Here is a 70,698-nt window from a genome sequence, read left to right on the forward strand (position 1 = left end):
GACCTGGACCGCTGGCTGTGCGTGCCGCGAGATGCTCGCCAACTCGTCCGTCATGTACTGAATCAGGCTCGTGAAAGACGTTCATCGTGCTGCCTCTTTGTTCTACTACATCCATAGCGTCTTTCTTCTCCAATCCTAGAAGTGATTCTTCTATGGTTCTAGGTTTTTTCAGGTGTTTGAATGCACTAGATTTAATAATTAGTTGACTAAAAAATTGCTAGCCTAAGGTGTTTGGATATCACCAGCTAATTTTAGTCACTAACAATTATCTTTAGTGAATTCAAACACCTCCTTAAGCAAGAGAAGATTACAGATCGCTAATCAATACCCTCGCTAAGACAGTCACATCCTCTTATAATTCAATACATCTTCGTTACTGTCTGATCTGAACCATATAAGCTAGAGGTATAAAATATATATTGTTGGACACCAAAAAAGGCCTAGCAGACGGTACAGCCCTGAGGTCGGACGGTCCGCGGTCCGGATAGTCCGCGGTGATGGCGTAGACGGTCCGTGCGTGCGCAGAGTCAGTTAGGGTTCCTAGTTTCTCGTGGGATTTGTTACCTAGAACCACGGGATTAACTCGGAAAACAGTTTGAAGCGGATCCAAACCTCCCCCTTTATATAGATGAAGGGCTACGACCGATTGAACCCCCCAACAATCGATCAAATCAAGTTTATTTCTTGTTTTTACCTTATTCATTAGGAGTAGCTCTAGTTTAGTTCTAGTCTAGTTCTAGGTTATTCTTTCAATCCCCGAATTCTTTGCTTCTCTTCGACACTACGTCGCTTAGAGGAGTCTAGGTCAGCCTGCCGAGCCTAGACATCTCCTAGGATCTCTCCTCCCCGACGGGGTCCCTCCCGGGAGCGAGATCCAGGCGCCGCCGGTGACTTCCGCCGCCCCTGCGCACGCGCGGACCGTCCGGCCCCAGGGCGCGGACTGTCCGGCCGTCATGCAGGAAACCCTAGCCCTACGCCAGGCCGCGGACTGTCCAACCCCTGGTCGCGGACCGTCCGCCCCTGTGCAGAGAGCACCACCACGGTTCATGTTGAGTGATTGGCGCCCGAAAAAGGCGTCAATATACTTTTGGCGACTCCGCTGGGGACTAAGTGTCTAGACCTACTAAAAGCCGGCCCATAGATGGCCGGTTCTAAGGATCACACCAAGATCTCCACCACCAACATCATCAAGCCGGCTATGGAGGCGCTCCCGGCTGATGACCAAAGACCCCTTGAAGACCTCATAATGCGCGATGAGAAGGAGGTGATGCGGCAATGGAATGAACAACGCGACAAGGAAGAAGCGGAACTGCTGCATAAACTCTCCGAACGGCGCAAGGAGGCGACAGAAAAGTATTTGTCACACTTCACGGTGGATCGCCACCAGAAGATCATCCGTCAAGGGAAGATCGATATGAAATCTCTCCTACCTCCACTTCAGGGTCCTACTGTAAGTACTCTAGATCTATCTCTTACAACTTTCATGGATCAACGAGGAGATCAGTTAAAGCAATACGTAGATGAATCTATTAAAATGCATTTACGTTCATACGAGAAATCAACTGCTCCTAGTTTTCCTTCGCGCGAGTCTAATACAGAGCCACCCGCGCCAAGCGCATCGGCTACAAATGGGTCACCCTTGACCCAACCATCATATGGTATGCCGATGCACGCTTTCGTGTCACCATCACAGCCGCAACCACTAGGCACGCGGCAGGTACTGGACGCGGCCGGACAGTCCGAGCATCATCTCAGACAGTCCAGTTATACCGCGGACCGTTCGGCATATTTCGCCGGACCGTCCGACCCGACGCAGGCCCACACACAAAACGCTCAGGTCGCACCGTACATGGCCGGACCATCACGGTACAACCCCGAACAATTCGGCCCCATCAAGGACCGTCCGGTGCATCACGCCGGACCGTCCGGATATGTTGCGGACCGTCCGCCATCTTACGTCGGACCATCCGGATATGGCATGAGCCGGCCGGCGTATTACGCCGGACCATCCGACTCTACACGAGTCCACACGCAGACCGCCCAAGTTGTGCCATATATGACCGATCCGTCCGGGTACAGCCCTGGACCATTTGGCCCGATCGCGGACCGTCCAGTTCTTTATGATAGACGGTCTGGGTACGAGACTGCCCAGGTAGCACCATATACGGCTGGACAATCCGGATATACCTTCAGACCGTTTGGCCCGGTCACAGATCATCCGTCCTCTTACGCCGGACCGTTCGGATATGCGTACGCAGAGCCGAGAACTGCGCAATACACACAGTTCCCACATTCATCACAACAACATTATGGTGCCCCACCAGCAACACATTATAATCATGTCATACCACCTCATGGATATAGGGTTGAATACTGTTCAACCACAAGAGAGCCTGAGAGGTATAGGGCAGGAGCTGGTGACATTAATAGGACACCTAACACACACCTCAAACACCCTTAGGAGGAAAGCCGATAGAGTGATGTCAGGCAACCTGAGATTTCCACCCATAAACTCAATGGATGGTCGCCAGACATGGCGGAGAGGATCAGAGATGAGGTAGCCGGGATGTTCAGGGACAAACTCGGTGTTAGTGTGTCAGATACAGGGCAATCGTATCGGAAGCCTTATAGCCACCGATTCGACACTGTGCCATATCCATAGGGAACTAGAATACCAGACTTCTCTAAATTTTCTGGTGAAGGTGGAAGCACACATGAACATATTAGCCAATTCATAGCACACTTGGGAGAATTGGCTGATGGGGAAGCCTACCGTGTTCGTTTATTCTCGTTGTCCCTTACTGATACTTCATTCGCATGTGAGAGCACCTAGAGGGGGGGTGAATAGGTGATCCTGTGAAACTTGAACTTAATGCCACAAAAACTTGGTTAAACGTTAGCATAGTATTGCCAAGTGGCTAGAGAAGAGTCTTAGCAAAACACAATAACCACAAGAGAATCAACACAGGTAGACACAGTAGTTTATCCCGTGGTTCGGCCAAGTACAACACTTGCCTACTTCCACGTTGTGGCGTCCCAACGGACGAGGGTTGCAATCAACCCCTCTCAAGCGGTCCAAAGACCCACTTGAATACCACGGTGTTTGCTTTTCTTTTCTATATCCCGTTCGCGAGGAATCTCCACAGCTTGGAGTATCTCGCCCTTACAAAGATGTTCACAAAGAAGCACTGAGTAAGGGAGGGATTAGCAACTCACACAAGACACAAAGATCAGAGCAAATACGCACACACAAGACCCAGACTTAAGCTCAAAAGACTAGCACACTAGAACGGAGCTCAAATCACTAGAATGTCGAACAAGTGCGCAAGAATGGAGTGTGAGTGATCAACAATGCTCAAGGAATGCTTGGTGTTCTCCTCCATGCGCCTAGGGGTCCCTTTTATAGCCCCAAGGCAGCTAGGAGCCGTTGAGAGCAATCTAGGAAGGCAATTCTTGCCTTCTGTCGCCTGGCGCACCGGACAGTCCGGTGCACCACCGGACATTGTCCGGTGCGGATTCCCTTCCTTATTTGGCGAAGCCGACCGTTGGCAGCTTTGGAGCCGTTGGCGCACCGGACACTGTCCGGTGCACATCGGACAGTCCGGTGCCCCCTTCTAGCCGTTGGCTCGGCGACGTGTCCCGCGCAGATCGCGCGGCCGACCGTTGGCCCGGCCGACCGTTGGCTCACCGGACAGTCCGGTGCACACCGGACAGTCCGGTGCACACCGGACAGTCCGGTGAATTTTAGCCGTACGCCGTTAATTACTTCCCGAGAGCAGCTAGTTCGCCTGAGCCAGCCTGGCGCACCGGACACTGTCCGGTGCACCCAGACAGAGCTGGCTTTGGCTGAAACAGAGCTATCTCTCTCCAATTTGCTTTCTCCTGTTTCCAGCACTTTAGTCCTTAAAACAATGTACTAAGTCTGAGAAACATACCTTTATACTTGATTTGTACTTTGTCCACCATTTGACACTTAGGCACTTGTGTTGGATACTAAATCACCAAAACACTTAGAAATGGCCCAAGGGCACATTTCCCTTTCAGTCTCCCCCTTTTGGTGATTAATGCCAACACAACATAAAGCAAGTAGAACAAGTACAAAATCAATTCAAATAAGAACTTAAATTTGTTTTGAATCAAATTTGGCATATATGGATCATTCTCTGCCACCACTTGGTTTGTTTTTGCAAATCAAACTCAATTTCCTATCTCTAAGTCAAACACACATGTTGAAACATAAAGATAGATATTTCACGAGAAATTGATCAAGGATTCAAAAACTCCCCCTTTTCCCATAATTAAGCTTTCTCCCCACAAGAGACAAACAAGAGTATTTTGACAAACAAAAACTTTTCAAAATTCACAAGTGGTAGCTGATCCATTTATTGCTTTGGCCTTATTTTCTCCCCCTTTGGCATCAAGCACCAAAACGGGATCAATTTTGGCCCTTTAACCCCATTACCTCACCAAAAATCTTCAACTAAGAGTAAAAGGCAATGAGAGTACTAAGATGAACTTGGAAGAAGTTACTCGTTCATCGGAGTGCAGTGGAAGTCTTGCATGGTCCAAGTTCACCTTTTCCCTTTCAATCCTCCTTTGAGACTAAATTAAGCAAACTCAAGCACACAGTTAGTCTCAAAGGGTCAAGTTGTAGCACATCTCCCCCTAAATTTGTGCATCACTTGCAAATGGACTTGTAAGGTCCAGGGAGTGCTTGTACAACTTGAGCACCATAAATAAACAACAAAATGCATAAGGAACATGATCAAAGGCATAAAAACATGTATGCTATAGATCAATCCAAGTTCCGCGAATCTAAGACATTTAGCTCACTACTCAACTTGCAAAAGGTCTACTCATCTAAAGGCTCGGTAAAGATATCGGCTAGCTGGTTCTCGGAGCTAACATGAAACACTTCGATATCTCCCTTTTGCTGGTGGTCTCTCAAAAAGTGATGCCGGATGTCTATGTGCTTTGTGCGGCTGTGTTCAACAGGATTATCTGCCATGCGGATAGCACTCTCATTATCACATAGGAGTGGGACTTTGCTCAGATTGTAGCCAAAGTCCCTGAGGGTTTGCCTCATCCAAAGTAGTTGCGCGCAACACTGTCCTGCGGCAACGTACTCGGCCTCAGCGGTGGATAGGGCAACAGAGGTTTGTTTCTTAGAACTCCATGACACCAGGGACCTTCCTAAGAATTGGCACATCCCCGATGTACTCTTCCTATCGACCTTACACCCAGCATAGTCAGAGTCAGAATATCCAATCAAGTCAAAGGTAGACCCCTTTGGATACCAGATCCCGAAACAAGGCGTAGCGACTAAATATCTAAGAATTCGCTTCACCGCCACTAAGTGACACTCCTTAGGATCGGATTGAAATCTAGCACACATGCATACGCTAAGCATAATATCCGGTCTACTAGCACATAAATAAAGTAAAGACCCTATCATAGACCGGTATGCTTTTTGATCAACAGACTTACCTCCTTTGTTGAGGTCGGTGTGTCCGTCGGTTCCCATCGGAGTCTTTGCGGGCTCGGCGTCCTTCATCCCAAACCTCTTGATCAAATCTTGTGTGTACTTCGTTTGGGAGATGAAGGTTCCATCCTTGAGTTGCCTCACTTGGAACCAAGGAAGTAGCTTAACTCGCCCATCATTGACATCTCAAATTTCTGAGTCATCACCCTGCTAAACTCTTCACAAGACTTTTGGTTAGTAGAGCCAAATATTATGTCATCGACATAAATTTGGCACACAAAAAGATCACCATCACAAGTCTTAGTAAAAAGAGTTGGATCGGCTTTCACAACCTTGAAAGCATTAGCAATTAAAAAGTCTCTAAGGCATTCATACCATGCTCTTGGGGCTTGCTTAAGTCCATAGAGCGCCTTAGAGAGCTTACACACGTGGTCGGGGTACTGTTCATCCTCGAAGCCAGGGGGTTGCTCCACGTACACCTCCTCCTTAATTGGCCCGTTGAGGAAAGCGCTCTTCACATCCATTTGAACAACCTGAAAGAATGGTGAGCGGCATATGCTAGCAAAATACGAATTGACTCTAGCCTAGCCACAGGAGCAAAGGTCTCCTCAAAGTCCAAACCTGCGACTTGGGCATAACCTTTTGCCACAAGTCGAGCCTTGTTCCTCGTCACCACTCCGTGCTCGTCTTGTTTGTTGCGGAACACTGAAAGGGAAATGTGCCTTTGGGCCATTTCTAAGTATTTTGGTGATTAAGTGCCAACACAAGTGCTTAAATGTGAATCTATGCCCATGGATGGACAAAGTGCAAATCACAAGTAAAGGTATGTTTCTAAGCCTTAGTACATTGGTTTTGTGTACTAATATATTTGTCTAAGTGTTAGAAACAGAGAGAAGAAGAAAAGGAGAATGTTGGCTGTGTACAGCCAACAGGCTGTTTCGGTCTGGGGCACCGGACTGTTCGGTGGTGCACCGGACAGTGTCCGGTGCGTCAGGCTGCCTCGACCTGAGGACGTCGCTCTCGGGAATTTGCCGACGGCGTACGGCTAAAATTCACCGGACTGTCCGGTGTGCACCGGACTGTCCGGTGAGCCAACGGTCGGCCGAGCAAACGGTCGGCCGCGGAATCTGCGCGCGACACGTGGTCTGGCCAACGGTCGGAAGGAGGCACCGGACTGTCCGGTGTGCACCGGACTGTCCGGTGTGCACCGGACTGTCCGGTGCGCCAGATCTGCAACGGTCGGCTGCGCCTATAAAGGAAAGGAATCGGGCACCGGACAGTGTCCGGTGTGCACCGGACTGTCCGGTGCGCCCGACGACAGAAGGCAAGGATGGCCTTCCAGATTTGTTCTCAACGGCTCCTAGCTGCCTTGGGGCTATAAAAGGGACCCCTAGGCGCATGGAGGAGTACACCAAGCATTCCTTGAGCACTCTTGATCACTCACACATCAATCTTGCGCACTTGTTCGACATTCTAGTGATTTGAGCTCCGTTCTAGTGTGCTAGTCTTTCGAGCTCAAGTCTGGGTCTTGTGTGTGCGTATTCGCTGTGATCTTTGTGTCGTGTGTGAGTTGCTAATCCCTCCATTGCTCCGTGATTCTCTGTGAACATCTTTTGTAAGGGCGAGAGGCTCCAAGCTGTGGAGATTCCTCGCAAACGGGATTGAGAAAAGAAAAGCAAGAACACTGTGGTATTCAAGTTGATCATTGGATCACTTGAGAGGAGTTGAGTGCAACTCTCGTCCATTGGGACGCCACAACGTGGAGTAGGCAAGTTTTGTACTTGGCCGAACCACGGGATAACCACCGTGTCATCTCTGTGATTGAATTCTTGTGGTTATTGTGTTTTGACTCCTCTCTAGCCACTTGGCATAAACTGTGCTAACGCTTAATCAAAGTTTTGTGGCTATAAGTTTAAGTTTTACAGGATCACCTATTCACCCCCCCCCTCTAGGTGCTCTCAATTGGTATCGGAGCCGTTCTCTTCAAGAAAGGGACTAACCGCCCGAAGAGATGGATCCTAAGGGGAAGGGAATCGTGATCAACGACAAGGAGAAGGAGTCCTTCATCAACGAGCCAAAGGATGACAAGTCCAACGACTCGGGCTCGGGCCATAGACGAAAAGATGGGAAGAAGAAGAAGACAAGGCGCATCAAGGAGATTGTCTACTACGAGAGCGACGAATCTTCCTCTTCCCAAAAGGACGACGACAACGACTACAGGAAGACGGTTAATTCGAACTTTTCATTTGACTATTCTCGTATTCCACATAATTCGAATTCGCATTTGCTTTCCATTCCTCTTGGCAAACCTCCACACTTCGATGGGGAGGACTACGGATTTTGGAGTCACAAAATGCGTAGTCACCTATTCTCTCTCCATCCAAGCATATGGGAGATTGTGGAGAATGGAATGAAATTTGATAGCTCGGATAGTCCTATGCTTATAAATGAACAAATCCATAGAAATGCACAAGCTACTACTGTTCTCTTAGCATCTTTGTGCAGGGAAGAATACAATAAGGTGAGCGGCTTGGACAATGCCAAGCAGATATGGGACACCCTCAAGATCTCTCACGAGGGCAACGACGTCACCATGCTCACCAAGATGGAGTTGGTGGAGGGCGAACTTGGGAGATTCGCTATGATAAGGGGGGAGGAGCCAACCCAAACATACAACCGGCTCAAAACCCTTGTCAACAAGATAAGGAGCTATGGAAGCACGCGATGGACGGACCACGACGTCGTCCGCCTAATGCTAAGGTCCTTTACCGTTCTTGATCCTCATTTGGTGAATAATATTCGTGAGAATCCCAGGTACACCAAAATGTCGCCCGAAGAAGTTCTTGGGAAGTTCGTAAGTGGGCGAATGATGATCAAGGAGGCAAGATACGTGGACGACGCGTTGAACGGTCCTATTCATGAGCCTCAACCCATTGCTCTCAAGGCAACAAGGAGCAAGGAGGCGCTACCAAGCAAGGTGGCGCAAGTTGAGGAGGCCGGGCTAAATAATGAGGAGATGGCCCTCATCATTAAGCGCTTCAAGACGGCGCTTAAAGGTCGCAAGGGACAGCCAAGCAAGACCAAGATAAAGGAGAAGCGCTCATGCTTCAAATGTGGTAAGATTGGTCATTTCATTGCTAACTGTCCCGATAATGAAAGTGACCAGGAAAAAGGGGACAAGAGGGAAAAGAAGAAGCATTACAAGAAGGCAAAGGGCGAGGCGCATCTAGGCAAGGAGTGGGACTCGGATTGCTCCTCTTCCGACTCCGACAATGAAGGACTCGCCGCCACCGCCTTCAACAAATCAACCCTCTTCCCCAACGAGCGTCACACATGCCTTATGGCAAGGGAGAAGAAGGTATGTACTCGCAACTCTACCTATGCTTCTTCAAGTGAGGACGAATCTAGTGATGAGGATGAAGTAGATTATTCATGTTTGTTCAAGGGCTTAGATAGATCTAAGATAGACAAAATTAATGAATTAATTGATGCCTTGAATGAAAAGAATATACTTTTAGAAAAGCAAGAGGATTTGTTGTATGAAGAACATGATAAGTTTGTAGAGGCTCAAAAATCCCTTGCATTAGAAATTAAGAGAAATGAAATGCTTGCTTGTGAAGTGTCAACATGCCATGATTCTATTTCTAACTTAAAGAGTGTTAATGATGACTTAAATGCTAAACTAGAAGTAGCTAGTAAATCTAATTCTTGTGTAGAACATGTTGAGATTTGCACTAGGTGTAAAGATTTTGATGTTGATGCTTGTAGTGATCATTTAGTTTCAATTTCCAAATTAACTGAGGATTTGGCTAGTCTTAATGCCCAACTTAAGACTAGCAAGAATGAATTTGATAAACTAAAATTTGCAAGGGATGCCTATACGATCGGTAGACACCCCTCAATTAAGGATGGACTTGGCTTCAAGAGGGAAGCCAAGAACTTAACAAGCCATAAGGCTCCCATTCCCACTAAGGAGAAAGGGAAGGCCCCTATGGCTACTAGTGCTAAAAGGAACCATGCCTTTTTATATCATGATAGGAGACAAACTAGAAATGCGTATAGGAGTTATAATGCATATGATGATTTTAACTCTCATGCCATGTTTGCTTCTAGTTCTTCCTTTATGCATGGTAGAAATATGTCTAGGAAAAATGCTATGCCTAGAAAGAATGTTATTCATGCCCCTAGGAAAGTAGTGAATGAACCTTCTACAATTTATTGTGCTTTAAATGCTTCCTTTGCTATTTGTAGAAAGGATAAGAAAATTGTTGCTAGGAAGTTAGGGGCAAAATGCAAGGGAGACAAAACTTGCATTTGGGTCCCTAAGGATATTTGCACTAACCTTGTAGGACCCAACATGAGTTGGGTACCTAAGTCCCAAGCCTAAATTTGCCTTGCAGGTTTATGCATCCGGGGGTTCAAGCTGGATTATAGACAGCGGATGCACAAACCATATGACGGGGGAGAAGAAGATGTTCACCTCCTACGTCAAGAATAAGGATTCCCAAGATTCAATTGTATTCGGTGATGGGAATCAAGGCAAGGTAAAAGGGTTAGGTAAAATTGCAATTTCTAATGAGCACTCTATCTCTAATGTGTTTTTAGTAGAGTCTCTTGGTTATAATTTACTATCTGTTAGTCAATTATGCAACATGGGGTATAACTGTCTATTTACAAATATAGATTTGTCTGTCTTTAGAAGAAGTGATGGTTCACTAGCTTTTAAGGGTGTATTAGACGGCAAACTTTACTTAGTTGATTTTGCAAAAGAAGAGGCCGGTCTAGATGCATGCTTAATAGCTAAGACTAGCATGGGCTGGCTGTGGCATCGCCGCTTAGCACATGTGGGGATGAAGAACCTTCACAAGCTTCTAAAAGGAGAACACGTTATAGGTTTGACTAACGTACAATTCGAAAAAGATAGACCTTGTGCAGCTTGTCAAGCAGGTAAACAAGTGGGAGGAGCACATCACAGCAAGAATGTGATGACCACTTCAAGACCTCTGGAGCTGCTGCATATGGACCTCTTCGGACCCGTCGCCTATCTGAGCATAGGAGGGAGTAAGTATGGTCTAGTTATTGTTGATGACTTTTCCCGCTTCACTTGGGTGTTCTTTTTGCAGGATAAGTCTGAAACCCAAGGGACCCTCAAGCGCTTCCTCAGGAGAGCTCAAAATGAGTTTGAGCTCAAGGTAAAGAAGATAAGAAGCGACAACGGGTCCGAGTTCAAGAACCTTCAAGTGGAGGAATTCCTTGAAGAGGAAGGGATCAAGCACGAGTTCTCCGCTCCCTACACACCACAGCAAAATGGTGTGGTAGAGAGGAAGAATAGGACGCTCATCGACATGGCGAGGACGATGCTAGGAGAGTTCAAGACCCCCGAGTGCTTTTGGACGGAAGCCGTGAACACGGCTTGCCACGCCATCAACAGGGTCTACCTTCATCGCCTCCTCAAGAAGACGTCGTATGAGCTACTAACCGGTAACAAACCCAATGTATCTTATTTTCGTGTATTTGGGAGCAAGTGCTACATTCTAGTGAAGAAGGGTAGAAATTCTAAGTTTGCTCCCAAAGCAGTAGAAGGGTTTTTATTAGGTTATGACTCAAATACAAAGGCGTATAGAGTCTTCAACAAATCATCGGGTTTGGTTGAAGTCTCTAGCGACGTTGTATTTGATGAGACTAATGGCTCTCCAAGAGAGCAAGTTGTTGATTGTGATGATGTAGATGAAGAAGATGTTCCGACGGCCGCTATACGAACCATGGCGATTGGAGAAGTGCGGCCACAGGAACAAGATGCAAGAGATCAACCTTCTTCCTCAACAACGGTGCATCCCCCAACTCAAGACGATGAACAGGTTCATCAACAGGAGGCGCGTGATCAAGGGGGAGCACAAGATGTTCATGTGATGGGGGAAGAAGCGGAACCGGCACCTCCAACCCAAGTTCGAGCGATGATTCAAAGGGATCATCCCGTCGACCAAATTCTGGGTGACATTAGCAAGGGAGTAACTACTCGATCTCGATTAGTTAATTTTTGTGAGCATTACTCTTTTGTCTCTTCTATTGAGCCTTTCAGGGTAGAAGAGGCCTTGCTAGATCCGGACTGGGTGTTGGCCATGCAAGAGGAGTTAAACAACTTCAAGCGCAATGAAGTTTGGACACTGGTGCCTCGTCCCAAGCAAAATGTTGTGGGAACCAAGTGGGTGTTCCGCAATAAACAGGACGAGCACGGGGTGGTGACGAGGAACAAGGCTCGACTTGTGGCAAAAGGTTATGCCCAAGTCGCAGGTTTGGACTTTGAGGAGACTTTTGCTCCTGTGGCTAGACTAGAGTCCATTCGTATCTTGCTAGCATATGCCGCTCACCATTCTTTCAGGTTGTTCCAAATGGATGTGAAGAGCGCTTTCCTCAACGGGCCAATAAAGGAGGAGGTGTACGTAGAGCAACCCCCTGGCTTCGAGGATGAACGGTACCCCGACCATGTGTGTAAGCTCTCTAAGGCGCTCTATGGACTTAAGCAAGCCCCAAGAGCATGGTATGAATGCCTTAGAGACTTTCTAATTGTTAATGCTTTCAAGGTTGGGAAAGCCGATCCAACTCTTTTTACAAAGACATGTGATGGTGATTTGTTTGTGTGCCAAATTTATGTCGATGACATAATATTTGGTTCTACTAACCAAAAGTCTTGTGAAGAGTTTAGCAGGGTGATGACGCAGAAATTCGAGATGTCGATGATGGGCGAGTTGAACTACTTCCTTGGGTTCCAAGTGAAGCAACTCAAGGACGGTACCTTCATCTCCCAAACGAAGTACACGCAAGATCTGCTAAAGCGGTTTGGGATGAAGGACGCCAAGCCCGCAAAGACTCCGATGGGAACCGACGGGCACACCGACCTCAACAAAGGAGGTAAGTCCGTTGATCAAAAAGCATACCGGTCAATGATAGGGTCATTACTTTATTTATGTGCTAGTAGACCGGATATTATGCTTAGCGTATGCATGTGTGCTAGATTTCAATCCGATCCTAAGGAGTGTCACTTAGTGGCGGTGAAGCGAATTCTGAGATATTTAGTTGCTACGCCTTGCTTCGGGCTCTGGTATCCAAAGGGGTCTACCTTTGACTTAGTTGGATACTCAGATTCCGACTATGCTGGATGCAAGGTCGATAGGAAGAGTACATCGGGGACGTGCCAATTCTTAGGAAGGTCCCTGGTGTCGTGGAACTCTAAGAAACAAACTTTTGTTGCCCTATCCACCGCTGAGGCCGAGTATGTTGCCGCAGGACAATGTTGCGCGCAACTACTTTGGATGAGGCAAACCCTCAGGGACTTTGGCTACAATCTGAGCAAAGTCCCACTCCTATGTGATAATGAGAGTGCTATCCGCATGGCGGAAAATCCTGTTGAGCACAGCCGCACAAAGCACATAGACATCCGGCATCACTTTTTGAGAGACCACCAGCAAAAGGGGGATATCGAAGTGTTTCATGTTAGCACCGAGAACCAGCTAGCCGATATCTTTACCAAGCCTCTAGATGAGAAGACCTTTTGCAGGCTGCGTAGTGAGCTAAATGTCTTAGATTCGCGGAACTTGGATTGAATTGTAGCATACATGTGTTTATGCCTTTGATCATGTTCATTCTGCATTTTGTTGTTTATTGAGGTGCTCAAGTTGTACAAACACTCCCTGGACCTCACAAGTCCGTTGCAAAGTGATGCACATGTTTAGGGGGAGAAGTGTTACAATTTGACCCTTTGAGACTAACCATATGCTTGAGTTTGCTCGATTTAGTCTCGAAGGAGGATTGAAAGGGAAAAGGTGGACTTGGACCATGAAAGACTTCCACTGCACTCCGATGAGAGGGTAACTTATTCCAAGTCCATCTAATGAACTCTTATTGCCATTTGCTCTTAATTGGAGATTTTTGGTGAGGCAATAGGGTTAAAGGGCCAAAGTTGATTCTGTTTTGGTGCTTGATGCCAAAGGGGGAGAAAATAAAGGCCAAAGCAATAAATGGATCAGCTACCACTTGAGAAATTTTGAAAATAGTGAAATAGAGCTTTTTGTTTTGTCAACACTCTATTATTGTCTCTTTTGTCAAAAGTTGGTTTCTAGTGGGGAGAAGTAATGGTTATGGGAAATAGGGGGAGTTTTTGAAATCTTTGATCAATCTCTTTTGGAATGACTCTCTTTATGCTTCAACATGTGTGTTTGACTTAGAGATAGAGATTTGAGTTTGATTTGCAAAAACAAACCAAGTGGTGGCAAAGGATGATCCATATATGCCAAAATTGAATAGAACTCAAATTTATTCTATTTGAAGTGATTTTGCACTTGTTCTAGTTGCTTTATGTTGTGTTGGCATAAATCACCAAAAAGGGGGAGATTGAAAGGGAAATGTGCCTTTGGGCCATTTCTAAGTATTTTGGTGATTAAGTGCCAACACAAGTGCTTAAATGTGAATCTATGCCCATGGATGGACAAAGTGCAAATCACAAGTAAAGGTATGTTTCTAAGCCTTAGTACATTGGTTTTGTGTACTAATATATTTGTCTAAGTGTTAGAAACAGAGAGAAGAAGAAAAGGAGAATGTTGGCTGTGTACAGCCAACAGGCTGTTTCGGTCTGGGGCACCGGACTGTCCGGTGGTGCACCGGACAGTGTCCGGTGCGCCAGGCTACCTCGACCTGAGGACGTCGCTCTCGGGAATTTGCCGACGGCGTACGGCTAAAATTCACCGGACTGTCCGGTGTGCACCGGACTGTCCGGTGAGCCAACGGTCGGCCGAGCAAACGGTCGGCCGCGGAATCTGCGCGCGACACGTGGTCTGGCCAACGGTCGGAAGGAGGCACCGGACTGTCCGGTGTGCACCGGACTGTCCGGTGCGCCAGATCTGCAACGGTCGGCAACGGTCGGCTGCGCCTAGAGATGGCCAAACGGGCCGCCCGGCCCGGCCAAAAACCGGGCCGGGCCTGCTGTGCCAGCGTGCTCAAGTTTCTGTCCAAGCCCGGCCCGCAGCGGGCCTGAACGGGCCGGGCCGGCCCGTTTAGCACGAAAAAACGGGCCGAAAGCGGGCTAAATGGGCCGGTAAGCAAGTTTTAGTGTAAAAAAACCGGGCTTAACGGGCTTAGAGGTAAACGGGTCGTGCCGGGCTAGCCCGCCGTGCCTAGTTTCCTGTCCAAGCCCGCCCGCTTATTCTACCGTGCCAGGTTCGGACCGGGCCCAAAAAACGGGCTTCGTGCCGGGCTCACGGGCCTCGTGCTTTTTGGCCATCTATAGCTGCGCCTGTAAAGGAAAGGAATCGGGCACCGGACAGTGTCCGGTGTGCACCGGACTGTCCGGTGCGCCCGACGACAGAAGGCAAGGATGGCCTTCCAGATTTGTTCTCAACGGCTCCTAGCTGCCTTGGGGCTATAAAAGGGACCCCTAGGCGCATGGAGGAGTACACCAAGCATTCCTTGAGCACTCTTGATCACTCACACATCAATCTTGCGCACTTGTTCGACATTCTAGTGATTTGAGCTCCGTTCTAGTGTGCTAGTCTTTCGAGCTCAAGTCTGGGTCTTGTGTGTGCGTATTCGCTGTGATCTTTGTGTCGTGTGTGAGTTGCTAATCCCTCCATTGCTCCGTGATTCTCTGTGAACATCTTTTGTAAGGGCGAGAGGCTCCAAGCTGTGGAGATTCCTCGCAAACGGGATTGAGAAAAGAAAAGCAAGAACACTGTGGTATTCAAGTTGATCATTGGATCACTTGAGAGGAGTTGAGTGCAACTCTCGTCCGTTGGGACGCCACAACGTGGAGTAGGCAAGTTTTGTACTTGGCCGAACCACGGGATAACCACCGTGTCATCTCTGTGATTGAATTCTTGTGGTTATTGTGTTTTGACTCCTCTCTAGCCACTTGGCATAAACTGTGCTAACGCTTAATCAAAGTTTTGTGGCTATAAGTTTAAGTTTTACAGGATCACCTATTCACCCCCCCCTCTAGGTGCTCTCAAACACCCACTTGGTTCCCACAACATTTTGCTTAGGACGAGGCACCTGTGTCCAAACTTCATTTCTTTTGAAGTTGTTGAGCTCCTCTTGCATGGCCAACACCCAGTCCGGATCTAGCAAGGCCTCCTCTACCCTGAAAGGCTCAATAGAAGAGACAAAAGAGTAATGCTCACAAAAATTAACTAATCGAGATCGAGTAGTTACTCCCTTGCTAATGTCACCCAAAATCTGGTCGACGGGATGATCCCTTTGAATCATCGCTCGAACTTGGGTTGGAGGTGCCGGTTGTGCTTCTTCCTCCATCACATGATCATCTTGTGCTCCCCCTTGATCACACGCCTCCTCTTGATGAACCTGTTCATCGTCTTGAGTTGGGGGATGCACCATTGTTGAGGAAGAAGGTTGATCTCGCACATCTTGTTCCTGTGGCCGCACATCTCCAATCGCCATGGTGCGTATTGCGGCCGTTGGAACTTCTTCTTCATCTACATCATCACAATCAACAACTTGCTCTCTTGGAGAGCCATTAGTTTCATCAAATACAACGTCACTAGAGACTTCAACCAAACCCGATGATTTGTTGAAGACTCTATATGCCTTTGTATTTGAGTCATAACCTAACAAAAACCCTTCTACGGCTTTGGGAGCAAATTTGGAATTCCTACCCATCTTCACTAGAATGTAGCATTTACTCCCAAAAACTCGAAAATACGAAACATTGGGTTTGTTACCGGTTAGTAGCTCATACGACGTCTTCTTGAGGAGGCGATGAAGGTAGACCCTGTTGATGGCGTGGCAGTTCACGGCTTCCGACCAAAAGCGCTCAGGGGTCTTGAACTCTCCAAGCATCGTCCTCGCCATGTCTATAAGCGTCCTGTTCTTCCTTTCTACCACACCATTTTGCTGTGGTGTGTAGGGAGAGGAGAACTCGTGCTTGATCCCTTCCTCCTCAAGGTATTCCTCCACTTTAAGGTTCTTGAACTCGGACCCATTGTCGCTCCTTATCTTCTTCACCTTGAGCTCAAACTCGTTTTGAGCTCTCCTTAGGAAGCGCTTGAGGGTCCCTTGGGTTTCAGACTTATCCTGCAAAAAGAACACCCAAGTGAAGCGGGAAAAGTCATCAACAATAACTAAACCATACTTACTTCCTCCTATGCTTAGATAGGCGACGGGTCCGAAGAGGTCCATATGTAGCAGCTCCAGGGGTCTTGATGTGGTCATCACATTCTTGCTGTGATGCGCTCCTCCCACTTGTTTACCTGCTTGACAAGCTGCGCAAGGTCTATCTTTTTCGAAGGTAACATTAGTTAAACCTATCATGTGTTCTCCCTTTAGAAGCTTGTGAAGGTTCTTCATCCCCACATGTGCTAAGCGGCGATGCCACAGCCAGCCCATGCTAGTCTTAGCAATTAAGCATGCATCTAGACCGACCTCCTCTTTTGCAAAATCAACTAAGTAAAGTTTGCCGTCTAATACACCCTTAAAAGCTAGTGAACCATCACTTCTTCTAACGACAGACACATCTACATTTGTGAATAGACAATTATATCCCATATTGCATAATTGACTAACAGATAACAAAGTATATCCAAGAGACTCAACTAAAAACACATTAGATATAGAGTGCTCGGATGAAATAGCAATTTTACCTAACCCTTTTACCTTGCCAAGATTCCCATCACCGAATATTATTGAATCTTGGGAATCCTTGTTTTTGACGTAGGAGGTGAACATCTTCTTCTCCCCCGTCATATGGTTTGTGCATCCGCTGTCGATAATCCAGCTTGAACCCCCGGATGCATAAACCTGCAAGGCAAATTTAGGCTTGGGTCTTAGGTACCCAACTCTTGTTGGGTCCTACAAGGTTAGTCACAATTGTCTTAGGGACCCAAATGCAAGTTTTGTCTCCCTTGCATTTTGCCCCTAATTTTCTAGCAACTATCTTCCTATCCTTTCTACAAATAGCAAAGGAAGCATTTAAAGCATGATATATTGTAGAAGATTCATTAACTTTCCTAGGAACATTAACAACATTTCTCCTAGGCATATGAACAACATTTCTCCTAGACATATCTCTACCATGCATATAGGAAGAACTAGAAGCAAACATGGCATGAGAGTCAAAAGTATCATTAGCATTACAACTCCTATAAGACTGTCTCCTATCATGGTACATAAAAGCATGGTTCCTTTTTGCACTACTAGCCATAGGAGCCTTCCCTTTCTCCTTGGCGGAAATGAGAGCCTTATAGCTTGTTAAGTCCTTGGCTTCCCTCTTGAAACCAAGTCCATCCTTAATTGAGGGGTGTCTACCAATCGTGTAGGCATCCCTTGCAAATTTTAACTTATCAAATTCGCTTTTGCTAGTCTTAAGTTGGGTATTAATACTAGCCACTTCATCATTTAATTTAGAAATTGAAACTAGGTGTTCATTACAAGCATCAGCATTAAAATCTTTACACCTAGAGCAAACCACAACATGTTCTACACAAGATGTTGATTTATTAGCTATTTCTAACTTAGCATTCAAGTCATCGTTTATGCTTTTTAAACTAGAAATAGAGTCGTGGCATGTAGACAATTCACAAGAAAGCATTTCATTCCTCTTTATTTCTAAAGCAAGGGATTTTTGAGCTTCTACAAACTTATCATGTTCATCATATAAGAGATCCTCTTGCTTTTCTAGCAATCTATTCTTATCATTCAAAGCATCAATCAATTCATTTATTTTATCCACTTTGGTTCTATCTAGACCCTTGAATAAACATGAATAATCTATTTCATCATCATCACTAGACTCATCCTCACTTGAAGAAGCATAAGTACTAGTGTTACGAGCGCTTACTTTCTTTTCCCTTGCCATGAGGCAAGTGTGATGCTCGTTGGGGAAGAGGGATGACTTGTTGAAGGCAGTGGCGGCGAGTCCTTCGTTGTCGGAGTCGGATGACGAACAATCCGAGTCCCACTCCTTGCCAAGATGTGCCTCGCCTTTTGCCTTCTTATAGTTCTTCTTCTTCTCCCTCTTGTTCCCTTGTTCCTGGTCACTATCATTGTCGGGACAGTTAGCAATAAAATGACCAACCTTACCACATTTGAAGCATGAGCGCTTCCCCTTTGTCTTGGTCTTGCTTGGCTGCCCCTTGCGACCCTTTAGCGCCGTCTTGAAGCGCTTGATGATGAGGGCCATCTCTTCATCATTGAGCCCGACCGCCTCAACTTGCGCCACCTTGCTAGGTAGCGTCTCCTTGCTCCTTGTTGCCTTGAGAGCAATGGGTTGAGGCTCATGGATTGGACCGTTCAACGCGTCGTCGACATATCTCGCCTCCTTGATCATCATTCGCCCGCTTACAAATTTCCCAAGAACTTCTTCAGGCGACATCTTGGTGTACCTAGGATTTTCACGGATATTGTTCACCAAATGTGGATCAAGTACATTAAAGGACCTTAGCATTAGACGAACGATGTCGTGGTTCGTCCATCGTGTGCTTCCGTAGCTCCTTATCTTGTTGATGAGGGTCTTGAGCCGGTTGTATGTTTGGGTTGGCTCCTCTCCCCTGATCATTGCGAATCTTCCAAGCTCGCCCTCCACCAACTCCATTTTGGTGAGTAAGGCGACGTCGTTCCCCTCATGTGAGATCCTGAGGGTGTCCCAGATCTGCTTGGCATTGTCCAAGCCGCTCACCTTATGATACTCGTCCCTGCACAAAGAGGCTAACAACACAGTAGTAGCTTGTGCATTTCTATGAATCTGTTCATTGATAAACATAGGACTATCCGAGCTATCAAATTTCATTCCACTTTCCACAATCTCCCATATGCTCGGATGGAGAGAGAATAGGTGACTACGCATTTTGTGGCTCCAAAATCCGTAGTCCTCTCCATCAAAGTGAGGAGGTTTGCCAAGTGGAATGGAGAGAAAATGAGCATTTGTACTTTGCGGAATACGAGAGTAGTCAAAAGAAAAGTTCGAATTAACCGGTTTCCTTCTCTCGTAGTCGTTGTCGTCGTTGTCCTTTTGGGAAGAAGTGGACTCGTCGCTGTCATCGTAGTAGGCGATCTCCTTGATGCGCCTTGTCTTTTTCTTCTTCCCATCCTTTCGTTTGTGGCCTGAGCCTGAGTCGGTAGGCTTGTCATCCTTTGGCTCGTTGACGAAGGACTCCTTCTCCTTATCATTGATCACGATTCCCTTCCCCTTAGGTTCCATCTCTTCGGGCGGTTAGTCCCTTTCTTGAAGAGAACGGCTCTGATACCAATTGAGAGCACCTAGAGGGGGGTGAATAGGTGATCCTGTGAAACTTGAACTTAATGCCACAAAAACTTGGTTAAACGTTAGCAAAGTATTGCCAAGTGGCTAGAGAAGAGTCTTAGCGAAACACAATAACCACAAGAGAATCAACACAGGTAGACGCAGTGGTTTATCCCGTGGTTCGGCCAAGTACAACACTTGCCTACTTCCACGTTGTGGCGTCCCAACGGACGAGGGTTGCAATCAACCCCTCTCAAGCGGTCCAAAGACCCACTTGAATACCATGGTGTTTGCTTTTCTTTTCTATATCCCGTTCGCGAGGAATCTCCACAGCTTGGAGTCTCTCGCCCTTACAAAGATGTTCACAAAGAAGCACGGAGTAAGGGAGGGATTAGCAATTCACACAAGACACAAAGATCAGAGCAAATACGCACACACAAGACCCAGACTTAAGCTCAAAAGACTAGCACACTAGAACGGAGCTCAAATCACTAGAATGTCGAACAAGTGCGCAAGAATGGAGTGTGAGTGATCAACAATGCTCAAGGAATGCTTGGTGTTCTCCTCCATGCGCATAGGGGTCCCTTTTATAGCCCCAAGGCAGCTAGGAGCCGTTGAGAGCAATCCAGGAAGGCAATTCTTGCCTTCTGTCGCCTGGCGCACCGGACAGTCCGGTGCACCACCGGACACTGTCCGGTGCGGATTCCCTTCCTTATTTGGCGAAGCCGACCGTTGGCAGCTTTGGAGCCGTTGGCGCACCGGACACTGTCCGGTGCACATCGGACAGTCCGGTGCCCCCTTCTAGCCGTTGGCTCGGCCACGTGTCCCGCGCAGATCGCGCGGCCAACCGTTGGCCCGGCCGACCGTTGGCTCACCGGACAGTCCGGTGCACACCGGACAGTCCAGTGAATTTTAGTCGTACACCGTTAATTACTTCCCGAGAGCAACTAGTTCGCCTGTAATGTATTGTGTCTAAGTGCTGGAAACAGGAGAAAGCAAATTGGAGAGAGATAGCTCTGTTTCAGCCAAAGCCAGCACTGTCCGGTGCACCACCGGACAGTCCGGTGCACCCAGACAGAGCTGGCTTTGGCTGAAACAGAGCTATCTCTCTCCAATTTGCTTTCTCCTGTTTCCAGCACTTAGACACAATACATTAGTCCTTAAAACAATGTACTAAGTCTGAGAAACATACCTTTATACTTGATTTGTACTTTGTCCACCATTTGACACTTAGGCACTTGTGTTGGATACTAAATCACCAAAACACTTAGAAATGGCCCAAGGGCACATTTCCCTTTCAGCATGGTACGCAGCTTTGCCACCAAACTCTATTAACTCTTGGGAAGAATTAGAGCGGAAATTTCATGAACACTTCTTCTCAGGAGAACATGAATTAGAATTGGCTGACTTAGCTTCAGTCCGACAGGGGCCTGAAGAATCGGTTAATGACTATATCCGGAGGTTCCAGGGCACTAGAAACCGATGCTTTCAGATCCATGTCGCAGAAAAACAACTAACATGGCTAGCTTTCAATAGGTTGCGACCCTACTTAAAAGAAAAATTAGATGGCACCCAATTCTTTTCGCTAGTGCACTTGCACCAGCGAGCTATGACATGTGAAAGCCGAAGTAAGGAAACATCAAAATCGGCTAGCCATAAGATGCATCTAGTGGGATACGATAATTCAGACAATGAATCCACAGGTGTATACACCGCCGAACTGGTTTGGCCAGGACAGGCTAAACCTTCAGCATGTTCTGCTTTACAGTCGATTCGAAAGAATTGACAAGAAGAAGTTAAGTTTACTTTTAATGTGGCCAAATGCGATAAAATATTTAATGAGTTACTAAAAAAGGGTAACATTAAATTAACTCATACTATTCCTCCTCCTGATGAATTAAAAAGGCGTGCTTATTGTAAGTGGCATAATTCTTTTTCTCATGCCACCAATGAGGGCCGATTGGCTTTTCAGGAGATGCAAGTAGACACACAACCTTTTCCTGTTAATACAATAGAACTCACATGCAAAAAGGTCTTGGTTTGGCCCGAAATAGCCGATAAAGGCAAAGGCAAGGGCATCGTCATTGGCGATCCTCGCATGTCAATTATATCACAAAAGAAGATTGCTCGAAAGGCTTCGGACGAGAAGGCTAAAAAGTCCAAAGGCGCCGGGGCGCAGGCACAATTAATGAACCAAACATATCAGCCTAGCCCGAACATCGCAGATGGTCTGGCACATACGTGCGGATGGTCCGGTGCTCAGAAAACGGTCTGGCTAACCCAACCGGACAGTCCACCTATGACCGAAGGCGTCAGCCTCTACACGAAGCAAGGAAAGAGATGCAAGGGCAAAGCACATATAGTCGGCTGATCAAAGCCGACTCTACTTTTGATCAATTGCTCTCCAAAAAATGATAGCAAAAAGACTGTTCCACGTGATCGGTCAATGAAGAAACCCCGGTCACCTACTAAAATGAAACGGCCGAACAAAACGGCCCAAAAGGCGACGCGACAAGCATCGCCTGTTCATCCTATGAGACCATGGTACTTTCTACCCGTTTATTCATCGTCAATATATTGTCCTACTCAAATGTGGAATGGCACGACGATGAATCCATGGTACATTTATAGTCCCTTTGTCTATCCAGGCTATGGGCACCTCTATTCTATTCATTTTGATCCATTGATCAAATGATCATGGCCGAGAAAGATACAATCCAAAACGGCCTTTATACATTGGTGCTTTATTGAATGATCTCCATATTGAAAAGCCGGTGACTTACATCAGGTTTAGTCCATATGCTTTTGGTTCGTCAACCTTCACCAAAAGGCAGGGGGACATATGTTGGACACCAAAAAAGGCCTAGAGGACGGTCCGGCCCTGAGGCCGGACAGTCTGCGGTGATGGCGCGGACGGTCCGCGTGTGCGCAGAGTCAGTTAGGGTTCCTAGTTTCTCGTGGGATTTGTTACCTAGAACCGCGGGATTAACTCAGGAAACAGTTTGAAGCAGATCCAAACCTCCCCTTTATATAGATGAAGGGCTACAGCCGATTGAACCCCCAACAATCGATCAAATCAAGTCTATTTCTCGTTTTTACCTCATTCATTAGGAGTAGCTTTAGTTTAGTTCTAGTCTAGTTCTAGGTTAGTCTTTCAATCCCTAAATTTTTCGCTTCTCTTCGACACTACATCGATTAGATGAGTCTAGGTCAGCCTGCCGAGTCTAGACATCTCCTAGGATCTCTCCTCCCCGACGGGGTCCCTCCCGGGAGCGAGATCCAGGCGCCGTTGGCGATTTCCGCCGCCCCTGCGCACGCACAGACCATCCGGCCCCAGGGCGCGGACCGTCCGACCGTCAGGCAGGAAACCCTAGCCCTGCGCCAGGCCGCGGACCGTCTGATCTCTGGCTGCGGACCGTCCGCCCCTGTGAAGAGAGCACCGCCACGGTTTGTGTTGAGTGATTGGCGCCCGAAAAAGGCGTCAACAGATATGTACCAGCCTTTACCAAGTTTTCCATCATCTAGGCGTCTCTGCGATAAACACTAAGTTCTTGTATTCAAATGGACCAGATTTCAAGTTCATACATCAATCTACAGTTGTGTAATTAATCACGATCTAAATGTTTTTTCTAGGGTTTTTAATTAATTTTAGTAAAAAATAAGTAGGAATCGATTCGATCTATAGCCTATTATCAACTCTATGTGCACCTCACCTGGGCACATGTCGTGTGATAAAGAGTAAAATATGTTACTGATCTGTAAATTTATAGCATTATATCATCTCCCTAAGGCTGTCCGCAGCGCCTGCTGCGCGACGCCCCCTCCCCTTGCCCTGTAGCATGTATGGCGGCTACATGTCGCACGCCATGGCCACAGCGCCTCCCTTGCCAGGCGCCCTATGCGGAGGTCCGCTTCTCTCTCCCCCTCGATCTGGTGTGCGTTTGGCTGTCCTCCAAATACTGTTCATGTGGGCCCACTTCCAATTGTTAGTAGATGAAAAATTTATAGTAGATGAAAAGTATGTATAGAAAATGATATTTTATAGTTTTAGTGGGATATAAAGGGAGTATTTAGGGGGAACCGCTGCGGGAGATGAAAAAATAGGGGGTGCAATGTTGATGATGTGACCCAAAAAAGTGATATAGGGGAAAAAATTTAGGGGAAACCGCTGCGGATAGCCTAAACTCTCAAAATACACATCTATATTTATAAACTTGTGAAACTGTATTATTCGGATGACTAAGGCCCTGTTTGGAATTGTAGTATTTTTGCAGTTTTGAAACAAGGAGCTCAAAAGATGTTTGGTTTGTATAGTCAAAACTCAATTTTAAATACCATGGTTTACCTAAAACTGTGGTATTTTTGGAGTTTTCGAAACTCCGCTCAGGACCTCAGTTTTCTTCTCTTATCTCTACATATACTTTGTTTTTCCAATAGAAACAAACATATCTCAGTTTTGAGCAATAATGTAGTTTTACTGTGGTAAACTAATACCGTAGTATTTATGTTATGTACAATTATAAACTATGGTACCTTAAAACTACAATATTTTAAAATTGCATTCCCAAACAGGCCCTAAACTCTCAGTATCCACGTTCCGGTTTGGGCTGCTGCTGCGCAGTTGCATTTTCGCGAGCGTTCCTCGGATGATCGTGGTCACCTACTCACCTTTTTGCAACCACCGTCATTTTTTTTTGACCCCGGTTCTTCTTTTCTCCTCTGCTTCCAGTCCCAGCACTCCAGCATGATCCGTTAGGCACTCGCTCTGCTGGACCGCAGGGATGAGTCGAGGCAGCTACGGATCGCTCGAGCAAGTGGATCCTCCGTCCAGGGCTGGGATGCCAAGGTACGATGCCAAGGTACGATGCCGTTGTTCACTTCGGAACCCGTCGTTTTTAGCTTCTCTCTTTTGCTCCCCTTGTTCTGTTTGACGAAATGCCCGGCCTCGACGCTCTGTTTTACCAACGTGCTAATGCTTGCCTGCCTTCGCTATGGGTGTTTTTATCTGTGTCAATAGTACAATATCTCAAACGCGCAAGCAGACTGCCCTATTTTACCTTGTTTGTTTTGCTTGCTCTGAAGTAACCACAATATAGCATCATATTTGTCTTGCTTGCTATGAAGTTCCCCTCATGCATTCTACCCTCGGTATGCCAATCTTAGCTATTTACTTGGACGTTACGATTGTGTAATACAAATTTTCTAGGTGAGGATCTTCACCCATGAATTATTTGGGAGGGAAAATAAGTAACAGTATAACACCGTTTAATGTCATTAGAACAATACAGAGTATTTCGTACCTAGTTTGGCATGAGTAAGTTAAAACGAAATATTTCTAACAGGTTTATGACATAAGGAAGGACCCATTAGATGTACTCTAGTTAATTTCTCCACCTCTTTGAACAGAACCCTTCCATTTCCTGACTTGATACTGAGAAGACCGACTCCATTGTCAAGTAGCTAACCACCTGCCTGCTTTGATTAAATTGCTGTGCTCCACAAAGTTCAGCATCGCCCTAGATCTCATATGTCATTCCAACCCGGAGCAGTCTGTTATGAGGGACACATGTTATCTTCTCTGGTTGTCTGAAGTTCTTCCTCATGAAATTGTAAGCGTAGTCAACTATTATCTTCTTGAAGAAATCTGCATTTGGTTCTGCCACCACATTAGCTTCTCCTAGCATATGGACAACACCATCCTCCATCTCTCTTTGTATTGTTTGGATCTCATAGATGCATCCATTTGATGGAGCAGCAGTGCTTCTATCTGAAGAACTATCGGACAATGTTGCCCCTTGAACTCTGACGGAAGGCTCATTTGCATCTTCTACTTCTTCTGTTGAATTATCTCCTTGGCTGTAAAATGATTCTTGATGGATAAATTGTTTCAGATGTTCAATAACTAAGCCCTCAAATTCTCTTGGGTCTTCCACTTTATCATTGTATCCATAGCGCACCACACATCGGAATAGCCTGTAATCTCTTGGCTCCACATACCGGAAGAGGAACCTCTCGCTTGTTTCTATTTTGCTGATCGGTAAGTACTTTATTGAGATAATCACGAGAACTGAATGGATGGAAGGTACCCTTTCTATCAAGTGAGGAAGTATGGGTGGGATGCCTTGTACAAGCTCAGAGTACAAAAAGCCTATTCCTGGCAACCTGGCCAGATTTCTCCTTGCGGACAATTCTGCCACATAGTTACTTGATACTTTGTTCTGGAGCTCATAGTTGTATCGATGAACATGGACATAATGCCATGTGGCCATTATAAACATCAAAATTCCTGCAAAAGCTAATGGCAAGTAGCCACCTTGAGTGAACTTGTAGAATGCGGAAGATAAGTATACGAGCTCTGCTCCACCAATTATTACTAGAAAGAGTGCAATCCACAGCAGGCTTGTCTTCCATATCATAACCATTACTAAAGTGACTAGAAGTGTTGTTATAAACATCACAAAGACAACAGCAATACCTGCACAGTAAAATCGTGGTGTGAGTATTTGATCATATCATATAACATAAAGATGATCCATTTCAGGATATGGATCACTCTTATATGGTTTCTATGGGATCATGCCTGTACTTTTAGAAAAAGCTGACAGATCACCATGCAATTGAAAAATACACTAATATTTGGGATTTGATAAAATTGTCTTCGTTCACACAGAACCACATCTTAATGTTTGCTAGGGTGATTTCATGTGTTCTGCTTTCGCTGTTTAAATAGCAATAAACATGAGTGCTCATAACTTGTTTACAATCTAGTCAGGTATAAGGGGGCACCTATCAAAGCTGAGTGCAAGTTCAGTGCATGTTATATTTATTATTATTACTGAAGTATAGCTGGGACAAATGAACCTATTAAAGCTGAGAGCCTATTAGCTGACTGCCTGTTACACATTGCTTCAAGTAATTGATACAGATTTGGAAAACTTAGAGAAAACTGCAACAAGCAGATGACTGCCAACAAATAATTAGAAATGCAGTATTTTATAATTTCTGTAAAAATTGAATATTCAGATACTGCATTTTTTTAGTTTAATTATATCCTGGGATGGGAGGGATGCTTGTTTCTAGAATTGAGAATTTACCATATGCATTGCCAATCTTTTCTGTAGTTTGGAAAATAGCTGTAACAGCTACACACAAAACCATCAAGACATAGTTGATCTCTGGGATGTAGACCTGTCCTTCAAACTTCGTTGATGTGTGGGTGACACGAACTCGTGGAAAGCAACCTAGAACTTGGGACTGAGCAATAATTGCAAAGGCACCAGATATCATAGCTTGGCTTGCAATTATAGCAGCAGCTACAGCCACCACAAATGTTGGCCAGTACAATGGACCTGGTAACAAAGTTCATAAGTTCATAGAATTTGATCGTCCAAACCTAATGTCTTTTCTTAGTTGATTCTTATATGTCCTTACCTGGAATTGATTTGTAGAATGTATTTGCAACATTTTCTGGGTAGACACGAAGATATGCAGCTTGTCCAATGTATGCCAGCAGTACCGAAGGGAAAAGAACTACTGAAAAGCCAATCTGTAGTGTAATAAAACTTTACCATGAATATCTAACTGATTCGACACATAAAGCAATTTTGAAGTTCAACATTCAGACTATTTCTTTAGAACATGAAAATAGTTTTACACAGTTTAGGACTATGTTCTTAACACACTAAAAAGGTGTTTCTCCATAATCACAGCTTGTGATAATCAATGGGGTTAGTAGTTTGTGTGTGCATGCATTCAGAAAAATGTAAAGCCGGGAAATAGAAGTGCTCGATTACCTGAATAGCTCTCACATTGAAGTGACCAAGGTCCGCAAACATTGCCTCAGTTCCTGTTTTACAAAAAATGCAATGCACATTACATGACTTGTGGTTAAAATTATCTATCGGTGCCATTATGTAAGACCAATTTTTCTGCCAAAATGTTAAGTTGATCTCTTAGGGATCAGGGTAATTGTTATATTGAAGAATTCTGCCATCAAAAGTACCTGTGATGCATAAAATAACTCCTCCAAGAGAAATCCAGCCCTGCTTTCCATTCCTTTTGAAATAGTCCACGATATATTTTGGATTGAATGCTTTCAGGACACTAACATCATGTTTGATCAAATTATAAACTCCAATACCCGCAATCAGGAGGAACCATGCCAAGATTATAGGTGCAAATGTGTAACCAACTTTGTCTGTGCCAAAGCACTGAACAAGAAAGAGGACGATCAAAATGGCTATTGAGATGCCAACAATTTGTCCTGTTGATCGATTAAGAAGGTCAGATTAAGTTCCCAACCTAAACAGTAAAGTTATTTAAACTGTTGTAACTCCTGTTGAATATATATTTCAAAATTTCAATGCATAGCCTGTTGTACCTTGAGTCAGGTTCGTTGCTCTTTGTTGGATCCCCCCGACAGCGCTAAGTACTGCAAAAGAATACCTATGAGTTTCCATTTTAAAAAATCAATCTTGTAGGTATATTCTAGTGGCCAGAGGATATGCATCGCATGGCAGGATAATAGCTCTCTCTTAATTATTGCAAGTGGCACTTTTATCTTTACGTCTTTCATATTTGAACTGAGAGTAGATTTTTAGCATGTGCATCAAAAGAGTGCATAAAAGTGATACACTGCCTTATTTATTTTAATAATCCATGTGTATTTTAACTATACCCTGTATACAACATTTTTTACAAGAGATGAGGAAGGAGACTGAACTCACCTGACATAGATGGAGTTAGTACACCATCACCAATCACCATGGATGTTGCCAGGACTGTCACTAGAAAAAGCAAGACCTTAAATTTTGGACTGCTTTCCATCTTCTTCTTGATCCAATGAGCCCTCTTCATGGGATATGTGGGAGACTCTAACTTGTAGTGAGATACCATCGCATCTTCAGCCTGCTGATTAGGTATCAAGCTAACCCTAGCATACCGTGATATCAATGAATAAAGTGCAAACGTTCCTCCTGCAATATTATAGATTGATAATACATGTTAGCTTCTCTCATAAAACGAATAATGTTTTCCTGTGATGCTTCTTTTTATTTTAATTTAGCAAATTAGGTGTTCGATTCTCACGGACGTAGCCTAATGTTTTTACCTATATTCTTAAAGATACTACAGTATCTATACACACTTACACATCTTTTATTTATTATATTCTGTTGGGACAGTCTAAACCAATGTTGTGAACGACTTTCATTTGTATATATTTCTGACATTCTTTACAACATCTTGTTTCAACCTTCATCCCATGTCTAGTTCTTAAAAACACTTGTTATATAGCCATACTAGAAGAGTCGAAGTTGTGATGAGAAGATGTATGTAACAATACTTACTTACCATCACCGTTATCATTAGCTCGCAGGACAATAAAACAATATTTTATCAACGGAAGGAGAATCACAGTGTAGATAATGAGAGACATGACTCCGAGGAGGTCATCTGTGTTGTTGATCCCGTTTGTGAAGGTGCTGGAGAAAACATAGAGCGGAGAAGTCCCCATGTCTCCGTAGACCACACCTATGCTCTGGAATGCTAGGTGCAGTGTGGTCGCCCAGCCAACCTTCATTACCAAAGTGCATACTCTGAATCAGATTACATTTGCCTCGAAAAGAAAGCAAGAAAGAAAGCAGACAATATGCTTTTAGGCACACAACCCTTAGATGATGAAGCAGCTAGCTGATATGCTTAGTCTCTTCAGTAAGGCAAGGACGAACACGACAGTGCAGCAGTTACTTAAGATTTCAGCAGAACCATAGAAACACTTTACGAGATGAAAAAAAGAACACATACAAGAAGAAAAAAAAACTCAACCACATATGGATACTCCCATTAGACTTTGTTCTAAGAAGGCAACAGGGGTTTCATGGACCCTGGAGTTCAAGGGTCGAGAATCTTTCGTGCAACACGGTACGTTTGTATGAGAATTATATATTTAATTAGTTTTGAACTTTTGTTGAAATAAATTGATGAGGATTCAAAATTTTACTGTGCAGTTACACACGGCTCTAAGGCAAAAGGAGGATCATTATCTGATTGGATAAGAGTAGTCGGAGAACTAACATATACCTTGGCTGCATGCGTCGATCCACCAGCAGGGAACATTCCAGCCTCCATGTGCAGTGAATCATATCTCTGTAGCCTCTTGGGCGGCATTTTCTCCGACGCATCATCAGCATCACCGTGAGCAGCTCCGTTGCTGCTTGTGTGGTGAGGTTCAGCCATGCTAGACTAGAAGGTATGGGGGGTCTCTCACGCTCAGTTGCTCTGGCCGATCGACCTCTTGTTTCTGTTTCACATAGCTTGGATTTTATAGGCAGTTTCTCTCGTGATGCTAGCTAGGGTATGAACGTGTGCTTTTTGTTGAGTGTTGACGGCTCCAACATCAGCCGCTCCTCAACGTCCGCCTGAGATCCCGTCGTCCGCCCTGTGCGCACGCGCGCTACGGCATGCACTCCCGCGAGACGTGCTCCACTCTAGTGCTTAGATGTAATAATTGTATATATGATCAAATGAATCTTGGTGCCGTTTGGTTCAAATGTTTGTAACGTAATGGGTAAGTGATAACGTTAAATCATATTTGTTTTAGTCCAGCCGTAATCAGATACCATACTAAAAATTGATACCGGACTATTCAAATTTGTTACCGCCCGTAATCGAACGTAAACCATTACCCTTTACGTTACATTTCGTGAACCAAACAGCACCCTTGTTAAGTTGGCTCTCATTCCTGTTTCACTTGCTTCCTTTTTTTCAAAGACCAAGTATATATAAACGTATTCTGGGATGTGACTGGATGCTCGTCTAACAAACGGAATTCTATCTCAGTGCATGCATGTTGGCGGAGGCCAGACGCTGTTGCTGTCGTTCGCTTCACTTGCCGAGGTCTTCGTTCAACGCCGCAGCCGTGAAACGCTTGTGATTTTCTTTACACAAGCCGGGAAGGTGGCTACGTGCGTGGTGGGAGGGCGTGGTGACTTTTCTTCATCCGCAGTGGCTGTCACTGGTAAGTGTAGCGCTGTACTCTAGACTTTCCACCATACGAATCTGCGACTTGGCCCTTCAGTTCCAGTTTTCCCCCATACTCCTTGACAATGATGAACCATATTGAGCCATATGCCCATGAATGGATGTCCTGATCCCTTTTTTTTAAAAAAAAAGTCAGTAACGACTACTGTTTTTGAATCATATAGACATATCTGTTAAAAGTTTAAAATAGAAACTATAATGGTCACAGAAGGAGAAGCCCTACACGAGTGTCTACCGACTAGCACGGGTTCTGAACTCTACTTGTTAACTAGGAGAGGCTGATCGAGGCAAGCGTGTATTTCCCGTCGCCAATACGTATGGACTAAGCATGCATACGGCCCCACGGGACATTTGGAACAGTGTGTAACGGCCCCAAAAGTGGCTGCCATCAGTATTGACTTCCAATCTTCGATACGGTGAGCAGCTACTGTTGGGAAAATGTCGGAGCCCGAGTGTTCTTTTGCAACTTGGTAGTTTCAACTCGCTTTCGTGTTGATATGCTCCATGGACTTGACCATTGCTACTCGTGACGAAGGATGCGTTTGGAGAACGGCATAACGCTCTTCAATCTTCTCGACGTGACGTGCCTCTGGAATATACCGCCCGGCCTTTGTAGCCTTAAGGTCACGTGTAACCCCGATCGATTTTTCTAAGTATAAAATACAATTAAATGACTTTATAATACAACCTATAACCTCTAAATTATAAGTATAGTAAAACAATAATATATAGAGAATTATGAAGAGACAACCTCTTGTGAAAAGTTTATCTTTTAATCTTTTTAACTTACCTTATTAAAAATCTCTTAGAAAATCTTAAATTAATAGAGTTGTACATGTACTAACCAAACGTGAAACGTGTCGATTCTTTAGAAGGACCGATCGACAACGTGAGCAACTGAAGGGACAGAGATCTTTGACCATGTGCGCGAGTTGTTTCTAGGTTTGGTTAACCTTGAGGGCTTTGTTCGTTCAAGAGGTCTCCAAGTTTCTATCACCCTCTTGCGAAGTTATAGCAAATTTGAGAGATGTATTTATCTTGCAGGCGCATACAAACTTTTTTTTACAGAGGTATATAAATGTATAGTGGAATTTTAACTAAATTTATAGATTTTTTTTATTTTTTAGGTGCATTTGCACCCTCTATAGACAACGTAGTTTCACCTCTGGTCTCGTATCATATATTATCTTTAAGAATATTATGGTTTTAAGAAATATTATAAATTATGACATTTAGACAAAAAGCTAGTCATGCTTTAAATTTTTTGGGTCGAAGTGGAGTTTCTAATGCTCTAAAATTCATAGTATCTAGAATACTATGGTTTTAAAAACACGTTTCAAGTAAGCACATTATGACATAAAATACATTGTTATTTCTTCACACCATTATGGTATTATCTCGAAAATATAAAATAATTTACCTCCAAACAAGGCCGCAGTATTTCACTTGCTTCCGTAGGTATCTAGATATAGATGTGTTTACAAATTTTGAAGTTCCGTGCATATCTAGAAACGCCGAAACGTGGTATAAATCGAAACTGAAGTAGTCTTTTTCTTACTATATACTGCGTGCGGCATGGCCAGTGGATGTAAAGACGCCGTAATGTTAACGCTGTTAGTTTGATTTCTAGGATTCCGTCGCGACTGCAAAACACAAACGGTTGTTTTCAGTGAGGACCATGTAGATGCAGCGAATGCAGAGCTTTGGGCTACAAGTCTATGGTGTGACCGTGTGATGAACTGATGGTAAAGAGCAGGTTGTCATCTTTCACCTCAGCCTTTCTAGTCTCCCTTTTGAATAAAATTATACTGCGCAAGGGAGAAATTATGGAACGCCTTCCGGTGAAAGATATTTTATTTAGAGGAAGTTTGGTTTTTACGGACTAATTTTTAGTCCCTTCATTTTAATCTCCTTTTATCCTTAGATTACTGAATACATGAATTAAAATAAAGATAATTCCTCTTTTAGTTCATATATTTGACAATTTATGGACTAAGCATCTCCAACAGCGTGACCTATAAAAATGCACAATAATTTTAAAATCAGTAAATTTTTATTGAATTTAGAGCACAACAAAATGTTATGCTATGAGCATCTCCAACAATACCTCAAGCTGGTGCATTAAATTAAAATATGAGGCTCTACGTAGAAAAAACTACTCCAACAGTGACTCATTTCATAAAATTTGGTCAAAAATTTATATGGCACCCTCTTAAGTGCCTCAAATATACTACACCTGTAGCGGGCTGCCCTATAATCTAGAAATGAGGTTTTACTGTTGGAGCAGAATGTTTTGTCGGTGTCATAAATTCTATAAAATATACTAATTTTTAAATTATAGGGTATTTTTATAAGTCGCGTTGTTGGAGATGCTTTGAAGCCCCGAATATATATTATAGAGCAACTCAATATGGTGTAGTATATTTAAGGCACTTGTGATAGTACTCTATAATTTTTTGACCAAATTTTATAAAATGAGACATGGTTGAAGTAGTTTTTGCTGTGTAAAGCCTTATATTTCAATTTAATACACCAGTTTAAGATATTGTTAAAGATGCTTAAAAAAGACTAAAACGGAGGTACTAACCCTAAACCAAACATCCCGTTACTTTGGTCGGTAAAAATCAGGAAGCGCGGCGCCAGAGATGGTCAGATCTGGTTTTGACGCGGGTGTTCCCTTTGTTGGACGTGCCAATGCCAATGAATGATGCTATCCGGCCGTTATCCGGTCTGCTTTGTAGTTGTAGTGCCCAGTTGCATTGCAGGCCTGCCTGCCGTCCTTCTTTGAACCTTGACCAGTTTTTCGTTCGGCTCTTCGTATATGAAGCAGCTGCATAGCTACGGTTTGCCCTCCTCGCTTTCATCCATCCTACCACTTGCTGTACTGAAAAGTAGGCTTGTTTGTCGGGTTACGTATTTCATCTAGAGTGTACTTTATTATCTTAGAGAAGGTAATGACGACAAGTACCCATCCTCGCTTTCGTACTTTCTCTTCGTTCCTCCTCCTATCTCTATGATGATTCTTATCTGATGACGGAAATGACGAACGACCTTTCCATTGGGCTCCAACCCATGCATGTACGCAGATATGCTCCGAGCCCAGCCCACACCAACGAACTTCGTTAGGCTACCATGCCGTTGCCCCCCGCGGCCCGCGAACCCCTGCGCGGTTGCTCTTTTCCCTTTTTCTATTTCGCGAGCGTGGGTTTGCAATTCCCCGCGCCGCCGTGCGTCCCCGGCAATGGGAAGCTCACTCTGATGATCGCTGGTCGGCTCCTCTCACTCGCAGCCATCTCTCTCTCCGCCACCCGTCCTCATTTGCCCCCGAACACTGTGACACCATCTGCTGCGCACGCACCCTTTCTCAATGGCCGAAGCGAAGAGGGGGATGGGAAGGTACGGTCTCTTCGCTTGTCGCAGTTATTAATTTTACAATTCTAGACTAGATTCGACGTTGGCAATAGTTGATGCCTGTTTTTTTGTCAGCATCTATTTTCCTTCTAAGTTTCTATTAGGGAGAATTGCCCCACGTCTGTTTTTAGGACCAACGATGTCATAAGAATATAACATGACACCACTTACAATCTGTAGGGCAGTGCTTAATATGTAGTTTGTTACAAATAATTTAAAATTAGAAGGAAATTAAAAAAGAAAACAAGTTCCTCTTCATTTTACCTTGTGCCAATATGCTACTACAATATTTAGCTTAACATGCTGAACAGTATGAGTTTCAGACTTTCAAAAGCAGATAGTTGATAGGTTGTATCAGGGGCTCAGCTAATGGTTGCTTTCCCCTAGTTTCTCCATATCTAAACATAGAATATTTGATCCCGTACTTTTTCAGTTGACTCTGGTAGGCTGGTTATTTGACAGTACCCCAATCCTTGCGTTTGCCTTTCCTGGCATGATTGATAATGAAAAACCCTACTTTTTGGCTGTCTGGGTGCTCTGATCACATTGTGGTCCTCTGCTCCTGTACCAAGTCTAATATTGCCCTAGATCTCATATGTCATTCCCACTCGTAGCATCCTGTTATGAGGGATGCATGTTATCTTCTCTGGTTGACTGAAGTTCTTCCTCATGAAACTGCAAGCGTAGCCAACTATTATCTTCTTCAATAAATCTGCATTTGGTCCTGCCACCACATTAGGATGTATCAATATGAAGAGTTCACAAACATCTAAGACCAACAACACTACATGTCAAATTCTCTCTTATTGAATTTACTTAATAGCATCTTACTTACACTATCAAAAGATGGGTGTCCCAGTCTGCGATGGTGCAACAAAATATCTTCACACCTTCCTCTATTGCCAGAGCTGTATCTTCTTGGCTGATGTACCACAACCCATTACGTCTGACTCTAGTCTCAATCCTCTTCCCAGTCCTCTTCTCCTGAAAGATACATGAGTGCTCATCAAATAAGATTGTGCAATTGAATTGGTCAACAATGAAGCCAACAGAAAGGAGATTAACAGGAAATGCAGGGACATGAAGAACAAAAGGTAATGTAAGATGTGGCGTGAATCTAACTAACTCTACACCTCTAATAGGCTGAGAAGTTCCATCAGCAGTTTGGATTGTTTCTAAATGAGTCTATGGGTTATAGGATGCAAAAGGATTGAATGAGCATGTCACATGTTTAGACGCACCTGAATCTATAATCCAATTTAAATGAGGATCATATGATGATGCAAGTGTCTGTGCTTGAATACCTTTGCGCACATGGGTATAGTTGGCAAAGTTACCAAAATGAATGGCAGTTGCTGCAATAGGACCCTGTGAGGAGGTGCTTGTGGAGTTCTTAGAAGTATTTCTCTCTTGCCACTGCTCCCACTGCATGATTTGTTCCCCTGTCAGTATGATAGATGGACCCTCCTCTGCCACAACAATATTAGCCCTAGAGCCTCCTTGAGCCCTGCCTCGACCTCCTCTACTAGCACCATAACCAACATGGCTTCCATGGGTGCTGATCCGTCTACCATTATAGTTCTTTGGTCTACGGCAATTATAACTCAAATGCCGTTTGTCTCCACAATTGTAAGATTCCCTATTGTCAGCTATGGTGTAGGCTGATCTAACAGGAGTGTTACTACCGATCACCGCAACCTAATTTCTTCTTGGACTATGGCTGAAATAGCATCCTCCAAGGTAGGAAGACTATCCTGGTGACAAAAAACAGCCCTTCTACTCTCAAATTCATAGTTCAATCCTTTGAGGAACTGGGTCACTCCTGTCCTCTGCCCATTTTTGGACAGCTTGAGCATCATTGGGAGTCTCCATTTGAAGTGGGGCATAGTGATCTAACTCAACCCCCACAAGTATTTGAGTTCATTAGCATACTCCTCAATTGTCCTCCCTGTTTTATTTTATCCGCCTTGCCTTAAATCTCTACCATCATCGTCGCCATCACATTCCCTTTACCAGTGTGAAGCGGCTGAGAACGATGGTGAACAGTTGACTTCATTTGCCGTAGTTGTGAACTTGAGTGTCGAGAGTGTACGACACCAGCGACTTGATGTTGACACTGTGAATGGCTTGGGAGAGAGGAAGTACTGTGGTTGAAGAAGCTGCAGTGGTGTCGCCAAGTACGGGGGAGGAATGAGTGCTGAAAGCCGGCAACGGTGGCATGCCAAGTAGAGGGGAGGAACTGTTGTGAAGAGCGGCGGTGGTGAGTGGTGACGCTGTGGACTGAGCTATGCGTATCGCTCATGATGAGAAAAGGTGCGATCTCAGGATCTTCTAGCTGGTACCATGCAAGAACTAGAAGAGGAGAATATCTGTTCTCTGTATTCATATGTAGTTTACGAATTACAAAATATATAGGCACGCTAGATTATAAGAGATAAGCACAGGTAAAGTGATCCTAGAAAACTGGGCACGCAGGCCCGAAGACTCGGACGAACAGGCATGAAACGAGGATCTAGCCAACTGACTTTGTACAACGTTTAGCAATATTGACAATTCAAAAATACCCATGCATCAGGCAAATGAAGGACCTGTTGTTTGATTGAATTTGAGTAGCTGGAGAAACACACCTCGGCTGCATGTGTTGGTCCGCCAGGAATCTTTCCAACCTCCCTATGCAGTGAACTTTGCTTTCCTACTTGTTGAAGTTGGAGATTCATTTATGCAAGTTTGAATTTGCATTCCCATTATGTAAACAGTCGTGATATTAGTACAGTGTGTAACGGCCAAACTGCCAACAATATTGACTTGGAAACTTCAATACTACGGACAGCTATTGCTGGAATGAAAACATGGGGGAGCCGAAGTGTTCTTTCGTCACTCGGTGGTTTTAACTCCCTTTCGTGCTGTCCTGCAGGCCTGCACCACGGACTTTGACCATTCTTTATTGCGCAGGATCCGTGCAGAGAAAAGTCTTCGTGATAATGGCTTCTAGCCTTCTGGAATATTTACCACCTGCGGCCAAGCGTGTGAAAATTGCTCGGAAAGATTGGCAAGCTGAATGACCGAAGGGGATAAGATCATTGACCGTGTGCGCAAGTGAGTTGAACTTTCAAAGTTTTTTAATCTTTTATTTTTACTACGTGCAGCGTGGCCAGTGGATTGAGAAGTAGTAAACGCGTAAGATTAATTCTGCTGATTTACTTTCTCTAGGTCTGGTTGCTCTCTCAGGTGTCCCTATCAGGGCTTAGAAAGGACGTGTTTGGACTTGGACGAACTCAAGGAGAACTACATAATGACGATTTAGTGACGGGGTTTTTTTAAGAAGGGTTTAGTGATGACTTGTTACATGCAGCTTTCGGCTCCAGGACTTGGGTTTGGTAAGCTGTTTCTCTGTTAAGTCTGCTATTGGGGGTACAGATCCAATGCACCGAATGATCAACAGAACCATAAACGTCGGGCTGGTTTGGTAACTTAGCCAGACCTGTGGGCAGCCCATCCCCTGAGGCGTTTTATTGGGCCTCACCTTTTTTTCCCCCAGATTATTTTGGCGTCGGTTTTCATACGCCAACATAAATGGAGCGTCAATTCCAGCATTTGTTTCAGCTCTTTGGTCCGATTCCTCTTTTGACTCTGATGTTTTTCCTTTGCACGAGACGTGGTTTCTACTTCTCTAAACATCATGATTTGTTTCTATTTGCGAATTTGGACACCGTAAACTATGACTGAGCTCACCTCGAGACGAGAGAGCAAAGTATAGTTGGAGAGATTGTCTGATATGCGTTTGTTGTCTATGGACGTCGCTCTCAGTGTCACCATTCACCACACGGTGGAATGTGTGTATAACTTCGGATTAAAGTCGACTGCTATAGCTGTATAAAAATACTGAAGAAGCATTAGAAGCCGGAACCGAATGGTGTGCCTTGTCTTTTACGAGTGGGCTCATTTCTCGCTTTGTTCTCTCCCCCCGTGTAGTGCAGGTACATTACAAAGCAGTTCCATTCCGTTTTCGCTTTTATTAGGTACTGCTAGTGAAATCGCTCTTCTCCTTTCGTCGTGCCACGTGGCGGTGCCAGGCACGTTAGAAGGTGATAGCAAGCAGATGAGCTCATGAGCAGAGGGAGTCACGGCTGAGACTGAGAGGATTAGGTCCAGTGGATAGCGTCGATTATCAGCCATACCGCACTTAATCTCCTTTGGAAATGGCCTCGTTTCTCGCCTGCCAAATAGAATGCTCCTCCTCCTCCTTCTTGTGGCTCCTTTTTTAAAATAATAATAAAATATAGAACGGGAAGGAAATCGTCACGAAATTGAGGGGCCCCGAGGGCGACAAGGGAGCGCGCGGTGCATGCATCCGCCGTTCCTATCGATGATGTCGGCACACCAGTGGGAGTGGGGCAAACACCCAGGCCAAGAGTGCACGCGAGCACAAGCCCGTGCCCGCCTTTTTCCCTGTTCCTCGCTCTTTGTTTCTTTTTTAAAAAAAAATGTGGAGCAGGAATCATCATCCATCATCACCGACTTGTTTTTTTTAAAATTTTGGAGCAGGAATCATCGTCCTTCATCATCGACAAACTCAATCGTGTATTAGCATAGTCAATGGCCTCGCTCGTGGCGTGGCCTGGTCAAACTAATCGGGATATGACCGTATGATCGGATCTGCTGACACCTGACACCCCAGCCCCTTGTTTTTAATACTTGAACGGTTCGTTTAGTCCACCGGTGAGAATTGCTAAACCCTAAACGGCCGGAACAAGGAAGAGGAGGGGAAGGCGGGACGAGCAGGCGCCAGGCGGAGACAACAGAGGCGGACACAGGCAAGCGGTGCGTCACGTCAAACCCTTCTGGGCTCTGGCCTTTTGCCTCGCCGCCTCCGCCTCGGCCTCGGCCTCGGCATAGCCCGAGGACCTGGCATGGGAACCTTCGCCGCCGACAGCGACGCTTCCATGATTCCATCCCATCCCTGATCTGATCCTTCGCTCGCTGGGTCTCCCTCCGCGGCCCCTCCAGACGCGAGGCGAAAACAAGAGGCCGTACGTACTGCCCTGCCGTGGCCCGTGGCCGGGCCATCCGACGGCGACGCGGGCGGTGCTGCCGCGACGTGGTTGCGTGCGCGTCGCACGCGGGGGGGCCGGTCGCCGTCCGCCGGTCCGGTCGAAGCCGAGGCCACAATCAACGCTACTCTATCCTCCTCCCCCGGCCCCCCCCTCGTCGTGGCGCGGCGGTCGGTCAATGGCCGCGGTGGCGACGCACGGGGGAAGGGTCACCACTCCTCCGCCTAGTCGCCTACTAATCGCATCGCACCACCTCGACGGCTCAAAGGCCTCTACCCTACCGTCAGCGGAGTACAGAAGACGGAGGGGATCCAACTGCTGGAACCAAAACACGGGAGGACGACGAGGATTCTCATTTTCTGATAGATCATCACTGCATGCCACTTTCATCTTGTGTATGTACACGTTTTCATCTTTATACATGATTGCATGTATGTAGGAGTACAGCCATGGTTACATTACATGGCGAGGAGCGGACATCTTCTTCCTCCTCGTCAACTAGAAGAAAAACGAACGCTGGCCGACCGCCCGAACTGGGTGCTGATTTATATCTACAATACAGGGGCACCCAGAGGCCAGAGCAGAGCAGCAGCAACGAACAAGAGACCCGTGCTAGTAGTAGCTTACATCTTACAGGCTACAGCACAAACACAAAACCTAATAACCTTGCTGACAAAACCCCGTAAACAAAAAATCAGTTTTCACTCCCTTTGACCGGCTGCTGTGTGGTGTGGTATCGGCGAACATCAACCTATAGTACGACTGGAGTACTCTTCTTTACTTCACTCATACGACTGGATCGCCTCCCTCGCGAGGAGGAGGAAGAGGAGATCTCATCCCATCCCTCCCGCCCTCCTCGCCTTCCTCCCTACTATGATCTGATCTGACCTGACCTCACCTGCTGTTAATTTAATTTAATAGATCGAAAAGCCAAAGCCCCGCCCGGCCGGAGCTCGCTCTCACGCGCGGCACGCGGCGACGTCGAAGCCCTGGATCCTCACGGCCGGCGCGAACGACGACGAGGCAAACCCGCTGCCGTCGCCACCGCTGCTGTAGGTCGGCCGCCGGTGGTTCGGCGACCCGAGCTCCAGCGGCGCCGGGTGGCGCTGGTTCCGCAGGAACCGGGGGTCGTGCACCAGCGGGTTGTCCGCGCGCGCCGGCGGCGACCCGCCGAACGCCGCCCAGCGGCAGTCCTCGTCCTCCGCCGCCGGCCTGGTCGTCTTCCTGCCTCCTTCCCTGCTGCTGCTGCCGCTGGCCTGTAACGAGAGCGAGGAAGAGCACGGCTTTGTAAGCGACGGCGAACAACAAGAGCTTGGGGGGGAGGAGCGACGAGCGAGCGCGTACGTACCTTGCTGTTGGCGTTGCGCGGGAAGGGCGGTGCGCCAAGGATGAGGTCGGCGCTGCAGGGGTGCAGCTGCTGGACCCTGCGCGGCCGAGGCGCGCAGAGCACCGGCTCCAGCCCGGAACTCATGGCACTGGAAGGCATCCTCCGGACCTCAACCTCGCTACACACCTTCTCCTCCTCCTTGTGTATATGTATGATATGATATAGGATGGTAGCAATCCTCCTCCTTTCGTCGCCGGCGCCGCTGCTGCTGGAGCTTGCAGGCCGGTGTCCAGGAACCAGAGGATTAGATAAGGAGGGGGAGCAGCAGAGCAACGGAGGAGGCAGGGGATGGGTTGTCCTTTGCCTTTCCCTTGCCTGCCTTTTCGTGAGAAGGAAGGAAGGAGGCGGCAACGCGGTCCTGACCGCCCCCCGGCCACCGCAAATATACCCCGACCGGACCGCCCAGTTGGCGCCGGGTGGGCAGGTGGACCACGCCTCTCGTGCCAGCCGCCCAGCCCCCTCTTTTTTTTTCTTTCTTTTTTTTTTCTCTTTCATTCGCTGACGAGTAAACAAGCCAAGAAACCGGCCGGAGGAAGATGTCGTTCGGTTCGGCCCGTCGTCACGACTTGCTTGTTGCTTGCGGCACATAACATGGCAAGTGTACGTGCGTGTGGTGTGCACCTAGGAGACTTCTTTATTTGATGAGGGAGAGCAAAAATATCGGCCTCCAGTTCAGTCGGGACCATCTCCGAACGACTGAACTCTAGTAGATACGCTACGCTTGTGTAATTAAAGGCTGATTTGATGATGAGAAAAAGAGGAAGAAAAGGAAGGAGATTCCTACTATATGGGTTTCGACAACATATCTAGTGCTCAAAGAGATACGATGCTCAAGTGTATATTTTAAATCTAAGACATTTATCTCATATCCAGCGGCTGCAGTTAATTTGATTAAGAACCCTTCCCACCAAGGAAGGAAGGTGAAAGTGGTTCTTTGTAAAATTGATGCTTCTGTTAGATGTTGGATACACGTTCCAGATTTAAAATGAGCACTTAAACACCGTACTCCTTTGAGCACTAGATATGTTCATATGAGTTCCCTCTATTTCTCTAGTCACCAAACCAGCTCTAATTTTTATGCTCGACCACTAATTCACTACTAACCTACTACTCGATCGACTACACCTTGAGTATATCTATTGTACAAAGCCCAAAAAAAAGAATAAGATAGACCCCAAGGAGCCTTGGGCGCTAAAGGGATGGTCATCAGTTTAAAGTTCTTGACGCCCCTAGTGGCTCGAGGGCCAAGACATTCATGAGAATAAGAGCCCATATGATACCTGTAGCTCTACGATGCTCATGAGGATAAACCCTTGATGTTCCTTATGTACTAGACATTCATATTGATAAGCACCTGAGGTCTCTGTGTCCTAATGCACTTATGAGAATGTCGAAAGTCTTTTGGGGCCCTTGTGTCCTAGGCTATTATGAAGTGTGTGTTCATAATAGTATGGGCACTAAAACACACAACGACAATTAGGCGCTAGGAATCCTCTACTGGTCCTAAGGTCCTTAGGCTATCTCCCGTAAATCCCATATCCGATTCCTATCTCATTCTTTATTTTAAACTTTATTCCGCAAGCAGTTTCAAACAATGTCATCTATAGTTTCTAAAAAGGGAAATGGACTTAATCATTTCCTATAATCGATTTTGGTGGTTGACCGTTGACATCCAACACAAACCACATGGACTAACTAGTTTGTCTAGATGTTATTTCTCTCAGGTGCATAAGGTTCAACATAAACCAAGAAAGAAATTCAGTTGGTGACACAATCAAATTTGGAGCAAAAGGACTTAGAGTGTGCTGCCTTTGGCGCACCAGACAGTGTCCGGTGTGCACCGGATAGTTTCCGGTGTGCCAAGCCCGAGCGCAATCTAACCAGTCACTCTCAGGAATTCCAGGGGAACCCTCCGCTATAATTCACCGGACTATCCGGTGTACACCGGACTGTCCGATGAGGCAGCGGAGCAACGGCTCCCTACACGCCAACGGTCTACTGCTTAGATGAACAGTGATGTACAGTGCCGCGCAGAGCCAGAGCAGCAAAGTCAGAGGTCACCGGGCAGTGTCCGGTGTGCCACCGGACTGTTCGATGTCGCTTGAAGACAGAATACGCCAACAGTCAACTGCTCCAAACCCTAACGGATAGCTAACGTGGCACGCACCCGACAATAAACAGTGCAGTGTCCGGTACACCACCGGACTGTCCGGTGCGCCCATCAACAGCAAATTCAACCAATGGCTAGGAAGTGGTTGGGGCTATAAATACCCCCAACCACCTCATTCAAAGCCATCCATGCATTCTGAAGTTTTCATTCATTGCAAGAGCAAAGTCCAACACTCCAAGACACAATCAAAGAAATCAATCCACTCGAAGTTCCCAAAATCAACTCTAGTGCTTAAGGGCTTATGAGAGGATCATTTGTGTTCTTTTGTTGCTCTTGTCGCTTGGATTGCCTTTCTTCCTTCCTCATTCTTTCCTAAGTGCTTTGTAAAGCTAAGCAAGAGACACCTAAGTGTGTAGTGGTCCTTGCGGGGTCTTAGTGACCTATGTGATTAATGGAAAGGCTCACTCGGTCTAAGTGACCGTTTGAGAGAGGGAAAGGATTGAAATAGACCCAGCCTTTGTAGCCTCCTCAATGGGGACTAGGTTCTTTGTAACCGAACCTCGGTAAAACAATGTTGATTTCCATTTGATTTGTTTTACCCTCTTTCCTCTCTCTAACATTTTCTTGCCAATATTGATTTGAGTTTACTCTCAAACGTCAACCGCGTCATTTGAGCAACTCGTGGTAAGAGAAACAACCTTCGACACTTGGATTTAATTCTAACGCTAACCCCGGCCTTAATGTGTTTTAAGTTTATAAATTTCAGGTTTCGCCTATTCACCCCCATCTAGGCGACTTTCAATTGGTATCAGAGCCAGTGCTTCATTAAGAGTCTAACAAACTCGAAGTGATGTCTGGAGATCACGCCAAGGGGGAGATCGTGACTGACAAGCCCGTAGGCTCGGGAGGACTCTCTCAAGAGAGTCTGGCAACAAGTACAAGGAGGAATCCTCTTCCTCCATCAAGTCACATAGGAGGGGTGACAAGAAGAAGAATAAGAAGATGAAGAAGGTGGTCTACTACGAGACCGATTCTTCAACACCTTCCACCTCCGGCACCGAGTCGTCCACTACTTCTAAGCGCCATGAGCGCAAGAAGTATAGTAAGATGCCCCTACGATATCCCCATATTTCAAAGCGCGCTCCATTACTTTCCGTACCCCTAGGCAAACCACCATATTTTGATGGTGAAGATTATTGCATGTGGAGTGATAAAATGAGGCACCATCTAACCTCACTCCACGAAAGTATTTGGGATATTGTTGAGTTTGGATCACAGGCACCTCAAGTAGGAGATGAGGACTACGACTCGGACTAGACCGCCCAAATTAGGCACTTTAACTCCCAAGCAACATCTATACTCCTCGCCTCTTTATGTCGAGAGGAGTATAACAAGGTGCAAGGGTTAAATAATGCCAAAGAAATTCGGGTCGTCCTCAAAATGGCGCACGAAGGGGACGAGATGACCAAGATCACCAAGTGGAAGACGATCTAGAGAGAGCTTGGTCCATTCGTCCTCAACAAAGGGGAAGAGCCGCATGCTATGTACAACCAGCTCAAGACAATGGTGAACCAAGTGCGCAACCTTGGGAGCACCAAGTGGGATGACCATGAGATGGTCAAGGTTATTCTTAGATCACTTGTTTTTCGTAATCCCACTCAAGTGCAATTAATTCGTGGGGATCCTAGATACAAACAGATGTCTCCCGAGTAGGTGAATGGCAAGTTTGTGAGCTTTGAACTTATGATCAAAGACTCCAAACACATTGTCAACTTGGAGCAAGGCGCCACCTCTACACCCGAGGTGCAACCCGTTGCATTCAAAGCAACGGAAGAAAAGAAAGAGGAGTCTACACCAAGTAGGCTTCCAATCGACACCTCCAAGCTCGACAAAGAGGAGATGACTCTCATCATTAAGAGCTTTCGTCAAATCCTCAAGCAAAGGAGGGGGAAGGACTATAAACCCCACTCCAAAAGGGTGCACTACCGATGTAAGTCCGGTCATTTCATAGCTAAATGTCCATACTCTAGTGAAAGTGACAAGGACGAAAACAAAAAGGGGAAGAAAAAAATGGAAAAGAAGTACTACAAGAAGAAGGGTGGGGAGGCGCACATGGTACGGGAATGGGACTCCGACGAGAGCTCCACCGACTCCTCCTCCGACGAGGACGCCGCCAACATCGCCATCAACAAGGGCCTCCTATTCCCCAACGTCGTCCACAAGTGCCTCATGGCAAAGGACGACAAGAAGAAGAAGGTACATTCTAGAAGTACCCCCAAATATACTACATCTGATGATGAGGGTAGTTCTAGAAATAATGAAGATGATTTAATTTCTCTCTTTGCCAACCTTGACATGGATCAAAGAAAAAATTGAACAAATTAATTGAAACCATTAACGAGAAGGATGATCTCTAGGAATGCCAAGAGAACTTGCTCGTTAAGGAAAACAAAAAAATTGTTAAATTAAAAAATGCTTATGCTCTAGAAGTAGAGAAGAATGAAAATCTAACTGAGGAGATAAGCATGTGCAATAATTCAATTTCTTGTTTTAGAATTGAGAATGGTAATTTATTTTCTAAGATTGAAAAATTGAATGTTTACAATGATTCTATTTCCTGTCTTAGAGATGAAAATGCCATTTTAAATGCTAAGATAGAAGAATTGAATGCTTGCAAACCCTCTACATCTACTGTTGAGCATGTTACTATTTGCACTAGATGTAGAGATATTAACGTTGAAGCTATTGACGATCACCTTCTCATAATTAAACAACAAAATGATCACATAGCTAATTTAACTGCTAAATTTGCGGAGAATGAACTTGAAAATGAAAATTTTAAATTTACTAGAAGCATGCTCTATAATGGGAGACACAGAGGCATTAAGGATGGCATTGGTTTCCAACAAGGGAGCCAAAGTAATGTCAAGCTTAATGCCCCCAAGAAATTGTCTAATTTTGTTAAGGGTAAGGCTCCCATGGTTCAGGATAGAGAGGGCTATATTTTATATCCTGCAAACTATCCTGAGCATAAGATTAGAAAAATCCATGCTAGAAAACCTCATACCGGTTCTCATCATGCATTTGTGTATAAAAATGAGGCTTCTAGCTCTAGGCATTCCACTCATGTTAAAATGCCTAAGAAGAAAATTCCTAATACATCAAATGAGCATAATATTTTATTTAAGACTTTTGATGCTTCTTATGTGCTCACTAACAAATCAGGCAAGGTAGTTGCCAAATATGTTGGAGGCAAACACAAGAGTCCAAAGACTTGTGTTTGGGTACCTAAGGTGCTTGTTTATAATGTTAAAGAACCCAAGACCGTTTGGGTACCTAAGAACAATGCCTAAATTTGTTTTGTAGGTTTATGCATCCGGTGGATCTAGTAGGATAATCGATATCGGGTGTATGAACCACATAACAGGGGAGAAAAGAATGTTCTCCTCATATGAGAAAAATGAACATCCCCAAAGAGCTATCACATTCGGGGATGGAAATCAAGGTTTGGTCAAAGGTTTGGGTAAAATTGCTATATCTTCTGACCATTTCATTTCTAATGTTTTTCTCGTAGACTCATTAGATTACAATTTGCTTTCTGTTTCTCAATTATGCAAAATAGGCTACAACTATCTATTCACTAATGTAGGTGTTACTGTCTTTAGAAGAAGTGATGATTCAATATCATTTAAGGGAGTATTAGATGGTCAGCTATATTTAGTTGATTTTAATGATAACCAAGCTGAACTAGACACTTGCTTAATCGCTAAGACTAATATGGGGTGGATCTGGCATCACCGACTTGCCCATGTTGGGATGAAGAATCTTTACAAGCTTCTAATGGGAGAACACATTTTAGGACTAACAAATGTTCATTTTGAGAAAGACAGGATTTGTAGCGCATGTCAAGCAGGAAAGCAAGTTGGAACCATTATCCACACAAGAATATCATGACGACTGATAGGTCGCTTGAGTTGCTCCACATGGACCTATTCGGCCCGATTGCTTACATAAGCATCGGCGGGAGTAAGTATTGTCTAGTTATTGTGGATGATTATTCTCGCTTCAATTGGATATTCTTTTTGCAGGAAAAATCTCAAACCCAAGAGACCTTAAAGAGATTCTTAAGACGGGCTCAAAATGAGTTCGGATTAAGAATTAAAAAGATTAGAAGCGACAATGGGACGGAGTTCAAGAATTCACAAATTGAAGGATTTCTTGAGGAGGAGGGCATCAAGCATGAGTTCTCTTCTCCCTACACACCTCAACAAAATGGTGTAGTGGAGAGAAAGAATAGAACTCTATTGGACATGGCAAGAACCATGCTTGATGAGTACAAGACATCGAACCGGTTTTGGGTGGAGGCGATTAAGACCGCCTGCTACTCCATCAACCGGTTATATCTTCACCGAATCCTCAAGAAGACATCATATGAACTCCTCACTGGTAAAAAGCCTAATTTTTCATATTTTAGAGTTTTTGGGAGCAAATGATTTATTCTCATTAAGAGAAGTAGAAGTTATAAATTTGCTCCTAAAGTTGTACAAGGCTTTTTACTAGGTTATGACTCAAACACAAGGGCATATAGAGTCTTCAACAAGTCCACTGGATTAGTTGAAGTTTCTTATGACATTGTGTTTGATGAGACTAATGGCTCCCAAGTGGAGCAAGTTGATCTTGATGAACTAGATGATGAAGAGGCTCCATGTGTTGCACTAAGGAACATGTCCATTGGGGATGTGTGTCCTAAGGAATCCGAAGAGCCTCCACAAATACAAGATCAACCATTATCTTCCATGCAAGCATCTCCACCTACCCAAGATGAGGATCAGGCTCAAGAGCATGAAGATCAAGATCAAGACGATGAGCCACCTCAAGAGGAGGACATTGATCAAGGGGAGATGAAGATAATGATGACAAGGAAGATGATCAAGAGATTCAGGATCAAAGGCTGCCACACCCAAGAGTCCACCAAGAAATTCAAAGAGATCACCCTGTCAACTCCATAGTTGGTGACATCCACAAGGGGGTAACCACTAGATCTCGAGTTGCACATTTTTGTGAACATTACTCTTTTATGTATTCTATTGAGCAATACAGGATAGAGGATGCACTAAGAGATCCGGATTGAGTGGTGGCAATGCAAGAGGAGCTCAACAACTTCACTAGGAATGAGGTATGACATTTAGTTCCACGTCCTAACCAAAATGTTGTAGGTACCAAATGGGTATTCCGCAACAAGTAAGATGAGCATGGTGCGGTGACAAGGAACAAAGCCCGAATTGTTGCCAAAGGGTATTCACAAGTCGAAGGTTTGGATTTTGATGAAACTTATGCACCCGTAGCTAGGCTTGAGTCAATTCGTATATTACTTGCCTATGCTACTTACCATGACTTCAAGCTTTATCAAATGGATGTGAAAAGTGCCTTCCTCAATGGCCCTATCAAGGAAGAGGTCTATGTTGAGCAACCTCCCAGCTTTGAAGATAGTGAGTATCCTAACTATGTTTATAAGCTCTCAAAGGCACTTTATAGGCTCAAGCAAGCCCCAAGAGCATGGTATGAATGCCTGCGAGACTTCCTTATCACTAATGGCTTCAAGGTCGGCAAGGCCAATCCTACTCTCTTCACCAAAACTATTGTAAAAGACTTGTTTATATGCCAAATTTATGTTGATGATATTATATTTGAGTCTACTAACAAGTCGTCTTGTGAAGAGTTTAGTAGGATTATGATACAAAAATTCGATATGTCTATGATGGGGGAGTTGAAGTATTTCCTTGGATTTCAAATCAAGCAACTCCAAGAGGGCACCTTCATCAGCCAAACTAAGTACATTCAAGACATACTTAAGAAGTTTGGAATGAAGAATGCCAAACCCATCAAGACTCCCATAGGAACCAATGGGCATCTCGACCTCGACACGGGAGGTAAATCCGTAGATCAAAAGGTATACCGGTTGATGATAGGTTCTTTACTCTATTTATGTGCTTCACGACTAGATATTATTCTTTCAGTATGCATGTGTGCAAGGTTCCAGGCAAATCCTAAGAAAGTTCACCTTAGGGCCATGAAAAGAATCATGAGATATTTAGTTTACACTCCTAAGTTTGGTCTTTGGTACCCCAAGGGATCTACCTTTGATTTAATTAGATATTTCGATGCCGATTATGCTTGGTGTAAAATTGATAGAAAGAGCATATTAAGGACTTGTCAGTTTCTGGGAAGATCCCTAGTGTCTTGGGCTTCAAAGAAACAAAACTCAGTAGCTCTTTCCACCGCCGAAGCCGAGAATATTGCCGCAGGTCATTGTTGTGCGCCATTACTTTGGAAGTTTGGATAAGGCAAACCCTTAGGGACTATGACTACAAATTGAGCAAAGTTCCTCTCCTATGTGATAATGAGAGTGCAATCCACATGGCGGATAATCCTGTTGAACACAGCCGCACTAAGCACATAGACATCCGGTATCACTTTTTGAGAGATCACCAACCAAAGGGGGATATCAAAATCGCTTATGTTAACACCCACAACCAATTAGCTGATATCTTTACCAAGCCAATAGATGAAAAGACCTTTAGCAAACTTAGGAATGAGCTAAATATACTTGATTCTCGGAACTTTGATTGAAACATTGCACACATAGCTAATTTATATACCTTTGATCATGTCTCTTTCATTTGGTACAAATGCATATTTCTTATTCTTCTTGTGCCAAGGCTAAGACTAATGTGCTCTCAAGTGTACTTCTATGATTAGTCTTAGATTGAAAGGGAAATGGAGTATTTGGCAAAGATAAGGCTTCCACTCCAACTCTGGCGGCAAATGTCGACGATTTCGCATGGGAACCATCGCAGATACCTGGGATCCCCAGGGAGGTGATTGAGCACCATCTGAAGATTCACCCCGACGCCAGGCCGGTGAGCCAGAAGCCTCAAAGATAGTCCATTGAGCGGCAGGACTTCATCCGTCAGGAGATCCGGAAGCTGCTTGACGCCGGCTTTATCGAAGAGGTCCATCACCCCGTGTGGCTGGCGAACCCAGTCATCGTCCCCAAGGCGAATGGAAAACTTCGAATGTGCATCGACTACACCAGCCTAAACAAGGCATGTCCTAAGGACCCGTATCCACTTCCACGCATAGATCAAATCGTGGACTCTACCTCCGGGTGCGACCTATTATCTTTTCTAGATGCCTACTCGGGTTTCCACCAGATCTGGATGGCTAGGGAGGATAGGAAGCATACCGCTTTTATAACAGTGGATGGGCTCTACTGCTATGTTGTAATGCCCTATGGTCTGAAGAACGCCTTGCCAACATTTGTACGGGCGATGAGTAAGACCTTCGGGGACCTGATTAGGGACAAGGTGGAGATATACGTCGATGACATCATGGTCAAGACTAGGAGGGGGTCGACTCTGGTGGAAGACCTAACCCTGGTCTTTGACAAGTTGCGGGCGACGCGCACGAAGCTGAACCCAGACAAATGCGTCTTTGGTGTCTCCGCTGGGAAGCTGCTGGGATTCCTGGTCTCACACCGGGGGATCAAAGCAAACCTAGAGAAGATCAGGGCGATCGAGGCGATGAGGCCTCTGGCTCGTATCAAGGACGTCCAGAAGCTTCCGAGGTCATTAGCCGCCAGTTGGGGACTTGTTCTCAAATGCTATGAATTAAGAACAAGGCAACATAAAAATGTTAAATGTTAATACCCTTCGTCCGCTGAAGCATTATCTCCCCAAGGATTTAATGAACTTCGGACGAAGGTCGCGGGCAAAATATCACGAAGGTCATACCTTCGTGATTAGACTTATACAACAATGTAAAATGAAGTATAACATGTAAAACATATGTCAGAAACAGATAACATTATTCGTATATTTCATTATATGGATCTGAATATTAAAACATAATATTTAGTTATATTTATACCTTTTCCTTGACGAAAAACAATAATTCCAGTGTGATACGTCAGCAATTACCAGATTGCATGAACAGTACAGGGGTACTGTTCATCTATTTATAGGCACAGGACACAGCCTATGTGAAATTACATTTATGTCCTTTATAATCAATTACAATACTGACACAAAACATCATGGGTCTTTGAGTCATTTCATCTTTAAGTCGGTTCGCCCCCTTCATCTTGAGATTTGTCACTGTGCCGAAGCTCTATCGGTGATAACTTCGGCGCTGCTTCTGAAAGGATCTGCCGAAGGTGTTTTCCTCTTTTAGGATCTTCGGCTACGAAGCATACCCCCAACAGTAGCCCCTTCGTGGTGTTAGATCATTTTTCAAAACGAGCTTGATCCGTGAAAAAGTATTCTAGGCTTCGGGATGCCGAAGATCCGAAAACACCTTCTGTTGGAGACTTGTTCTCAAATGCTATGAGTTAAGAACAAGGCAACATAGAAAAATGTTAATCGTCAAAGTCCTTCGTCCTTCAAAGCATTATTCCTCTCAGGATATAATGATTTTCGGACGAAGGTCATGAAGGGTGTACCTTTATAAATACAATGACAGAGGATGAATTATAAGGAATGTAAAGAATATCATAGGCAATTACACATTATTATTATTAATTTATTTTTGCATTATTATTATGCAAAAACAGAAATAACATCGAATTACAAATGTACCTTCAACTTGAAGGAGATGAAAGTACAAGCGTGACGCAAAAGTGATTGTCAAATCCGCGTGAACAGTACAGGGGTACTGTTCACCTATTTATAGGCACAGGACACAGCCCATACAAAATTACATTTATGCCCTTTACATTTGATAGTAATTCTATAGTAATCTATCGAGGTCTGAATAGCCTTTTCATCTTTAAGTCGGTTTCATTTTTTGCTATCACGCCGAAGCTTTCCTGCTCACACCTTCGGCGCTGTACCAACCTTCGTATTATTCTGGTCCGCTGTGATACCGACTTGAGTCCGAAGATACCTGTTCACACATTATACTCCAGAAATACTGTCAAATCCTGTTTTTGAGGACCTTCGTAAGCCGAAGGCCCCCAACAGTAGCCCCTCGCAATATTAATTCGTTTAAAATAATAAATTTAGATTGCGACATGGACGAAGGCTTTACGCCGAAGGTCCGAAAAAACACCTTCCCTTTGCTAGAATAGCAACATTCTTTGACAAGTGGGGCCTTTCAATTTTCAACGCACTGGGCGTATAAATACAGTCATACCGCAAACTCATTTGGCACGCTCTCTTGCCATCTGCTCCCGCTCACTCAATTTTTAGCTCTTGCGCACTAAAATTTGCTGAGCGTTTAGTTTTAAAGCTTCGGCTTTGAAAACAGTTTTTTAGCATTTCCGAAGATGTCTGAAGAGAAGAAAGCTGCTGCTGAGATGAAGCTGAGTCTCGACGAAGAGAAGAACTTGGGATTTCTTATAGCGATGTCGAAGACGAATACAGAAAAAATCACCAATGAGATTCTGGAAGGTTTGTCTGAAGATACTGGTGACAGCGACAGTTATGATGTGGACAGTGGTGGTGAAGACTCCGAAGATCGCCCTTGGCGACCAAGCCATGCGGTTTTCGGCAAATCAGTTATCAAAGAAAATCATCTTGTTAACATGAGAGGAAGGTATTTTCGGGATTTGTCCATTGTGAGGGCCGACGAAGGGGAAAAAACTTGTCCACACCCTGAAGAGAATGAAGTCGTAGTGTACCGAAGCTTTTTGAAAGCTGGACTACGATTTCCCCTGAGCGAGTTTGTTGTAGAGGTGCTGAAAATATTCGAAGTCTATCTTCACCAACTTACCCCCGAGGCAATCATAAGGCTGAATATCTTCGTGTGGGCTGTGAGAAGCCAAGGTCTGAAGCCTGATGCAAAAAGTTTCTGCAATATACACGAATTATCATACGAAACAAAACCTTGGGGTAAAGAACAATACCATAATAATTTTGGCTGCTACAGTTTCGTTTCTCGATCCGGGTCAAGTTGCCCCGTGCCAACCTTTCGGAAGAGGTGGCCCGGCGACTGGATGACAGAATGGTTTTATGTGAAGAATGACCTGATAGTACGAGAAGATATCAAAGGTATAATTATGCGCCCTATCTGGCAAAGCTTCGGCCTGCGGAGGCCGAAGGTTGAAATGAATGAAGCTGCCGAAGAATGCCAGAGAGCCTTCGGTGTTATCTGTTCTTTTATTGGGACGAGAGATTTAGTACAAGAGCATATTGCCTTCAGGGTATGGCCGCTCGCGGAGAAATGGGAAATGCCGCAAGAAACCATAAAAGAAACCGACGAAGGTGGACTTATGAGGCTGAAATATACTTTTAAGTTCGGAGATAAATTCGTTGAGCCAGATGACGACTGGTTAAAAAGTATTGAAAATTTAAGTGATGAACTGCTTGGGGCTTATTCGAAGGCCGAAGATACTGCACTGTCAGCAGCCTTCGGAGGCCGAAAAAAGGAGAGGCTGAATCGGGTGTTTGATGCAATCGGGTTCGTCTACCCTGACTATCGTTATCCCATTCGAGGGCAGAAAAGAAAAAACACAACCTCTGCAAAAGAAGAAGCTGCAACTGCTACTAGCGAGCCCGAGCCGAAAAGAAAGAGGATAAAGGTCCTTACACATCGGCCGCGCTATATTGAACCAGCTTCGGTGCCTGAGTTCACCGGAGAAACTTCTTCGGCCACCGAAGCTGAAAAGGCAACCAAACTGACCTTGCTGCCAGAAGCCGTAGAAATGGTCGAAATGCCAACAAGGATATAATTAGAAGAACCGAAGATTTTGTTACCAGAAACAAAAGAGATGGCCGAAGCGCCATCCACAGAAAAAATGGAAGAAGTGAAAAAACCAACTGAGGAAAAAACATCAGAAGTTTTGAGCCCTTCAGCAAATGTTGAGACAGTAAAAAATCAAAAGGTGCCAGCAGTGACTCCGAAGAGAAAGAGAATGGCTAATGTGCTAGATGTTCTGGAAACAATTAAATCTTCAAGCACTCCTCCGAAGAAAACTATTGCCATTCCCGAAGCGAAAACTGAAATTTCTGATATTAAAGTTCCAGAGCAAGAAACTGAAGCCGGAGCTGGGTCCTCAGAGCCTACGAAGATTAAATCCTTGGAAACCGAGGAAGAAAAAATAACAAAGCCAACTTTTTTTGAAGAAATCAGTATCATTGCCCCCGAAGCATCCCCTAAAGACTCTGATTATATTGTTCGTCATGCTTCGGGGAAAAATTATCAGAAAAAGAAAAGCAAGAGGCCCAACGCTACGCGCAAAAACTGAAGTATCCAAAGGGGGCGCTAATATTCAATGGCAGTGGAGAAGAAGACTTTTTGTATTGTCTCCCTGACAGCAAGGAGATTTCTGTCTGTCGGGAGATAAGCAAGAGCTTCGGATTCCCAACATTAGAAGACGGGCTCTCGGTGCTGTCGAAAGACGAGTTGCCGACAGCTTGGCATACAATAGTTTAAAGGTACAAAAAAATTTTAGACCTTCGTATTTTTTGTTGAGACCAAAAATTTTCCGTTTGCTTAAATCTACTGACGCACACGCATTCTTCTCTGCAGGGCCTTATACTTAGCAATGCCCTCAGGGCCCAAAAAGATGCCGAAGACGAAGGGTGCGCTATAGCCCTGAGCAACCTTCGTTCCGAAGTAATTGAGCTAAGGAACGAAGGTCTCGAGAAAGATAAAATATTACACTCATTGATAAATAGAATAAAAGAAGACGAAGCTACCTTCAAAAATCAAGCTGAAGCTCAGAAACTTGAAATCGAAGATCTTCGAAGACAACTGGCCAGAGCCAAAGAGGAACGTATGCTTGAAGAAACAAAACGAGAAATTAGCGACCAATGGGCAAATCATTTAGAGGGAACTGTTGAAGAGCTTCGTTCGTCCAAGAAAAGATGTTATAATAAATCTATGGAGTGTGTAAAGAAGTTAAAAGCTAGCTTCGCCAGCGTTGGCGCATTTTCAAGTGAAGAAAACTTTACGAGAGGCAACCCCGAAGGCCCTATTGAATGGATTAGCCACGAAGCTAAGGCCTTCGAAGAAATTTTAAATAGCCGTGGAGATATATGTGCTTTTTCGGGTGCCAGGGGAATTGCTACCATTTTGGAGAAAAAGGGCTGTGAACATGTAAAGATTTTGGCGCGATCCGAAGCCACCCTGCTCTCCGAAGATGCAAAGGATCCTTCGGCCGAAGCTAGCATGGTCGGTGGAAAATTTTTCACCGATATCTGGGACAACGGTGGCCGAGAAATGGCCCGAGAAATTATCCAAAGAAGCGAAAAGGGCATTCATGACGCTAGAAGAGTAGCAGAGGATGCTGAGAAGAGCGCAGAGCCCGAAGGGCAAATAGGTATTAACTAGTGGTTTTTATTATGTTGTAATTTTTAATTTTTAACTTCGTTCGCAACTTGTAATAGCAATGTAGTCATATCCTGTCCTCCCTCAGATCCTACTAAAGCATCTCCGGGTCCTTCCCCGAAAGATGACGATGAAATTAAAAAGATGGCTGAAGCTATCATGGATCAAGTTGTCGATCGACTCCTGAACGAAGCTGCAGAAGTAGTACTTAGAGAAGACTGAGTGCCACTGTAAAAAACTTCTGAAATGTAATATATGTAATATCTTGTAACGTTGAATGTAATAAACTTGTTTTTTATGATTTAATTCTTTACGATGCATGAAATCTTACATATATACCGTTTTTGAGTCTTTGACTAAAAAAACACCTTCCCTTCTTTTCATGCTTCGTGAAGAAGAATTTTCATTTATCGCAACAATACCCAGTGTTCTGATGAAGATCATCCAAACTTCGTGAAAAATTTTTCCGAAGCTGCATTCCGAAAATCAATATTGTATCCCCTTCTTTGTGCCTTATGCAGAATGAATGATGTATGATGCTTATGCTATGCAAAATGATGTGATGATGTTATGCCATGAGAAAAAGGTATTCGTTCCGAAGCTTCACACACACATCCCTGCAATAAAATACATAATCTTTTTTGTATCAGCGTTGACTTTTCGCTGTAAGCTCTGCATTCCCTTAGGAACGTCTTTGGAGCTTCTTCGCCTTTTACTTTCGGCGGAATCAGCGTTGACTTTTCGCTGTAAGCTCTGCATTCCCTTAGGAACGTCTTTGGAGCTTCTTCGCCTTTTACTTTCGGCGGAATCAGCGTTGACTTTTCGCTGTAAGCTCTGCATTCCCTTAGGAACGTCTTTGGAGCAAAAAACTTACACTGCGTTCTTTTTAGAACGACTTTTTATTGCTTCGTAGAATTCATACCGTGTCTATTGTAAATTAATTATCCGAAGGTCCTCTTTGCTATTGCAAATTCTCAACCTTTGACAACTTAAGCCTGTGTAGAAGATATGTTTTCGTTGCGGCAGACAACAAAACTTATTACTTGAAATTTAAAAAGTGTCCTTTACTACACAGAAAATAAAACTGAATGGAAAAGACTGCTGTCGAGGTAGGATATTTGTCAATAGATATGCTTCGACTCTGGCACAGTGCTATTGACTGTGCGAGCTTCGGATTGTTCTCTGAAGTCCCTTTGATGTGGAGCATATTGGCCCCCTTCTGGCTGTTGTCCTTGTTGCAGCGGTGGTGGAGGCGGAGGCTGTTGCCAGGAAGCTTGAGGTTGACTCGCCGAATCAACAGAAACTGCAGGGTGGTTGCTTACATATTCTGGGATGTAAGGCGAATGGTACGAAGCAGTATGCATGACCTGCTTCGGCTGAGCTTGTTGTGCTGCAGCTTCGGCTATCTCCTTTTGCTTCTGGATGGTAACATGGCACATCCTGGTAGTATGGCCCTTGTTTTCACCACAGAATAAGCAAAAGATTCTTCTTGGTTGATCACCAAATCTTCCGCCGAAGCCCCTGGCGCCTCTGCCCCTCGGAGCTGGTGGTCGGAAAGAGCCTTGCTGTTGCCCCGAAGCTTGTGAGGAACACTGTGGCCTTTGCTGCTGGCTCCCTCTATCATCATTTTGGGTAGAGTTATGAATTGATCTAACGTGCCTCGGATAAAACCTCCCTCCGAAGCCCCTGGTCATTTCAGAAAACCTGAAAGCCTCCTCCCTTCTTTGGCGAAAATCATTGTCGGCACGGATATACTCGTCCATCTTCTGAAGCAGCTTCTCCAAAGTTTGAGGAGGCTTCCTAGCAAAGTACTGAGCTGAAGGTCCAGGCCGAAGTCCCTTGATCATGGCCTCAATAACAATTTCGTTGGGCACCGTTGGCGCCTGTGCCCTCAAACGCAAGAACCTCCGGACATACGCCTGAAGGTATTCTTCGTGATCCTGTGTGCACTGGAACAGGGCCTGAGCAGTGACCGGCTTCGTCTGAAACCCTTGGAAGCTGGTTAACAACATGTCCTTCAGCTTTTGCCATGAGGTAATCGTTCCTGGTCGAAGAGAGGAATACCATGTTTGAGCAACACTTTTGACGGCCATAACGAAAGATTTGGCCATGACTGCAGCATTGCCACCATACGAAGATACTGTTGCTTCGTAACTCATCAAAAACTGCTTCGGGTCTGAATGACCATCGAATATGGGAAGCTGAGGCGGCTTGTAGGACAGAGGCCAAGGTGTAGCCTGCAGCTCAGCGGACAGAGGAGAAGCATCATCAAAAACAAAATTTCCATGATGGAAATTGTCATACCAGTCATCTTCGTTGAGAAAACCCTCCTGATGAAAGTCTTGGTGTTGAGGCCTTCGGTGTTGCTCATCCTGAGTAAGATGACGAACTTCTTCAGAGGCTTCGTCTATCTGCCTTTGCAGTTCAGCTAGCCTGGCCATCTTTTCCTTCTTCCTCTGCACCTGTTGATGAAGTATCTCCATGTCTCTGATTTCTTGGTCTATCTCATCCTCTGGCGGTGTCGGGCTAACAGCCTTCCTTTTCTGGCTTCGGGCCTCCTGAAGGGAGACAGTCTCCTGATTGTGGTCCAGCGGTTGCAGAGCTGCAGCCCCAGTTGCTGAAGCTTTCTTCGGCGCCATAGCGAAGGTTTATGATCGCCGAAGGTGTTCAAAAACTCAAAGAGTGGAAGTGAGTTCACCGGAGGTGGGCGCCAATGTTGGAGACTTGTTCTCAAATGCTATGAGTTAAGAACAAGGCAACATAGAAAAATGTTAATCGTCAAAGTCCTTCGTCCTTCAAAGCATTATTCCTCTCAGGATATAATGATTTTCGGACGAAGGTCATGAAGGGTGTACCTTTATAAATACAATGACAGAGGATGAATTATAAGGAATGTAAAGAATATCATAGGCAATTACACATTATTATTATTAATTTATTTTTGCATTATTATTATGCAAAAACAGAAATAACATCGAATTACAAATGTACCTTCAACTTGAAGGAGATGAAAGTACAAGCGTGACGCAAAAGTGATTGTCAAATCCGCGTGAACAGTACAGGGGTACTGTTCACCTATTTATAGGCACAGGACACAACCCATACAAAATTACATTTATGCCCTTTACATTTGATAGTAATTCTATAGTAATCTATCGAGGTCTGAATAGCCTTTTCATCTTTAAGTCGGTTTCATTTTTTGCTATCACGCCGAAGCTTTCCTGCTCACACCTTCGGCGCTGTATCAACCTTCGTATTATTCTGGTCCGCTGTGATACCGACTTGAGTCCGAAGATACCTGTTCACACATTATACTCCAGAAATACTGTCAAATCCTGTTTTTGAGGACCTTCGTAAGCCGAAGGCCCCCAACACCTTCCCTGAGCTCGTTGGTGAGAAACGATTAAAATAATCCGCGCGCGAGGTGGCCCCATCTTGCAGCAGTTGCGCGCGCCCTGGCGATTCACCTTCCCGGACCCTGTGGCCCACCGTTCACTGAGTATGGGTGACTGTTTTTCTGGTGTGGAAGACCTTGATGATTCACCTTCCCACCTGCGGCACTATATAAACAGACGGGTAGGTGTGAAGTTACCACAGCATTCATTGCTATTGTACTGTTGTGCTGCCAAAAATTTAACCATAGCCGAAGCTTGATCATCGTGCTCAAACGAAGCACCGCTTTCGATTCTGCTTCGTCACAAGAGAAAGAACTTCGAAGAAATCGAGAAAGTCAACAACTTCAAAAAATTTCAAAAAAATCATAATAAGATGGCAAGAGTGCATTCTACTGCCAGGGTTGACCGTGAGGGAGATGAGACCGAAGCTACTGAAACTGTTCCAATTTCCGAAGCAATGAGGCGGTCTGGGCTGGCAACATCGGGGGATATACCTACCACCGAAGCAGAACGGGCTGATGCTGAAGAAACTGATTCCGAAGATGATTACAGCAGTGCAGTGCCGAGCAAACCTAGCCACCTGGACTTCGGAAAGTCCACCATCTCCGAAGCTGATTCTCCTAAGATGGTGAAGTTGGGCTATTTTAGTGAAGGAAAGAAGGAGTTGATTCGTTTTGGTGGAGAAGAAACTATCCCGAAGCCAGGAAAGAATGAAGTAGTGGTTTTCAAAAGTCTTTTTAAAGCTGGCTTAAGATTCCCTTTGAACAAGATGATTGCTGATGTACTGAAGAAATTTGGGATCTACCTTCATCAGCTGACCCCTAACGCTATCGTTAGGCTAAATGTTTATATCTGGGCTCTCCAAAGCCAGGGGGTGGAACCATTCGCTGAAGGTTTCTGCCGAGTGCACGAACTGCACTACCAGACCAAGGCTAGAGGAGATGGTCTTCATGAAAATTTTGGCTGCTACAACTTTGCTTATCAGAAGACTACAAAGTTTCCAGTGATCAGTTACCGAAGCAAATGGCCAGCTGGATGGAAATTTGAGTGGTTCTACATCAGAGTTGACGAAGATGAAGATAAGTTGGTCCAAAGTCTGTTAGAATTGATCTTCGGAGAGACCCGACCCCCGTGCAACATGTTACCAGGGAGTCCAAGTCAAATTGCTCTAGCTGAATTTAGAGTGATTGCAGATCATATTGGCACTAGAGACTTGGTGCAAGAATTTTTGGCCTTCAGAGTATTCCCGACTTTGAAGGAGTGGGAAATGCTGAAGCTAGAGGGGGAAAAGAAGAAAGGGGAACTTGTTCGGTTGCCCTACCATTTCAAATTCAAGAAACTTTTCAAAGTACCTTGCCAAGAGTGGCTGGACACAATCGAAGTAATGTGTAATGAAATACTCGGAAATTATTCTAAAAAAGAAGACCAATTGATGACTACGGCCTTCGGCACCCGTCCGAAGCGAAGGCTAAACCGCGTAATGGAAGCCCTGGGTTTTGAATATCCTGACTACAAGCGGCTAGATAAGGGTGCTGAAGGCCAAAAGAGAAAAAGAGTAGCTGATGTTCTGAACAAAGACGATGAAGAACAATCGAAAAAGAAAAAGCCGGAGTCTGAGCCGAAAACAGGTGTTTCGAAGAAGAGAAAAGCTTCGACTCTGAAGCAAAAAGCAGTTGACGAAGAAGAAGGAACTCCTGCAACACCCTCTACTACCGAAGTAGAGGAAATTTTAAAGGTAATGACTGAATCTTTGCCTGTCAAGCTAAGTCCACTGGGGCCACAACTGACGAAGCTTTTTCAGAAGGAAAAGGAGCCTGCGAAATCGAAGGAAGCAGCTAGAGCAAAAAAGCAAAGAATCATCACGGTGACAGAAGTCATGGAAAAGACACCACCAGGAGCTTCAGCTTCGAAGGCGCCAGCTGCTAAAAGTTCGACAACTACTGAAGCTGCACCTTCGGAGGCCACAGATGCCGAAGCTACTAGAGCCGAAGATATTAATTTAGAAAGCATGGTTGCTGATATAGATAAAATTCTGCTAGACATGGCCACAGAAGAAGCTGTTGGGACCACCGAAGAAGCTTCGGCCCTAGAACCCGAGAAAAAGAAAGAAATTGCCGAAGAAACATCGGAAGATGAAATTTTCAATTTCAAAACTTGATTGGGCAAGAACTGACAAAAGCCGAAAAAGAAGAACTAAAAGAGTATGCCATATCTTGCGGCTATCGGCCAGGGGTGGTTCTCTTCGGGGGTGTTGATGATGAGAAGCTAGGCTGCATCCGGGATCAGGCCGGAGCGAAGATTATTGGTACTCTATCAAATAGTATCGGTTTCCCGAAGCTCGAAGCCGATATTAGCCGCTACCGACGACAGCACATCGTCGGTAGTTTGTTTTATTCCAATTTCAAGGTAAACAATTTCTCTCTAACTTTTTATTTTTCATAACAAAAATGTTTTCTAACGAAGGTTGTTCGTGTACAGAGTATGCTACTGAGCAAAGCTTTGAAGATGCAACATGATTTAGAAGATAAAAAGCTCGAGGTTATAATTGAAAACTTAGAAAACAAAATAAAAGAACAATCAGCTGCTTTTGAGAAGAAAGAGTTCGAACTCCAGACAACTGAAGGCTTATTAGCAGAAGCCGAATCTAAGATAACAGAACTGAATACGAAGCTTCTCTGCCAGTCAGAAAGTTTCGAACAGGAAAAGCTGAAGCTTAATGAAAAACTTGAGGCCGAAGTCCAGAAGGGTTTAGATTTGAAAAAATCATTGATAAGCCTTCAAAACAAATGTTTGGAATTCAGCAATCAATGTGTTCAACGGCTGAAGAAGGTATTTTATTCGGTCGGGGCCAGCAGTGAAAAATTTACTCCTTCAGCTGAAGATCTACCAGGAGCCTTCGAACACATCGAAGGTGAGATTGATGACCTCGATGATGTTATTGCTGGACACGGTGACTTTTGTGCCCTGGTAGCTTCTCGGGGCACCGCTACTGCGTTCCTGAAATCTGGATGTGAGCACGGAAAAATCATCAACAGACCCAATTTCAGCGTATCACCAGCAGTTCTGGATGATATTCCCAGCCTCGCCCGAAGCATTGCGAATAAATTTATAAAGGTGGTATGGAAAAAGGGTGGGCGAGAGAAAGCTGGTGACGAAGCTCGGAGTCATCTTAAACCGGTAGCGAAATCATACCTTCGTGCTTACCTCTTCCTTCGAAATTGAATTTTGCTTATAATACTTTAATTCGTGTAGGATGATGAAGCCGAAACCAAAGCTTGAAGAGTAAAAAGATAACGCCGAAGCTTTTACTGGATGACAATGCTGAAGCTGAAGCTCAATGAATATTGATGAAGCTTAGATAAATGACTGTAGAAGAGATTCTAAAAACTTTCTGTAATAACTTTTTACAAATGTAATTAAATTGTATTCTGTGAACTATGTCCATACCTTATAATATATTCTTACCTTTCCGTCAATGTATGAAGTGCTTTGGTGTGGACGAAATTATCATTTTTGAGCCGAAGGCGAAAAAACACCTTCCCTTCTTTTCGTACGCAGCGAAGCAAAAAAAACTGCTTCTTTTTTCTTTTTTGCCGAAGCATGACCTTTAGAGCCGAAGCGATTACTTGTGTTATGATGATAATGATCCTACGTATGTCTAAATGAATGTTTATGAATGCAAATGCTATGATGTGATGTATCATGCAAGTAAATGTCCAAACACATATCCGAAGCCATAGCCATAGTCTCCGTTCCCCTAGGAATAAACACAGTCTCTTTGTCGTTTATTTTTCGGCTTCACCGTTTACTTTCCGGTGTATCAGCGTTGACTTTACGTTGTAAGCCTCCCTTAGGAGCTTCTTCGCCTTTTACTTCGGCGGAATCAGCGTTTATTTTTCGCTGTAAGCCTCCCTTAGGAGCTTCTTCGCCTTTTACTTCGGCGGAATCAGCGTTTATTTTTCGCTGTAAGCCTCCCTTAGGAGCTTCTTCGCCTTTTACTTCGGCGGAATCAGCGTTTATTTTTCGCTGTAAGCTCTGCATTCCCTTAGGAACGACTTTTGAGCAGAAAACTTACGCTGCGCTCCCTTAGGAACGACTTTTTTGTAGCTTCGTCATGCTCTGCATCCCCTTAGGGACGTCTTTTGAGCTTCTCCCTGTTTTCTTTTCTTTTTTCTTTGCACTCGATGGTGCGTGCTCAACTTTTACATTTACATCTTTGGGGGATATTGCTCTTATAGAGCTGAAATAAGAAAAAGAGAAATTACATGTTATGGCCCCATTAAAAACATTTCTCCCCCTTTGGAAAGGAAAAGGGTGCCATAGGAAAGAACAGAAAAAATTACATCAAGCTAGACATAATATCGCCGAAGCTCATCCGCATTCCATGATCTAGGAATGTCGTTGTCGTCCATATCCTTCAATCTATAAGAACCGGGTCTTGACGAAGATACTACCAAAAAAGGTCCTTCCCATTTTAGCTGTAGCTTGCCTACTGTATCTGGGTTGGCCACTCTCCGAAGCACCAAATGTCCTGGCTTAATGTTCTTTAGCCGAACCTTTCTATCACGCCATTTTATTGTTTTGGCTTGATATTTATTGATGTTTTTCACAGCCTGAAGCCTGATCCCTTCTATAGCATCTTTCTCCACAGAGTAATCAGCTTCGTCCTCTGCCGAAGCCACTGTTCTTACTGATCCCGCTTTTGCTTCTTCTAGAGTTATTGCTTCGTCACCAAATAATAACTTGAATGGTGTAAAGCTTATTGACCTTGATGCTGTTGTATTGTGGCTCCACACCACTTTAATTAATTCATCTGGCCATTTTCCTCTGGGCTGATTGAAGATTAATTTCATTATTCCCATCATTATGATGCCGTTAGCTCTTTCGACAAGTCCATTTGACTCTGGATGCCTAACCGATGCAAAATGGATCTTCGTGCCAATTTGTCCACAGAACTCTTTAAAAGCTTCGGCATCAAACTGTGTTCCGTTATCCACAGTAATGGCCTTCGGCACTCCGAAGCGACAAACAATATTCTGCCAGAAAAATTTCTGAATGGTAACCGAAGTTATTGTGGCTAAAGGCTTCGCCTCAATCCACTTAGAAAAATATTCTACTGCCACCACAACATATTTTAAATTTCCTTGTGCTGGTGGTAACGGGCCTAACAAATCAAGGCCCCACCTTTGCAATGGCCAAGTTGGTTGTATTAACTAAGTCATAGACTAAGGCTGTTTTTGATCTCTTGCGCATTTCTGACAGCCTTCGCATTTTTGAACTAATTCTGCTGCATCCGAAGCTGCCTTCGGCCAATAAAATCCTTGACGAAAAACTTTTCCCAACAAGGGCCTAGATCCAATGTGAGATCCACACAGGCCTGCGTGTATTTCCTTCATCAATTCTATACCTTCAGCTCTGGATAAACATTTGAGCAATGGAGAACAGACTCCATGCTTGTATAGCTCCCCTTCTATTATGACATATGGTCGGGCTCTTGCCTCTATTCTCTTATTATAAGCTTCGTCATCTGAAAGGAAATAACCTTGGAGGAAAGACATAATCTCTGTTCTCTAATCTTCACTATGAACAGGAGATATATTGAGCACTGCTCTTTCAAGAAGTTCTACCGAAGGTGCTTTTATTGTTTCAAAAAATACTTTCGAAGGTAAGGGCAGCCCCTGTGCCGCTGACTTGGCTAGCAAATCAGCATGTTCATTTTCTCCTCGAGGAATATTCTTGATAGAAAACCCTTCGAAGGAAGCTTCAATGCTTCGGACCGTGTCCAAGTATTTCTCAAGCTACGGGTCTCTTGCTTTACAACTCTTGTCAACATGACCAGAAATAACTTGGGAATCGGTTTTAAGAACCACCCTTCTAATCCCCATTGCCTTTAACTTTCGAAGCCCCAAAAGCAAAGCTTCGTACTCAGCAATATTATTTATGCAGCTAAAATCAAGTTTTACTACGTAGCAAGTTCTAACTTTGGAAGGTGCAACTAACACAGCAGCTGCTCCTGCCCCGAAGGTTCCCCAAGAACCGTCGCAGAATACTGTCCAAGCTTCAGCATCTTTAGTTGTTTCTTCTCCCTGAGCCCCTGGCGTCCAATCAGCGATGAAGTCTGCTAACGCCTGGGACTGTATTGAGGATCTATGCACATAATCAATGCTGAACTCGTTGAGTTCCGCAGCCCACTTTCCAATTCTTCCAGTAGCTTCTCTGTTCCTCATGATATCCTTCAAAGGTTGTGACGAAGGAACAATTATATGATATGCTTGAAAGTAATGTCGTAGCTTCCTAGAGGCCATTAAGACAGCATATAACACCTTCTCCAATTCTGTATAGTTCTTCTTTGATAGACTGAGGACTTCGGAGACGAAGTATATTGGGGCTTGATTTTTGTTTGTCCTTCAAGCTTTTCTTGGACAAGTGCCGCACTCACTGCTGAGTGCGAAGCTGCCACATACAACAACAGAGGAGCCCCTGGCGCTGGTGGAGTTAGGGTCGTTAGATCTATCAGATAATGCTTCAGCTCTTCGAAGGCTTTCTGCTGAGCTGATCCCCATTGAAAGACTTCGGCTGACTTCAGCACTTCAAAGAATGGTAAATTTCTCTCTGCTGATCTAGATATAAATCGATTCAAAGATGCCAGTCTTCCTGTCAGCCGTTGAGCCCCCTTCTTTGTGCTTGGCGGCTCCATCCGAAGAATAGCTTTGATTTTATTTGGATTAGCTTCGATTCCTTTTGTTGAAACCAGACAACCAAGGAATTTCCCCTTCTTCACTCCGAAGACACACTTCTCTGGATTCAGCTTCAGACCAGCTTGTCTAAAATTAGCGAATGTCTCCTGCAAATCAGCAATGTGATTTTCTTGCTTCATGCTTTTTACTATAATATCATCAACATAGGTTAGCACATTTCTGCCTATCTGAGAATGAAGAACCTTCATTGTCATTCTACTGAAGCTTCCTCCAGCATTCTTGAGCCCCTCAGGCATCCGAAGATAACAATATGTTCCACTAGGGGTTATGAAGCTGGTTTTCGGCTCATCCTCTTTCTTCATCCAAATTTGATGATAGCCTGAATAACAATCTAGCAGACTCATAAGCTCTGACGAAGCTGCTGCGTCTACTAGAGAATCGATCCTTGGTAATGAAAACTCATCCTTCGGACAAGCCTTGTTGAGATCAGTAAAATCAATACACATCCTCCATTTACCATTGGCCTTCTTCACCAAAATGGTGTTGGCTAGCCATTCTAGGTATTTCACTTCTCTGATGACTCCAGCGCTAAGAAGTCTTTTCACTTCATTCCAAGCACCTTCGGCTTTGTCATCAGACATTTTCCAAAGCCTCTGCTTTCTGGGTCTGAAGGATGGATCAACATTGAGCGAGTGTTCAATGACATCCCTGTTAACACCACAGAGATCATTGGCTGACCATGCAAAGACATCTTTGTTGTTGAACAAAAACCTTATCAGGGTTTTCTCCTGTTCTTCAGACAATTGAGATCCCAGCAGCACCTTCTGCTCTGCAATATCTTCACATAAAAGCATGGGCTTCGGCTGATCGGCCGAAGCAGCCTTCTCCCTTCTGTACTGGTACTGCTCACAAGCTTCAGCTTCATCTATACTATGGATTGCCTTTGAATCTGTTCAGTTCCCTTCAGCCTTTCTGGCAGCTTCCTGACTCCCATGAATAGCAATAGGTCCTTGATTTGAAGGTATCTTCATGCAAAGATATGCTGGATGAAGAATTTCTTCGAAAGCATTGAGTGTTCCACGACCAATGATTGCATTGTAGGGGTACTCCATGTCGACAATATCAAACACAACTTGCTCAGTTCTGGTGTTGTTAACAAATCTGAAGGTCACTGGCATCGTGATCTTGCTTAGTGCTACAATCTGTCTTCCTCCGAAGCCACAGAGAGGGTGTGTAGCATCATGAATCTTATCTTCTGGCTCTTGCATTTGTCTGAAGGCCTTAGCAAATATAATATCCGTTGCACTGCCTGTATCAACCAGAACATTATGGACCAGAAAACCTTTGATAACACAAGAAATAACCATAGCATCATTGTGAGGATAATCCTTGAGCTGAAGGTCCTCTTGGGAGAAGGTAATTGGGATGTGAGACCATCTTGACTTGATGAAGGGTCCCTGCACCCCGACATGTTGTACCCTTCTCTATGCCTCCTTCTTCTGCTTCTTGTTGGCCGGTTCTGAGCACGATCCGCCTGTTATCGGGAGCACTAGCTTTGTAGCCGAAGCAGCTCCAGCTTGGTTGTTGAACGAAGCCATTAGCTCAGAAAGTGGAAGTGAGTTCACCGGAGGTGGGCGCCAATGTTGGGGACTTGTTCTCAAATGCTATGAATTAAGAACAAGGCAACATAAAAATGTTAAATGTTAATACCCTTCGTCCGCTGAAGCATTATCTCCCAAGGATTTAATGAACTTCGGATGAAGGTCGCGGGCAAAATATCACGAAGGTCATACCTTCGTGATTAGACTTATACAACAATGTAAAATGAAGTATAACATGTAAAACATATGTCAGAAATAGATAACATTATTTGTATATTTCATTATATGGATCTGAATATTAAAACATAATATTTAGGTACATTTATACCTTTTCCTTGACGGAAAACAATAATTCCAGTGTGATACGTCAACAATTACCAGATTGCATGAACAGTACAGGGGTACTGTTCATCTATTTATAGGCACAGGACACAGCCTATGTGAAATTACATTTATGCCCTTTATAATCAATTACAATACTGACACAAAACATCATGGGTCTTTGAGTCATTTCATCTTTAAGTCGGTTCGCCCCCTTCGTCTTGAGATTTGTCACTGTGCCGAAGCTCTATCGGTGATAACTTCGGCGCTGCTTCTAAAAGGATCTGCCAAAGGTGTTTTCCTCTTTTAGGATCTTCGGCTACGAAGCATACCCCCAACACCGCCCTTAGCCGCTTCATTTCAAGGCTGAGTGAGAGGGTGCTACCCTTCTTCAAGCTCCTGCGAAAATCCGGTCCATTCTCTTGGACCGAAGAGGCTGAGCAAGCCTTTCAAGAGTTGAAGCAGCACCTGGTGTCCCTACCAGTACTGGTAGCTCCAGAACCTGGGGAGCCACTGTACTTGTACATCGCAGCGGCCGCAGAGGTGGTGAGCATGGTGCTGGTGGTGGAAAGGGTGGCGCGAGAAGGCCAGGAACCTGAGGGCCCGGAACCAGCTACAGGGGTCCGAACCGTTCAGAGGCCGGTCTACTACGTCAGCAAGGTCCTCCATGAGGCAAAGACCAGGTACCTTGAGACGCATAAGCTCCTCTATGCTGTACTTGTCGCATCCAGGAAGTTGCGCCACTATTTCCAGGCACACAAGGTTGTGGTGGTGACCTCCTTTCCGTTAAGGGCCATCCTCCACAACTCTAACGCCATGGGCAACATCGCCAAGTGGGCCGCGGAGCTCGCTGAGTTCTAGCTGGACTTCTAGCCTCGCCATGCCGTCAAGAGCCAGGTCCTGGCTGACTTCATCATGGAGTGGACGCCTCCCCCGAGCGCCCCTGGGGGTCCGGATCCCGATTCAGACCCCACACCTGCGAAGCCCAGGGGTCCAGTCTTCACCGAGCCCCACTGGACGCTCTTCTTCGATGGATCTGCTCGTCAGCAAGTTGGTGGGGCTGGAGTGGTCCTCGTCGACCCAAGTGGAGATCAAGTGAAGTACACGGTGCACCTTGAGTTCAAGGCCACCAACAATATGGCAGAGTACGAGGCACTTATCTTTGGCTTGTCTGCGACCCTATCCCTGGGGATCCGCCAGCTCCTCGTAAAGGGGGACTACCAGCTGATCATCAAGCAAGTCCGCGGGGAATGTAGCTGCAACGAGCCCAGGCTCGCAGCTTACCTCCTCCACGTAAGGAAGCTAGAGAAGGACTTCACAGCCCTGGAACTGCAACATGTTCCTCAGGCTGACAACTCGGCGGCAGATGACCTCTCCGTGAGGGCATCAACTTGGGCACCCGTGCTCGAGGGCATCTTCGAAAGAAGGCTGCTGAGACCCACCGCCCAGCCTGCCGAACTAGGCGAAGGGGGCGAGACTAGCACCTCGAAGCTAGAGGTCCCGGTGGCGTTATAACACCCACCAAAGACTGTGTGTGCTATATGGGGTCCTGCCTATCCCTTAGCGCCATAGCCAGTATCTCAGAGTGGTCCCGATGCATGGATCTCCGAGATCTGGGACTACCTGAAGGAAAACATCCTTCCTAAAGATCATGTATCCGTAGAGCGCATAGTGCGGTTGGCTAAACGCTACACAGTGGTGGAAGGGGATCTCTACCGCCGTGGCGCCAATGGCATTCTAATGCAGTGCATTACCCAGGAGGAGGGCCATGAGTTGCTCATGGAGATCTATGGAGGAGAGTGCGAAAGTCATTCCTCATCCCGCACGCTGGTCGGTAAGGCCTTCCGACATGGCTTTTACTGGCCAACCGCCCTCCAGGATGCAGCTGAGATGGTAAAGTCCTGCAAGGCGTGTCAATTCCATGCAAAGCAGATACACACACCAGCTCAGGCTCTATAGATGATTCTGCCCTCCTGGCCATTCGCCGTATGGGGGGTGGATATCCTAGGACCATTTCCCAGGGCCGTCGATGGGTACCGGTACCTCTTCATCGCCATCGACAAATTCACCAAGTGGCCAGAGGCCACCCCTATGGTCAACATCACCCAGGGTGCTGCTGTCGCTTTCCTCAAGTCGATTGTCTATAGATTTGGGGTACCAAGCCGTATCATTACGGATAACGGGACCCACTTTACAAGTCGGCTTTTCCAGGAGTATTGCGAGGGTATCGACACCTAGCTCCGCTTCGCATCTGTGGCTCATCCCAGGAGCAACGGCCAAGTGGAGAGGGCAAATGCAGAGATCCTCATGGGACTCAAGACATGCACCTACGACTACTTGAAAAAGCACAGTGCAAATTGGGTCAGTGAACTTCCGTCCGTGCTATGGGGGAATCGGACCACACCTAGCCGAGCTACCGGGGAGACCCCGTTCTTCCTGGTCTACGGGGCCGAAGTCTGCCTTCCCCTGGAAATCATTATGGGCTCCCCACGGGTCTAAGATTTCGATGAGTCTATGCAGGAACAACTACGACGTGAGGACATGGACTTCATCGACGAGCGCAGATGGCAAGCGGTGATCCGAAATGCAGGGTACAACCAGGCGCTCAGACGCTACCACCAATGGTTCATGCATAGTAGGGAGCTTAGGGTCAGGGACCTGGTCCTAAGGCGAGTACTGAACCGAGAAGGGCTCCACAAACTCTCCCCCAGCTGGGAAGGACCCTTCAAGGTGACAGAAATATGCCGACCCGGGTGTGTCCGCCTTGCTACAACTGAAGGAGAGCCTCTTCCCAACCCTTGGAACATAGAGCATCTCCATAAGTTTTTCCCATAAAAGCGAACCTGGGGACCCGGTTTTCTTCCTTTGTAACTGGGTAGCGCATATATGTATGCCAGCCCGGTGAGGTCTGCCCTCATAAACCCGGTCTGTTGGCCTACACCCATGTATATCAAGTTATAAAGAAAAGATCCACCCCCAGATTTGTTTTTGTGATGGTCTTACTTTGCTTCAATTTACGAGCATCATTTTTTATCTAACCCACCCATACAGTTCCCACCCTTGCTGGTATAATGACACTCGAATTGAGTTGACAGGCTTGCAGTTCGGGACCCCTCGAGAGGGGGGTCCGGCAGCTTGGGGACCGGTTCTAGAGAACGGGTACTTGTCTCCTAGGGTGGTCCGGAGCCGTGTAGCCGCTTAGCTTGGTTCCGTACCCTAAGCCTGCACGCTTCACCGCTCTGTGATGGGTATCCTAGTATTTGGAGCTATAGTCCTATGGGTCCGACAACCTAGGGTCCGGTTCCAAAGAATGGACACTTGTCTCTTGGGGTGGTCCGGAGCTGTGTAGCCGCTTAGCCTGGTCCTATACCCTAGGCCTACACGCTCCAGCACTCCGCGACGGGTGCCCTAGTATTTGGAGCTGTGATCCAGGGGTCCGGACACATGGATTGGCTTCCCAGTCTAAGTCCTGCAGGTCCTGTGGCATGAATCAAAGGGTAGAAGATACCAGTTGTAGGTCCTATGGGTGCACTACTAAAGCTTTCTAGCCAAGGCTGTGTGCAGGTCCGGGTCCCAGTCGAAACTACCTCCTGGGGGCCAGGTCACTAATTTTCTCTTAAGTACGCTGGC

General features: G+C 45.1%; 4 protein-coding genes across 10 annotated transcripts; 1 reads left to right on the forward strand and 3 right to left on the reverse strand.

The window, feature by feature from the left end:
* The first annotated feature begins 24,251 nt into the window (after positions 1-24,251).
* On the forward strand, positions 24,252-37,777 carry LOC103650810 (uncharacterized). 6 transcript variants are annotated; one of them, XR_004857228.1, is made up of 8 exons: positions 27,917-28,006; positions 28,426-28,642; positions 29,094-29,645; positions 29,732-29,973; positions 30,564-30,741; positions 32,395-32,520; positions 37,128-37,271; positions 37,386-37,777. XR_004857228.1 is itself a non-coding variant. In XM_008676379.4 (4 exons), the coding sequence occupies exons 1-3, from the start codon at positions 24,506-24,508 to the stop codon at positions 37,235-37,237; spliced, it is 366 nt and encodes a 121-aa protein (XP_008674601.1). In that variant the 5' UTR covers positions 24,252-24,505; the 3' UTR covers positions 37,238-37,271; positions 37,386-37,777. The 6 variants fall into 6 exon arrangements, 1 of the variants encoding a protein (XP_008674601.1); XR_002750301.2 differs by lacking the exons at positions 27,917-28,006; positions 28,426-28,642 and adding an exon at positions 24,257-24,583; XR_004857229.1 differs by lacking the exon at positions 28,426-28,642 and having other exon boundaries at positions 27,906-28,006.
* LOC100384472 (uncharacterized) lies at positions 25,241-29,973 on the reverse strand. Its single transcript, NM_001322107.1, has 9 exons — positions 29,805-29,973; positions 29,076-29,298; positions 28,451-28,699; positions 28,105-28,155; positions 27,727-27,987; positions 27,518-27,570; positions 27,156-27,270; positions 26,819-27,073; positions 25,241-26,199 (listed from the first exon to the last, which is right to left on the reverse strand). Exons 1-9 carry the CDS (start codon positions 29,958-29,960, stop codon positions 25,241-25,243), a joined length of 2,322 nt encoding a protein of 773 aa, NP_001309036.1. The 5' UTR covers positions 29,961-29,973.
* Positions 34,407-37,096, reverse strand: LOC103650809 (uncharacterized). 2 transcript variants are annotated; one of them, XM_020550378.1, is made up of 3 exons: positions 36,803-37,096; positions 35,011-35,159; positions 34,407-34,887 (listed from the first exon to the last, which is right to left on the reverse strand). In XM_020550378.1, the coding sequence occupies exons 1-3, from the start codon at positions 36,890-36,892 to the stop codon at positions 34,797-34,799; spliced, it is 330 nt and encodes a 109-aa protein (XP_020405967.1). In that variant the 5' UTR covers positions 36,893-37,096; the 3' UTR covers positions 34,407-34,796. The 2 variants fall into 2 exon arrangements, with proteins under 2 accessions (XP_020405967.1, XP_008674597.1); XM_008676375.2 differs by having other exon boundaries at positions 34,407-34,899; positions 36,803-37,095.
* A 1,814-nt stretch (positions 37,778-39,591) lies between the features above and the next one.
* LOC100303905 (uncharacterized) lies at positions 39,592-40,965 on the reverse strand. The gene is made up of 2 exons (NM_001165488.2): positions 40,575-40,965; positions 39,592-40,482 (listed from the first exon to the last, which is right to left on the reverse strand). Exons 1-2 carry the CDS (start codon positions 40,710-40,712, stop codon positions 40,186-40,188), a joined length of 435 nt encoding a protein of 144 aa, NP_001158960.1. The 5' UTR covers positions 40,713-40,965; the 3' UTR covers positions 39,592-40,185.
* Positions 40,966-70,698: the final 29,733 nt, after the last annotated feature.

The sequence above is a fragment of the Zea mays genome, chromosome 3 (genome assembly GCF_902167145.1).
Source record: "Zea mays cultivar B73 chromosome 3, Zm-B73-REFERENCE-NAM-5.0, whole genome shotgun sequence".
In the NCBI taxonomy this organism is placed as follows: Eukaryota; Viridiplantae; Streptophyta; class Magnoliopsida; order Poales; family Poaceae; genus Zea; species Zea mays.

Coding starts and splice junctions, on each gene's coding strand:
- LOC103650810 (XM_008676379.4), top strand. CDS start 24,506: ATGAGTCGAGGCAGCTACGGATCGCTCGAGCAAGTGGATCCTCCGTCC. Junction 24,584..30,563: donor TGCCAAGGTACGATGCCAAG/GTACGATGCCGT, acceptor ATTCTATCTCAG/TGCATGCATGTTGGCGGAGG. Junction 30,742..37,127: donor ATCCGCAGTGGCTGTCACTG/GTAAGTGTAGCG, acceptor TTTATTGCGCAG/GATCCGTGCAGAGAAAAGTC.
- LOC100384472 (NM_001322107.1), bottom strand. CDS start 29,960: ATGGCTGAACCTCACCACACAAGCAGCAACGGAGCTGCTCACGGTGAT. Junction 29,299..29,804: donor GATCGACGCATGCAGCCAAG/GTATATGTTAGT, acceptor TTGGTAATGAAG/GTTGGCTGGGCGACCACACT. Junction 27,271..27,517: donor TCAATGTGAGAGCTATTCAG/GTAATCGAGCAC, acceptor ATTACACTACAG/ATTGGCTTTTCAGTAGTTCT.
- LOC103650809 (XM_008676375.2), bottom strand. CDS start 36,892: ATGAATCTCCAACTTCAACAAGTAGGAAAGCAAAGTTCACTGCATAGG. Junction 35,160..36,802: donor GACCAACACATGCAGCCGAG/GTGTGTTTCTCC, acceptor TGTATCTTTCAG/GAGAAGAGGACTGGGAAGAG. Junction 34,900..35,010: donor GACACCCATCTTTTGATAGT/GTAAGTAAGATG, acceptor ATGTGGTGGCAG/GACCAAATGCAGATTTATTG.
- LOC100303905 (NM_001165488.2), bottom strand. CDS start 40,712: ATGCCTTCCAGTGCCATGAGTTCCGGGCTGGAGCCGGTGCTCTGCGCG. Junction 40,483..40,574: donor CGCGCAACGCCAACAGCAAG/GTACGTACGCGC, acceptor CTCTCGTTACAG/GCCAGCGGCAGCAGCAGCAG.